This window comes from Cibotium barometz, chromosome 21 (genome assembly GCF_041138505.1).
Source record: "Cibotium barometz isolate CiBa-2024 chromosome 21, ASM4113850v1, whole genome shotgun sequence".
Lineage (NCBI taxonomy): Eukaryota > Viridiplantae > Streptophyta > Polypodiopsida > Cyatheales > Cibotiaceae > Cibotium > Cibotium barometz.
Genome location: NC_141066.1, coordinates 49,157,983 through 49,216,696, shown reverse-complemented (window position 1 = coordinate 49,216,696; position 58,714 = coordinate 49,157,983). Strand labels below are relative to the sequence as shown.

Sequence of the window (58,714 nt, the reverse complement as noted above, 5' to 3'; positions counted from 1 at the left end):
GTGTAAAACGCCGCCTAGCCCTTTGACTCTTCCTTTTGCTTGAAAAAGGCTGCCTGGTCCTTTGAAGCACATAGAGAGGTGTAAAAGGCCCCTTCATGCTTGAAAAAAAGTGGTTTATATGGCCTTTCACATTTTAGAAAATATTACTTCTTTTATCTTAGGTCCTCTCACTTATATGTGGAGTCAATGTTTCACGCACTAATCTCGTAGCTACACTGTGAGAAATTTTAGTCTTTTAATTTTTAAGAGCCAACTTTCTTGAACTTTTATGCTACCAAGTGCTTGTACCTTGTGTTCGTTCTATGATACGACAAGTTGTTGCTCAAGGACTACATTTTGCATGGGTCATTTTGAAATACAAGACTCAGATCATTAAGGGAACTGGACTTATAAAGGCATAAGTAAATGTATTCTAAAGAAACATAAGTTTTCTTGAATGGTAATAGGGAAAAAGTTTCTTCTAAGAAAAAATGAACCAAAAGTTTGATTCCTCTTTGTATGATAGTCACAATTCTCGTTTGTCTTAAGCCCCCAACCAACAATCACATGTGGACATTGATAAAGGAAAGTATTCTAAACCAACTTAGTGAGCAACCCATAAGCAAGAAGGAAGCAACTCACTTATCCATATCAAAAGAAGACCAATGTCAAATCGTTGGATTTGTAGCAACATACCATTGAAAGTAGTAGATCAAAATGCTCACCTCTAACTAAACCAAGTCACTAAAACAAGCACGTGCACATTTGTCACTAAAACCAAGTCACTAAAACAAGCACGTGCACATTTGTCACTATCCAACTCAACCAAACGTAACCCCCGATAGAGATTATCAACCTACAAAGATGAAACAAGTTAATGCAACTATTGTCAAAAACAAATTCCCCAAGGTTCAAAGTAACTCAAGATTCAAACCTATTCTAAGCAGCATTCAAGATTATTTTCAAGGGTCCAAACAAATTTAGAAATAGCTTCTTCACCAACATTATCACTCTGAACATCATCCTCAATGGTTTGCCACCATCGATGAAATAAATGGGAAAATATTTTAAGCTTGAAAGTCCACACAAAAACAAGTTGTACAAAAGCTTGAATACCCACACACTCATTTTTGTCAACATAGTATAATCATAAATAATGCATGAGGCACATCACATTTAATCCAAAGACATGTGGGATGCTTTTGGTGATATGTACAAAAATGAAAATGTCTTCAACAAAATTTTGATCAACATAGCAAATACATAAGTAATGCATAAGGCACGTCACATTTAATCCAAAGATATGTGGAATGCTCTTGGTGATATCTACAAGAATGAAAATACCTTCAACAAAATTATGTTAAAGAAGAAGTTGTTTATCACAAAAAATGGATTATATGAAGACATGGCATCATATCTTGCATAAATCATTTGTTTAGCCTTGTTGATGCAAGGGTCATTAGGGGACTTACCTTAGTGCCAATCTCTCAACCTCCTAGTGGTGGGTGGTGGAAGCTACATGTACTTAGTGATTGATTAAATGTAAGGTTTTTTGCATAATTGTGAAAAAAACCAATTTCATGGTTGTTTGAATTAAATTGACTAATGGTCAGTTTGAGCCAATTAATAGAAAATTGTATAGTTTTATAACCAGGTAGTGCAAAGCATGGAAATCGGGATTCATGGTTGGATTTTGAACTGTGGGATGAGAGAGGATGGTTCAAAATTTCCATGAATTATCAAATTGAAAATTTGTGGGTTTTTATTGAGAGAAAATCGTCTTCTTGTGAGTGTTACATGTTGGCTGATAGCCAACACATGGCTCAACATATTAATATATTCCAATCAATTGATAACATAAATAAATAACAATACATATCACACATTTACAAGATAAACAGTGGACGGTATAACATATCTTTGTATTATTGTAAAAGCTCTCTTCTCTGAGTGATGATGACTCAATACAATGTGAGCTTAGTGACATGTACAGTTGTAGTGTCTATGTTGATTATAGAAGAGAAAAGCTTGGGTGAAGACTGTTGTGGGTGAAGACCAACAGTCTTCACAAAACAAAAACAGTTCAGAGCAACATGCCTTCTACACAAGCTCAGGAAGAGAACGAGGTAGAGGAGGCCATGGACGTGGCCAAGGAGGTGGTCGAACATGTAATTAGAATTATGGCCAGCAGCAACAACAACAACAACAGTCCCAGAATTCACAACAACAACAACACGCAGGTGGAAGAGGCCAATTCAGAGGCAGGGGGAGTCAAAGAGGTCGTGGAAATTGACAAAGGCAGTATAATGATACACGTGGATGCTTTTATTGTGGTAACCCTAGACATGTGCAGGCAGATTGTTATAAGAAGCAGGATGACATGCAAAATAGAAAATTGCAGCAAAACAACTATGCATCCTCGAGCAGAAACAATGAGGATAATGAAAGGTTGTTTGTTATGCAGCATGTCATTAATGCCATGTGTGAAAATGTTGAAGCAGCACATAAAGATGATGTATGGTACGTTGATTCAGGTGCTTCGAACCACATGACAAGTCATGGGGAGTGGTTCAAGGAGATGAAAAACCTTGAAAGACTAGGTTTTGTGGAAATAGGGGCTGACACTGCTCATCCAATTGCCCATGTTGGAGATGTGTCGTTGTTTATGCAGGATGGCAAAGTGAAGTACCTTCAGATGTACTTCATGTTCCGAACATAACAAATAATCTGGTTTCAGTTGGCCAGATGATTGAGCAGGGTTTGTAGGTTTGGTTTAACCCTGATGGTTGTTATGTTGAAGACTTTAAAGACAAGTGCACGTTGGTTGCAAAAGGCAACAAAGTGGACAGAATGTTTACATTGAATGTAAACATGCCTGAAGTGAGTGCTGCGATGTTTGCAAATGGTTCAAGAATTGTTGCAGACATAGACATTTGGCATAAAAAAATTGGACATGTGAATGTGCAGAGAATGAAGTCTATGCAGACTAAAGGAATTGTGACAGGGCTGCCAAAGTTTAAAGTTGAAGGTATGTAGAAAATATGTGAAGCATGCCAATTTGGAAACCAAACAAAGCATGTATTTCCACGTGATAGAAATGTGAGCAAAAATGCACTAGATGTTGTGCATTCAGATGTATGGGGTCCTACGAAGACCATGTCTATGGGAGGCTGCAGGTATTATGTGACATTTATTGATGACCACACAAGAAAAGTGTGGGTATACTTCATGAAGGAGAAGAGTGAGGTGTTCACTCATTTTTAGAATTTCAAAGTTATGGTTGAAAAGCAAACAAGGAAACGTGTAAAGTGCCTAAGGTCAGATGGAGGGGGAGAGTACTTCTCCAATGAGTTCTCTGAATTTTTGCAGAAGAATGGTATTCAGAGACAGTTTACATGTAGATACACTCTGCAGCAAAATGGAGTGCTGAGTTGAAAAACAGGCACATTGCTGAGATAGGCGAGCATTGATGGGAGAGAAGAATATGCCGCATAGCTATTGGGCTGAGACTGTTTCTACAGCAGTTTACATCATGAACAGGACTCCAACTGCAGCCATACATGATGTAACTCTAGAGGAGAGGTTTACTGGTAGAAAACTTGATTTGTCTCATCTGAAAGTCTTTAGATGCATTGCATATGTGCACTTGCCAAATGAGCTGAGAACTAAGCTGGATCCAAAAGCTGAAAAATGTGTGTTTATTGGGTATTCCCTTGAGCAAAAGGGATACACGTGTTATAACCCTGCTATACACGTGAGTTGAGGGTAAGCAGGGATGTTGTTTTTTATGAGATGATCAGCTGGTATGCTGCTGAAAAAGAAGCTGTTAAGGCTGATGTGAGTGGAAATGTGGTTGCACAGAATGCAAGTCAGCAATCAACGTCTTGAGTGGACAAGGAGAGTCCTCATCTAGTGGTTCAGTTGATAGACCATGGAGTGGCAGGCTGCATCATAATACCAGTCCTGCAAATGTGATTAGTACATCACATAAAGGCAAAGAGAAAGTGGTTGAGCCCCTTAGTATGCCTGACATTTCTGTAGGGCATTCTCATGTTGATGGAGAGTCTAGTGGCTCAGAGATGAGCCTTGATGAGGATCTTGGGATACCAGCTATGAGAACACCTAGTGTAAAGAAGGCTATGGAAGCCATGAATCTATGAGAACACCTAGTGTAAAGAAGGCTATGGAAGCCATGAATGTAAAGCTGCGAAGATCTGGGAGAGTGAAGAATCCTGTGTAGAGGTTTACCTATGATGGTTATGTGGCACATCACTATGCATACATGGCAAAAGTTATACAGGTTGTAGAGCCCACACATGCATTGATGAGGCTGTTGGAAATGTGTGTTGGGAGAAAGCTATGGATGAGGAGATGGATGCACTATATGGAAATGAGACTTGGGATTTAGTGCAATTGCCTGAAGGCAAGAAAGCCATTGGATGCAAGTGGGTGTACAAAGTAAAACATAACAGTGATGGAAGCATAAGCAGGTACAAGGCTAGATTGGTAGCCAAAGGATATGCGCAGACATATGGCATTGATTATGTGGAAACTTTTAGCCCAGTTGTGCCAAGATTGCAATAGTGAGAGTTGTGATAGTAGTGGCTGTGTCAAAGCAATGGTCTTTACATCAGATGGATGTAAAGAATGCATTCATGCATGGGGATTTGCAGGAAGAGGTGTATATGTTGCAGCCACGGGAATATTTTCCCGAGTCTGAATAGACTTCTTGAACGCCTTATATTGTGGCCGAGACCACATAGACAGACTTCCACCTTATCATCATCATCTACTGAAATGCCAATAGATGCAAGGGATTCCAAAATACCCTTGATCTTTAATACATAGTCGTTCACAGACATACTCTTTTTCTCCACAGTATGAAGTTCATTCTTCAACTGTATATTTCGTGCCTTGGTATTCGTTTCATAGAGTTTTACCAAGGTGTCCCACGCCTCCTTGGGGGATTTGGCATCCTGTATGTGCCCAATCATGGTGTCCTGTTGTATACTAATAGAGAGCCAATACATAACTTTTCTGGCTCCTTGGTTCCAATCATTAAAGTCTTTCACATCCGCAGCAGTCAGATTGATCTCCGGATATCTCCGGGTGCCTCTTCATGCTCACCTTCTATGTAGTCCCAATAACCCTTTCCCATCAAGAAATTTGTCAACCTGAACCTCCAAGCATGGAAGTTGTTCTTATCAAGCTTCTTAGCAACAATCTGGTTTATATCATCATTTGGCATCTTGCCAGACACACAAATTTACCAGAAACAGCACTCTGGTTTGTCCTGCACAAATTGTTGTATTTTTTGCAGCGGTATTGTACTACACTCAAATGTCACAACCAGTGACCTCAATGTGTATACATACACCCAATGGCAACTATTGACCTCCTTGCAGCACACACAATGTCTGCACAACCAATCTGTCTTCCTGCAGTTCTTAAAATAGAGTTCTGCATAGAATCGATAACTTACCCGCAGTGCTCGAAATCGCCTACTTTCTGAAAAACGGAGGTCCTAACACGCCTGAAACGCGTTTTCGGCATGAAAAATTACGTCCAATATGACAATATAGTTGCCATATAGCTTTACTCCCGCGACGAAGAAAGCTCCTCAATCAGAGATCGTTTGCCGGTGCCTCCCGTAGAGCTCCCGACAAGGGTGTAGTCGCCAACACAAATAGGGAAGAGTACATGAAGCTCTTACCCTCGTACCGCTTCTTGTGCTTATCTTGCTTGCAGCTCAGCCCTTAGCATGAACCAGGCTCTGATACCATGAAAAGATGCAGGGGAGAAGAGAGCTTGAACTCTTGCAAAGCACACACACACTCACAAGACCTTAAAAGTGAACACACAAGGTGAGAGGCTGAAAATCTTCTTCTTCTTCACACAACACTCAACACACCATATACAAAGATAAGAGTACACTCAATATGAAAAGGTACTCAACCAAATACATACAAGGGTTCTCTATAATGTGAACCCAACTAAATGAGCTGGCGCTATAACTATGCCAGTCTCTAGAATGGCTGTCACACAGCCTGTCATCCCACTGGCCGCATATCACCCATGATCTCACCAACCATGCCACTGGTGTAAGTGTGGGGCCTTGGGTCATCAGTGTATTCCAACTTAGTTGCGAAGTATCTCGAAAACCTAGGAGATGATCGCCAAAAAAGAGCAGACATAGAAGTCCATGTTTTGATACCCCACCCTCACAAAAGAGCCTAGACATAAGCAAGGGTGATACAGCCCAAGAAACTACATTCGTTCCTAGAGACATTGTAGGTCTCTCCTTCTCCTTCTTTTCTTCTAAAATCCAAATCCCCATTGGCACCCTGCTCCAAGGCAGCCCGAGCTTATGGAAAGATTTTAAGGATTGGATGGAAGGATGCGTGGAGCAGGAATGTAAGAGCCCATAGAACTAGAAAGCTTTGACGAGATAGATGAGGATTGGATGGAAAGATTTTAAGGATTGGATGGAAGGATGCGTGGAGCAGGAATGTAAGGGCCCATAGAACTAGAAAGCTTTGACGAGACAGATGAGGATGGATCCATATAGCCCTGTGAAATCACAGGTGTCCCCACTGTTTGAGTCGACAAACTAGGGCAATACTTCAAAGGAGATAAACTTAACGCACCACTACCCACCATAGCTTTTGATGGCCTTCAAGTAACTGCCATCCTAGGCGGAGGAGCGGGAGTGAGCATTGTTACCAAACAATGCTGGGAGAAATGGGGAGCACCTGCCATGACACGGTTTTACTTATGAAACTTGATGATGGAGCCAGTGCAAGGCCCATAGGCCTTCTGTGGGATTGGATGTGGGATTGGAAGGTAAGTATCCTCAAAACCAACTTTTGACACACCTTTGTGGTGATGAACTTTGGCCAATAGCCTATTTCCTAGGATTGCATCCTAAGTTATCCCTTCATGAGAGAAACTAAAATGATCCACGATTGGGACACGGATCATATCTATATCCAAAAGAAAGACCAAATGATAAAGGTCAACCTGCGCACTTGGAAAGTCCATCCTATGTGATCGGCTCACCCTTTGCAGAGGATTCAGTGACAACAACTTGATCCACCACAGTCCACTTGTGCCAAATGTGCCATAAGACGATTGATGAGGAGAGGAATAACGTGGAATGTGCGCCTCTCCTAGAGCCTGAAGACTTTGAGAATTGGATGCATATCCTTGCTACCTTGGAAATACTTCCAAGACGTACAGGTATCCAATTTGCTATAGCTGATGAGCAAAAAATCACGTCCCTCTACATGCTAAGTGCCGCATGTATGCCCGAAGGTTGCAAGTCATGAGTCTAGGAATGACAATAGGGAGGAACCATTACAGGGGGAAAAACCATCTGCGTAGAACTTGTAAACCCAATGGTTTTTCTGGAAAAGAGACATATGTCTTCCTTATTGACTCGGCGGAAACACATTGGTTGAAATATGTAGGGGCTGTTGTGCACGTATACTTTAGCCAAGTTTGGCAAGAGGAGCTCGCCAATGTCCCCATTTTGGTCCGTATAGTAACCTCCAAAGTGAGAGTACCCATTGATTCCCAACCTGAACCTCAAAAGCTTTGCTGCTCCACGCACAAGACACGCAACAAAAAGTTAGCACTCGTAGAAAAAGATAGAAGAAGAAAGTGCTAAAGCTAAGGAGACTAAACAAGTCTCTGAACACTTTAGGACCTTAAAAATGACCAATCGTTTTATACAATATGGCTCGACCCAAAGAACCCATGATGGAGAGCCAGGAACATCTTACGATGGTCTGGCCAAAGTTAAAAAAATATAATATGGCTCGACCCAAAGAACCCATGATGGAGAGCCAGGAACATCTTACGATGGTCTGGCCAAAGTTAAAAAAATATACTTGGCAAGCCCAGGTGAAGATCCGAGACCCATCTACATAGGGGAAGACCTCTCAGATGAAGAAGAAAAAGACCTAGTTTCTATTCTCATTTAGGATTGCTTCACATGGAAGTACACGAGCATGAAGGGTGTACCTCGAGAAGTGGTCAAACATACCATCCCCATTGTAGAGGGAGTGAGACTAGTGAAATAGATCACACAAAATGGGTTTCGCCCATAGTGATAGTGCCCAAAAGGAACGGTAAAGTTTGAGTGTGCGTAGACCTCAAAAAGGTCAATGCACCACAATATGAGATCACCATCCATTTTGCTTTTACAGATCATGTGCTCGAGAGAGTCGAAGGAAAGGCTTCCTCGATGGATTTTAAGGGTACAATCAAGTGTTGATTGATCCAAAGGATCACTTTCTGCATATTCTTGGGTGGGTGTGGCATCCTGCAATTCCTGCTGTAATTCTTTATTTCTCTCTGCTAGTTTCTTAGCCTCCTTCTCCTAGTGAGTTGCTTTCCATGCTGTGGCCTTCAGGGCTTGCACCAAGCTCTTCTCCTCACTTTCTGTTTGTCTCTCCTTTTCGAAAGTGCTTGGCTTGGGGGATCCTTGGCTTGCATGCTGCTACTTCTACTGCTATTGCTATTGTTGTTGTTGTTGATGATGTTTCTATTGTGGCTGTTGTTGTGGTTGTTGATGTTGTTGTTGTTGTTGCTACTGTGGTTGTTGTTGCTATGGCTGTTGCTATTGCTCCTTGTTTGCATCATCATCTTTATCTAGGTCATGAATGACCTCTTGAGCTTTACAAGCCATTTGATTCTATATTTCAATCAGTGCTTTCCAGGGCTTGGTCCTACACCTTGCTAAGTCTGGCCTTTGCTGTTTTTATGATTGCTATTTTAGCATCAAGCAAAAGGCACAATATCTCTTCTTCCTCCGAGTTCTTTAAGGCTTGGACCACTGTCTGGGCGACTGCCAATGCTATAGTGCTCTCCAACACTTCTTCTTTCAGCCCTTGGATGGTGTCACCCTAGACCTTGGTTGGCTTCTTGGCTTTTGCTAATTCCACCATGAGTCTCTCCACTTGAGCCCAGAGCATGTTTTTCTCACTAGTGAGGATTTTGATCTTTTCTTCACTCATCTATTTTTGTTGGACCAAGGCCTTCTCCACCATGGCATGTTTGTTCTCCATCTCCACATTATGCTGAGCCATGATTTGTGATTTTTTCTCAAAATCCTTGCCTTTTTTTTTAGCTTTTGTGAGCAGCACGTGTTGTTTTGATGATTCAGGGAACACATTTGGTGAATAGTGTTACAAGCCTTTGATTCATATTCCTCCACTACAGTGATGGCCTAAGATAGAATGTTATGGGCCACGATCATCAGCCCTTCATTCATGCTCAGCTGTGCTGCTGGGGAGTTGCACCTCCAGCTCTCCGAGTAGCTTTGGGTTGTGGCTCGGACCTTCTTGCATTTGTTGTGCCAGGGTTGCCACCCAAGGCCAAAGTCCTGGTGGTACAAAAAGTTCTGCCCCTATAGACATCTTGCTCTTCTGTGTGTCCTCTTCTCTCTTTTTCTGTTGTTCTCCTTCTCTTTTTTTTTTTCTCTTCCTCCTCTTATCTTCTCTTATCTTCTTCCTCCTTTTTCCTTTTCTCCTCTTCCAGCTTCCTCTTCTTTTCCGCTTCTGCAGCACAACAGCTTCTTGCTTCTCTCTCTCCTCTAGTTGCCTTTTCCTTGCTTCCTGTTTCTTTATTTCTTCCATGTCTGGAAATAGGTCTTCATCCACTCTGTGCTTTATCTTTGTGCTGGCCTTTTGGGTTATTTTATACCATTCTTCTTTATTGAACACCAACTCTAGAGTGGTCATGGGGACACTCAGAACTCAACTCAGCCTTGGAACTTCTCACACTCACACTCTACTTTCACACAGCTAAGTTACTCTCTTACTCTCTCTCTCTCTCTCTCTTTGGCACACAACATGTTTTTTAAAATAGAGACACAACATTCCAAGTCAACACATTACGGAGAGTACACATATATAAAGGGAGTTGTAAATTCATTTATCAAGGGATGATGATCTACCATGAGCCCCTCTCCCTATTACATTTTTCCACATTATGCAAGTAGGTTCCCTAAGCTCTAAAGCCTCATGTAACAATGATTCTTTTTTCAGGGAACCCCAGACTTGTAGAATTTTACACTTTATATCAAGCTTAGATGCGCCCCATGGTCACAAACTTCATTAGATGGGTAATTCTTATTCGAAAAGACACCTCTTGACTTAGCTGAAGAATTGAGCTCACAGTCAAAGAGTACACGGTGAGAGTGACGATGGATATGGCCATATGCAAACTAGATTTAAAATGGTTGGAGGGCCTGGGAAGGAGTTTGAACACAAAAGCTTACAAAAGCTAGTAGATAGGGCATGCTCGGAATATAAACCTTCCAAATTTTTATTACTTTATCTTTGTGTCCACAAACAGCTTCAATTACAAATAGAGAATGCATATTTTATTGGAACAGAGCACATGGATTATCCTCCTACCATACCACATGAAGAGCAAGGAGAAGTAGAAGATCTCCTTGAGGAATTGGAGCATTTAGGAGTGCGTCAATAAAGCGAGCCCAGAGCAGCGAGCCGAGAGCAAAAAATCACATAGAATACAAAAATAAGAGCAAAAATCACACAGAATACAAAAATAGATTATCCCCTTCAAGCGAGCAGATTTGTGCTTGTGCTGCTCTCTAAAACATTGACATAACACTGAACTTAATTATTAAATGACTGAAAACATTGACATAACACTGAACTTAATTATTAAATGACTGAAAACATTGACATAACACTGAACTTAATTATTAAATGACTGAAAACATTGACATAACACTGAACTTAATTATTAAATGACTGAAAACATTGACACAACACTGAACTTAATTAAATCAATCAATATAAGTGTGTTATTTATATAGCGCACAGAGTACAAAAAGTTTAATTCATATTCTCAAAATATTCTCAAAACATTATAAGTATATCCTATAATTGTTGTGGGTGGCTCCTCTGAGATCTTGTGAGCATCTCTTTCAAAATATAATTAGGAATCTTTGGCTGATGGATATGCATATTATTGTTCACATCCTGTCCAAGAATCATCAGGAAAACAAAGTAGATATGTTTGCAGGCAAGATATGGTTTTCTTTTGACCAACCTATCATTGAATTCTGCACACGAACATATTGGGTGGTTCTGAATGGTTACTTCAATGGGTAGGGCTTCTTTGTTCTGGATTTCCCTCACTTTAAATATTTCCTTCTGCCCTTCTGCATGAACATGTCCTCCCATAATTTCTACATTCATATCTAACGCAGCACTGATCTGTGCATATGCAGCTTTAGATATACCTTTTCGATAGGGGTATTTTTGCTTATCTTCCTCAAGAATTTTTTGCTTGTTTTGTTCACTCTCTTGAAGCAAACTATTTGGAATCTGTACACCAATCTCAAATCCAGCTTTTACTAAATCATGAGCTTCCCTGACTTTCAAGTGTGTACCTGTTGCTATTGGCCAAACATTAGGAACACTTGCAGGTGGATGTAAGATTGTCTTTGTAGGCTTCCAAGTGTGTCGAACATCATTATTACAGAAATAGCAGTACTTTTCTTTCCTCCAAGAAGATAATTGACAATCACTCCAAAAGCATGGTGCCACTTCTCCGCCTCGTAGCTTTCTGCTACATTTTTTTCCTCCTACCCAATGGTTACATTCTACTCTATTGAAGATCGGAATCCTGCGCAATGCCCACTTTGTCTGATGAATATCTTGCTCTAATGATTGAAGTGCTACGTCACCTTCTTCTGGATTTATTGATGCTTGCCCTTTTTCATGCTTATCCACTGTCACATAAACAAACTCTGGTCGGTGGCTAGAGCTCCCTACATTCCCCTCATGGACCTCATGAAGTGGACGTTTAGCTCGAATAGTCTTTTTCTCACCCTTGAAATTTATCCTGTTTGTAAACATTGGAGTGCCCATCACTGCATCATCAATTGCCCTTGAAGTAGCAGCTGGAGAAGGGCTTGAAGTTTGTCTGGAAAGAGCTCTCTCAATTAATATCTCTAGGTCAGGCCCTCCACCTATATATTTTCCTTCCATAAAAGCCATTTGACGAGCACACTGGAAGTAAGCATTGATGAGATCTGAAACACATGCATCGTACAAACTAATTTTATGTTTGTATCCTTCTCCTGCTAGCCAACTAGCATGCTTGGCTTCAGAGAGGTTCGTCCGTGGTACCAGAGCATTTACAATAGGCTCACCATCCTGTTCATTGAAAACCCAAACCAATAGGTTTTTTAATTACTGCTATTGAATTAAGTTCATAGAAAAAAAAAACATACATAACATACCTTAATAATAAAATGACCCCAACGACTTGCTCTATAGTGCCACCAACTAAGCCAACTATCTAGCTTGGGAATGTTTCTGTCTGCTGCCTTTCCTGTTGCCCACCATGCACGTATCTTACGGAATAGCACTAAAGCATCCTCTTTGGTTGGTGCAGTCCTCCACCTCTCACACATTTCATTGTGTTTTTCCATATGTTGAGCATATATATACTTTTGTGTATGCACTCGAAGATTGTCCTTCCAATGAAAAAGGCAAGATCTCTCCTTTCCTACCATCTCATCTCCATTGTTATATACTGACCTAATAGCATTCCAATTTGCACCTGCTTCGTCGGCCATGAAGCCAAAAAAGTTTGCTGATTTCCCAGTATGGTCGATCATAACTGCATTCAAATTTTCCCAAAACATTATCTGTGCTGTCTCATCCTCCTCTCTAAACTCACAAGTTGCAATTGTGAGTAGCTCTCCAATCCTGCAAGAAGAGTATTTGGAAGATTATTGTATTGTAACAACTCAGTCGAACAGTCATTTCATTTTGAAAAGAGAATAAAAATTAAAACATACGTGTGATCATACACATGTGCACCCATTGTGTGCCAATCATTCTCCACTCGGTGTACATGATCAAAACAAACCCATGAATGTCGAAGGTCTCGATCCCCTGCAGCATCCATTCTATTGACAATATCAACGCCAGAGCCAGGGCCAGTTGTGGACATCTTGAAAAGATAGCACCTCTCATCACTTTTGGTTGCTTGCAAGGGAAACCTTGATCCGTGAAAGTACTGAAAGTGGCATTTTCTTTTTAACTCTAGGATAGCCTCAAATCCATCACCTAGTGCTCGACTTGTCTTTCGACTTTGCATTACCATCTGCTTCACCCTACATTTACCAAGTTGGTTAAGAAATTACATATATATATATATATATATATATATATATATATATATTCAATAGAGAAGAACTTACTTTTTGAGATTTATTAAAGATATTAGCTCTTGAGACATCTCCTGGAGTTCCCTCTCTGACATAAACTCTCCAATCACTTTATCATCGTCAGTGAAAGCCTTCAAAACGAACTCCCTGGCAACAATCATTTGTACCTTTCGTGGACCCGCATTATGGTCCATCTGAACAACACGAGCTACTAAGGCTTTAATGTTTCGCATAGATGCTCGACACATGCCTCTAGCAATTGTGTGTGTATGTTTCCCATAGTGAAGGAACAATCTACTATGGGAGTGATCTTTAGGCATAAAATAGTAGGCAGACACTGAACATGTTTTTATGCACATTGGAACATGCTTACAAAAGAAACACTCTAAGTTTCCATAACTTCCCAAAGCCAAACATCCTTCATTTGGGGATTTCAATAATTGGCCATTCCAATGGAGCCTATTCGGTGATTTGTTTCGAAATCGATAAGTGCATCTTTCATTCATACACTGGAAGGTACCCCCACAAAAACTCTTTCTCAAAATAAAAGATTTATTAGTTCTTGTTTGTGTCTGGGGTTTTGTCCATGCATTTCCTTCATATTTGTGCTCCATACCCTCCATGCCCTTCCCATCTAAAAGCTCATAAATGCAATTTTCTTCATACTTCTTAGGGAGCTCCTTGACTTTTCCTTTGAATGTGCATTCATTTATAATATTATGGAATATGTCATTGGGCGGCAAAGTACGAACAATTTGGAAGGCAGATACTGCAGTGTCAAATGCAGGATCACCTTCCTCAATGTCAATTAAATTATCTGCATGCACCACCTTTTCCATGTCCTCTTCATCCAAGTCACTAGGAAAAAAATCAACAATCCAAAGTCAACAATTGAAACAAGAAAGATAACCTCACTATATTTTACCATGTTTCAAAAGTTGAAATCACTCACATAGGTGAGGTCTTGCTGCCAGATCCAGAAGGAATATCCCCAGGGGTAGGGAGTGGTGTTGATGCAATGGCTACTTTTGCAACATAAAATGATGACAGGGTATTATCTAAGATATAATACCCATGTTCACCAATCCCATGGTACAAGGGAATTGTCCCTATGCTCTCAAAACCATCATCAGTTTGCAATAGACCTTCAATAAAAATTTCATGTTCTGCACCTAGTTTTTCTTTCATTAATTCGGCTGATAATAAACATTTCCCATGTGAAAATGACAGTCTAAAAAGAGGGCCTCCAACTTTGTGTAGAAAAATCTGAACATCTGACTCAGAATCCCTACATTTCAGGAATACATTCCAAAAGAAAGTATAATGTGAGCACACATATCCAAAACAAAGTAATAATATTCAAAACACATTACACGTGAGAAAAAGAAAGTATAATATTCAAAACAATACTATATACATTACACGTGAGAAAAGGCATAGGCTTCCTTGGAATGAAAGTCTAATGAAAGGAAAAGCTATTTTTTAGTATATTTACTCACGAGTTGCAATCAATCAACTCGTGGTAAAACTCCTTCTTCTCTTTATATGTTATTTCTCATGCACTGTTTTGCCATTGCTTCTTATTAGTTGCTCTCAGACCACCCTCCTCTTAAGATACAATGGAGCTGCTCTGTCTTTCTATTTATATATTACTATCTCTAGTTTTCTCAACATTTTCAGAGGGTGATACCTCTGAAGAAGAAAATAGTGAAAATAGTGAAATGGCTCCAGAGGAGCCAGATACCGCTGAATGGTATGAGAGCTGCCATGATGGAATCGCAGATAGCGATTCCACCACAGAATATTCTCGGGTGGACTGGTACAATTTTCCTTTCGAGGAAGAAGAAGAGGAAGAGGAAATACAGGAGGAGGAAGAGGAGGAATATGAAGAAATGCCTGAAGAAATGCCCGAGCAGGAAGAGGAAGCAGAACATAAAGAAATGCCAATTGAAATGCCCGAGGCAGACACAGGCACAGGCTATGATGCAGATGCAGAGAACATCCCCGACTCCCAGTGTGAGAAAGATGACAGTGAAGAAGATGACAGTGGGGATGCATAAATTTCCCCACAATTTTGTCCTGCAATTTTTCTAGTAGGATTTTGTCGATTTTGCCCTGTAATTTTCCCAGTAGGACTAAAACTAAATTTGCCCAGTACGTTTTTGTTTTGTAATTTTCCCCTTCCAGGATTTTGTTTTTGTAATTTTGTACTGCAATTTTCCCAGAAGGATTTTGTTTTGTAATTTTCCCAATACGATTTTGAAGTATAATTTGCACATTTTTCCTTGTACTACAGTGGTTTAATTTTTAGTGGTTTAATGTTCAAGTAAGCACAATAATATATATTCACACGAATATTTACACGACTTTTAGAAGAAGTCCTTTTAGAAATATTTACACGACTTTTAGAAATATTTACACGACTGTACAACAACGTTGTGAAGTACAACAACGTTGAAGATGAAGATGTCTGCTGCGCTCATGTTGCAACTCTCACCCTCACGACAAAGGGCATCACCTGCCCGAGCATCACCTGCCCGAAAGAGAGTATGTTCTTTTACGTTTTTTAAATGTGCGTCTTTTCCTTGCGTTTGTATTTTGTGTGTGGGACCATGAATGTCTACTTGCACAAGATGATCTTGATCTTGTATTTTGTATTTTGATCTATGTAGGGCCTCCAGGATCAAGTGCGCTGAGCGCACTTGATCTAGGAGGCCCTACACAGGCATGTCTTGTCTATCCATGGAGGCATCCACATTAGCAAAAGATGTCTATGTTTTTGATGGGCATGTTGAGCCCTTGGCCACTGTAGAGCTAAACATTGGCTAAAATGGTTATTGTAGAGCTAAACATTGTCTATGCTTGCACTGCAGAGCTAAAATGGTTATTGTAGAGCTTCCTGGATCAAGTGCGCTCAGCGCACTTGATCCTGGAGGCCCTACACAGGCATGTCTTGTCTATCCACATTAGCAAAAGATGTCTATCTTTTTATTAAAAATAAGGGCTCAACATGCCCATCAAAAAATTTAGACCTCAACATGGTTATTGTAGAGCTTCCTGGATCAAGTGCGCTCAGCGCACTTGATCCTGGAGGCCCTACACAGGCATGTCTTGTCTATCTATGGAGGCATCCACATGTTTATTAAAAATAAACATGTCAATGTTTTTATTAAAAATAAGTGCTCAACATGCCCATCAAAAAATTTAGACCTCAACATGGCCACTGTAGAGCTAAACATTGGCTTATGCTTTATCTGCAGAGCTAACATGGCTATTGTAGAGCTTCCTGGATCATGTGCGCTCAGCGCACTTGATCCTGGAGGCCCTACATAGACATGTCTTGATCCAGTAAAAAAATTCACCTTACATAGACATGGCTACTTACTGTAGAGCTAAACATGGCCACTGCAAAGCTATCTGGAGGTTTCATCTGCAGAGCCATTGTAGAGCTTCAAGGATCAAGTGCGCTCAGCGCACTTGATCCTAGAGGCCTTACATAGACAGACCTACATAAACATGGACCTACATAAACATGTCAACATGGACCTACATAAACATGTCTTATCCAGCAGAAAATTTACACCTCAATATGGCCACTGTAGAGCTAAACATGGCCACTGCAAAGCTATCTCGAGACTTGCATGTGCAGAGCCATGACTATGCCATCATAGTCATTGTAGAGCTTCCAGGATAAAGTGCGCTCAGCGCACTTGATCCTTGAGGCCCTACATAGACATGTTTTGATCCTCAATATGGCCACTGTAGAGCTAAACATGGCCACTACAGAGCTATCTCGAGAATTCATCTGCAGAGCCATGACTATGCCATCATAGTCATTGTAGAGAATGAGTTTTTACATTGGCCATTAAAATCCAGATTGTAATCAATAGCAGTTCATTATTACAAGCAGAGAGCTAAACATAGCCACTGCAAAGCTATCTCGAGACTTGCATGTGCAGAGCCATGACTATGCCATCCTTGTCATTGTAGAGCTTCCAGGATCAAGTGCGCTCAGCGCAGTTGATCCTGGAGGCCCTACATAGACATGTTTTGATCCTCAATATGGCCACTGTAGAGCTAAAACTACAGAGCCATGACTATGCCATCAATAATCAATAGCAGTACATTATTGCAAGCACAGAGAGATAGAGAGAGGGGGACTTACATGCTTGCAAACACGCATAGAGTAGAAGAGGATATTTGCAGGTGATAATTGTGGAAGAGGATAGTTGTAGACGACAGCTGCAGAGAATAGAGTAGAAGATAGTTGTAGAAGACGATAGCTGCAGAGGATAGTCGTAGAAAATGCACGAGTGTACCTTTCCTTCCAGCCGTTGCAGAGGAATGAAATCCTTTTTGGGAAAAGGATTTTTCGAGCACTTTGTTATTAATGATTAGGAATTTACAGCCTTGAATAATCCGTATACTTTGTGCCAACCCGAGATTATTTTCAACCTTGAATAATCCGTATATTTTGCGCCAACCCTGCCAACCCATGATTATACAACCTTAAATAATCCATGCCAACCCATGATTATACTACCCATGCCAACCCATGCCAACCCATGATTATACTACCTAGAATAATTCGTGTAGTTTACTTTACTTTTTGTGAGAAGAGTTATATCTTTGAAAATGGACACCAACTCCCAACGTTATGTGACTAGATCTTCTTGTTCTCAAAAAGATTGTTGTTTTGCTGGTATGGATTCCTTACTACCTCCTACTAAACGCTCCAAAAAATTACAGGCAAGAAGAACAACCGACAGGGTGTCTCGAGGATTGTTTGATGAGGAAGTTCAGAGTCAAGGCCAAGTGTTGATGGAGAATGAGAATGAGAGAGACAGGGATGACAGACAAGAAGAGGATGAGAGACAGAATGATAGAGAGGATGAGAGACAAGAGGATGAGAGAGAGGATGATGATAGAGAGGAAGATAGACAGGAGGATGAGAGAGAGGATGATGACAGAGAAGATGATAGAGAGGATGATAGAGAGGAGGATGAGAGAGAGCATGATGATAGAGAGAGACAGGAGGATGATAGACAGGAGGATGAGAGAGAGGGTGATGATAGACAAGAAGATGGGAATGATAGAGAGGATGATAATGAAGAAGAAGAAGGTGGAGACACATTGACAACTGAGACAAGAAAAACAGAGAGCATCAAAGCAGAAATTTTCGGAAAGATCCTTAAAACCTCTACTCCAACTGCATTCATCGATCGAATTAGAGTTAGATTCAGCACCCCCCCCCCCCAAGATCCCCTTGTGTAGGCTTCTTCCAATAGAGGCCATAAGGAGACTATGCCCCAGTACTGATAAGAACCTTGGTCGAGCATTCAAGAACCTTGGTGGGTATCTTGAAAGCAAGGGGGCGTTCACGGTGTCCATGTTTGATTTGGATGGAGAGGAGACTCCTCTGACTGAAGAAACAACATTGTCATGGAGTTCAACATGGAGGGATGTGAATGGAACTTTTGAAGAGTCTCTCAGAAATATGCCAGAATGGGGACCGTTCATCCAGGGTAAAATGATACATGTACTGGATGGAAACAACCGCTATAAATCTTGGATGGATTTGATTGCTCAAGGTGAGGGTGATTTGAAATGTTTTTATCTATTTGTACAATTTTATGTATGCATCTAATATAACCTTCCCATCTTCTTTCCTTTTACTCAGAATTTCCAAATGACATCTCTAAGCATTGTCTGGTGGCCTGTGACTTTCTACAATTCGAGAAGGCTGACGTTGGAGAGCTGATGTTTTCTCTTTCCAGATTGAATAAGTATATGTTTTATTATTTTTCTCTTTTTTGCTCTTGGCATTGATTGCATGATGTTGCTTCAACTCTGCATTGGTTGTACTAGGATGCATGACTATGCCTTTGTACCAACAACTTTTGGGGATAGGCTCTTCCAAATAAGGAGAATTGGTGAGTCCGATAAGACTACCCTCCTTGCAGAGCTCGATGATGAGGACAAGGCTTGGATGGAGAATGAAATGAAAAAGTGCCCCACTCGTGGCAAAAAAAGCTGGTTTTCTGTTCCAATAAATATATTGGCATGGCTTGTGTTTAAGGTATGCAAGATATTAAAGGTATGCAAGATCTACTTAATTATGCGAAATATGTTTAATGTATGCAAGAGTAATTTTGTAATTAAATGGACTCTGTAGGACGATATGGAGATGAAAATCGAGGTCAAGGCTAAGGGCATGGATGTAGACGGAAGGGCTAAGGTGATAAGAGAGGTAGAAATTCTGTATAAGAATAGGGTGGGAAAGTTTGCCCGCATAGCAGACCCTGCCAACGGAGAATACTTTTGGCGTGCTGTTTTGTCACTTCCTTGGCATGCAGCAGGGACCCATATTGCGACAGAAGAGAAACTGAACATGATTGGGGCTGCACAAGTTAGGGATGAAGATAAGGCATTCTTAGTTCGAATGTTGGATAATTCACAAGCTAGCATTCGAGAGATAGAGTACTTGCCTAAAGACAAAGCAAAAGCTAGAGAGTGGCTACATTCATTTGTGTTCTGGCTACAAATAAGTTCTTATGGCTCCAAGCTTCTGGAGGAGATTGAAAATTGTGATAGAATCTCCTTACCTTCCATTAATTCCTTTATAAACTATGTCGTCTTTCATCGACGAAAGTATTTCAAAAAAGCTTTCAGAGTTCATCAGGGGGATATAAAATTTAGCAATGATATTGACACACAAAAAGGGCTACGCTCTGCAACACATCGAGTTGTTTATAGGTAAAAAAAAAACTTGGTCAATTTTATTTCTTCTCCTTATGCTTCTTATATAGCCTATTGACTTTAGTTTTCCTTTCCATTTGGAATTTAGATGGCTGCTGAAAGAGGTGGATAGTGGTGTAGTACAGGCCATACCACCTCTTGTGTTGTTATGGATTTGCGAGGATACTCCACGATATATATATGCGGATCTGCACCTTGGGAGAGTAAGTGTTTTCTGTAATCATGGTCATGATGATAAAATGTATGTATGATGATAAAACGTTTCTATTTTTGAAATGCATGGTTAGCCTCTATCAAGTGTTGAAAAGACAAGATGCCCCTGGTGGCTAGACATGGAGAGGTTTGTTGTGCCAGATGAAGAAATTCAATTACATGATCAACACTTAGCTATATTGGCTAAGATGACCATAGTGGAGGGTTCTGATGAGGTAACCATAAGTTGTCTCTGATTTTTGCACGATGATAAAGTTTTTTGATGAGGTAATTTATAACCATAAGTTGTCTTTGTGCAGAGTATACCATTGACTGCAGTACGTGGCTGCTCTACGAGCTCTCATGCCACATCTATAGCCTCTACATCTAGAATGCACCCTCTACCAGTTAACCTAGGGAGGGATATAGTGAGTCAAGCATTGGATGCAAATAGGAGACAAAGAGAAGTACATCAAACAACAAGTACTTCGGGCAATGTACATGTAGCCTCGTCTATGATCCAACCAGCACCTTTGAAAGGTGATATCATGCCGTTAACAGTAGTGTATGTTTATTGGGGTGATAAATATTTTTCTCTTACCAATCAATCTTCTTCTGTGTTTCTTCTTGCATTGTGGGAGTTCGCAGGCATGGTATATGCATTCAATACCTCCATCGAGGACCTTGCAAGGGACTGTAAGAACATAGAAGGGCCATCCCCTCTATTCAAACATGTTTTGGAAGCCATGAATGTGCTTTGTAATAAAGGAAAAGTCCATGGGAAAAGGACTGACTATTGTGTGGAGATGGTGTTTGTAGACTTCCCCTCAAACCTCGTTGTTGAGGGTTGTTTGGGACACAGAGTGCCACCTTGGAATGTGGTTAGCAAAAGTCTATATGAGGCAACTTTTCAATTTGTAGACTTTTGTCTTAATGATCATGGCTTCATAACATGCCTTTATACAATGGAAGAAGGAGTGAAGATAGAGCATGAGGCAACATCTAGAGGATTTGTGGTCTTTCATCGACAAGTGGTCAAATGCACTCCACCAGTGGGAAAGAAGATGGGACAACTTGTAACAAAGGTAGCTGCACACTTCTCTTCTACAAAAATTCTTATGTCTATGTCTATTTCAACTTATAGCCTAAGGAATTCACTACTATTTGAATGGATTTCATTACAGGTTGCATGTCTTATTCTATCTGTTTTTGTACGCTCAAGTACACCAAGGCAGTATTTACGGATGTATGGAGATAAGGTGGAAGAGCAAAATCTTGGGAGTGAATTAGATCTGGAACAAGACCTCATTCAAGATATGTAAGGGATCGACTCTGGATCTGTGATTAAAAACAATGTCTATGTATTTAGGGTTTAGGTTTTTGGGTCTCTCATCTCTGTGTTTATGTAGTGTTCCTGAAGAGGATATGGTAAAACGAAAGGGAAAGCCTTGGAGAGGTGGTTGCCAAAGAGGGCAGAGGCTATGCAAGTACATAGTATCTCTCTTTTCAAAGACAGGGGATACTATTGTTGACTTGTTTGCTGGGACTGGAACTCTTGGACTTATTGCAGCGGTCATGGAACGTAATGTTATTATCTTTGAAAAGGACCATCGCATATATAATAAGCTATTGGAGCCATATTCTACAAAGGTAATTCCCAAATTAATAAGACAAGGCACTGTTAATACCCCATAATCCTCTATAAATGCAATGTTCATTAATTTCTTACTTTTTTGCAGTTTGAAGAAGACTAAAGACATTTTGGATCTTAGCATTTTTTGTCAAGACAGAAGACATTTTGGATATTAGCATTTTTGGTGGATGTAGCGTGATATTTAAACTTTTTTTTAAAGACATTTAAAGACAGTTTATATATTAGCATTTTTGGTGGATGTAGCGTGATATTTGAACTTTTATTTAAAGACAGTTTGGATGTAGCATTTTTGGTGGATGTAGGAAGCCTGCTTTTATTTTGTGTCTTGAATACATTGTCTTGAAGGTGGTATGTCTTGAAGGTGGTATGGCATGTCATGTAGTAAGCCTGCTTTTTTTTTGGTATGTCATGTGTCATTCTTGCTCACTTTCAATGGATACATGACAAGAAACTGCTCGTATCTCGTATTGATTTGAAAATAATTTGCAAATTGGCTCGCTGCAATGGGCTCGCTCCGTGGCCACCCTCAGCATTTAGAAAAGCACAAAGGACTAGAAGAGTGAGACAGCTCCAAAGAGGGAGAAGAAGAAGATGACACAAAAAATGATGGGGAAGGTAAGGAAGGGGGGCTAAGAGCTTGCAACGGTCAAAGAAAAAAAGAGCCAACGATCAAGTGATTAAAGATAAGAGCTAGGGACAAAGGAAGACTCCAAGAGATAGCTAGGTAAGGAGAATTAACCCAAAGGAGACCAAGGCCACCAAATGGAAATATCTACACAAGAAATGCACACGGCTGGGATAACACAAAGAACAATCAAAGGGGGACAACCCATACACCTTGAGGTAAGCCTTCTCTACAAAGAACAATGAAAGGAAGGGGGACATCCCATATAGCCTAAGGTCAGCTTTCTCTGCAAAAAAGAGATCCCAAGGTATAACAATTTCATCTACGTCATAGCCTACCAAAGAATGTAGACTCTGCCAATGCTAGATATATACAAAATGGAGTTGCTTGTGTTGAAGGAGTATTTGGAGTCCAGGTGGAGACAATGGAATCGGGATCACATAGAATATGAGAGGGCAGGATAACACAGATTACTTAAGGAAAAATTCTTCACCAAAGGCACCATGCAAAACTAGCTACCATGGAGGTTAGCGATAGGCCAACAATATAGAATTATGTACCATAAGGCAACAACTCATCACAAATAGATCTATAATACATGTTAATCAAGAGGATCTATCATGTTTGACTTACTTCAAGTACTAGTGCAATAAATCCATTATTGATTAAGTTTCCAAAGCTACCCTCTCCACGCTGAGTGAAGCCATCACTAAGCCATGGCTGCTATAGAAGTGATGAGACCATTATTGATTAAGTTTCCAAAGCTACCCTCTCCATGCTGAGTGAAGCCATCACTGAGCCATGGCTGCTATAGCAGTGATGAGACCATATTCATGGGAGAACACAAAGAGTCTCAAGACCTACATGGGAGAACACAAATAGTGTGAAGACCTACATGTCCAAGTTACTTGCAAAATCTTCCACACATTGGCCATCTTTCTCAAAGGTTTCAATGAAGTAAAGAGTTCTTAGGGGTGGCACATATATCACAAAACCAAAGTGCAAAAATTATCCTTTGAAGGTTTCAATGGAGTAAAGAGCTCTTAGGGGTGGCACATATATGTTATGGGCTACTACACCTCCAAGAAGGATCTCTATGCATTCACCTTTGGAAGAAGCAATAGAACACAGCTGTCGTAGTAGGGAACTTACCAATGCTCCGAGCTCGTGTCCCTTGAGGTCTCCAAGCTCACTTGAGAAGCTCCAATCCTCCAAGATTTACCTCCACGCTGTCACTGTAGAATCACTCACACCAGCACACAAGGCAATCACACTCTCTCACTTCTCCTCAATAAGCATACAAGCATACAAGTATAAAGAAGGTGCATGTGCTAGAGTACTCTCTTTCTCTCAAGACAAAGCAATAACTCTTATAGCACAAAGGGAGATTGTGTCCATTCATTATTATGAGAAAAAACCTTATATACAATTGGCCCTTATTCACACTTGGGTGCCCAAAACTTACTAAGGTGTTGGGTAGCCAATATCTCATAATGTTACAACTTTTATAGTGCCTTTGCATGACACTTATTAATTTCCTCAATTGGAGGAGCATAATTGTTAATTCTGACTGGGATTAACATCCCCCTCTACCTGATGTAGGTTCTATCCTCAGAACTTGTCACCGAGGCCTAAAGACTTGGTCGCCAAACTTGTGACGATAAAAGTTTTGATGTGATTGAAGCTTTTTCAGGGTTCTTCTGAATGCAGAGTGTGATCTCTAGAACCCGGTGTGTGTCAACCATATCTTCGAATGTTATATACATGTATGCAGGCAAACACCTTAGAGCGATGATAATAAAACATCATGCCTCTATCAATAGGGCCTTGATTCATGTCAAATTGTAGCTGATCAGCATCATATCCATCATATCTCTCTTTAGATTGATCAATGAGGACCATATATCTATAAATGTTGCTAGCAAGAATAAAGGAAAGTTGTAGCATACATGTGAATCTCTTTGCTTAGCCTCATGGAATTCCAATGGTGTCCATCTTCTTTTCATTAGCATATACAAAAGGGTCCACTCTCTATGTTGGTGGGGCACACATATACTGATGACTATATTTTGGAATAGTCAGATACTCCTTCCTCCATGGTGACTATATACCAAACTCTTCCAGTTTGGGGTTGGCATCATCTATGACAATGGTGTTATGGGATACCACACCTCCAAGAGGGAACTCTACACATTCACCTAATGGATGAGCAATAGATCACAACTGTCATAGTAGGGCACTTACCAATGCTTCGATCTTGAGTCCTTTGAGGCCTCCAAGCTCGCTCGTTAAGCTCCAAACTCCAAGCTCCACCTCCACACTATCACCGTGGAGTCGCTCACACCTTCACATAGGAAATCACTCTCTCTCTCTCTCACTCTCTCACACAAGCATGAATCACACAAGCATGAAAGAGGCACAATGCTAGAATGCTCTCACTCCTCCAATCTCTCTCAAGACACAAAGGGAGAGCTCTCAATAGCACAAAGAGAATTGTGTCCTTTCATTATTATGAGAAAATGCCTTATATATATTTGGCCCTTATTCACACTTGGGTGCCCAAAACTCACTTACGAGGCCTTGGGTGGCTAATATCTCATAATGTATAAATTTTATAGTGCCATTTCATGACACTTATTAATGTCCTCAATTGAGGATCATGTTTGTTAATCCAAAATGGGATTAACATTCCCCACTTCCTGATGTAGGTTCTGTCGATTAGAACTTGTTACCTAGGTTGGAAGACCTAGTCACCGAACTCATGCTGGTAAAAATTTCTTCTAGATTGGAGCTTTTTAACTGTACATCTGAAAGCTGAATGGGAACTCCAAAATCCAGTATCCACCATATCTTCAAAAGTGATGTGCATGTATCTTGGAAGACAACGAAGACGGTGGTAATAAAGCATGATCCCTCTATCTGATGGGCCTTGGTTCATGTGTCGAACCTCAAGTTTTCTGCCTTATGATGACCATCATAATGTTCCTTTGGTTGGTATATGAGGACCACCACTAACTTCAAAAATCTGATACTAGCTACAATGGCGGGGTCAGGGATGTTATGCCATGCCTGGATCCATGTCAATATTTGCTGTCTTTGTTCCTGTAAGTGGCCAAAAGTTACTAGTACAAAGATTGGAAAGTTGTAGCACACATGAGAGTCAGGACTTTTGGCTTCATGAAACTCCAGTGGCGTCCATCATCTTTTAATTGGCATGTACAATGGATCGCCCCGTAATGTGGGTGGCGCAGTCATGTACACCTGGCTGTATTCTAAAATCACTAGGCACTCCTTCCTCCATTCGGGTTGAATTCAGAAATCCTTCAGGCGAGGGTGCTCTTTAGTAGTGACGATTGTGGCATAGCCGCCTCGTGTGTGCACGGGGTTTGCTTTTCGCCACCTACGAAAAAAGCAGCTGATCATAAATGTTGCTATTCTGATCTCCAGTAAGTCAGCTAACTGTGGGTTGGCGAGCTTTGTGTGCTTGGCCACATTTTCCCATAAGGTGCCCTCTCCCGCCAATGGACGAAGTTCTTTGAGATCAGGTCGTGGGGAGCGGAGAGGGTATGGTACATTATGTTGCTTTGTTGGAGTGACCTCTAAGTATGATTTAGGCATGATTCCTCGTGTAGGCTCAAAGGGAATAATCTGCATTAGTACCTTGAACATTAGTTTGGGCTTCAAAAGAGGATTGCCTGCTCTTATGAGTCCCTCGTATTTTGTAGAAGCTGACAAAGAATCCAATATTGTTTCATCAGTAAACAATTGAAGATTATCTTGCAGTATAGTTTGTCTTACCTCCTCTTGAGTGTGCCTTGTTGGAGATGGGGTAGGTGCTAGTACCTCCTCGAGGGCGAGAGTGTTAGTGGGAAAATCTATCTCAGGAGGAAAAAAAGGTGAGAAAATGCATTCTTCCTGAGAGGTGTTAGTAGGGTTCGAGCTAGGATATGGGTTAAGTAGCTTACTAGCGACATTAGCATATATAGGGTAAGTGGATTTTGAAAATGAAGAAGAAGTTTCTTCTTGACCTTGTACTGTGCTAGGTGGCGGGTGACTAGGCTTATGAGACTTAATAATTCCCGTAAGTCTGAAATTTCCTCTTCGTTTATAGTTGGATACTCTATATGTGTAGCATCAAAATTGTATTGTATAGTTGTCAGCATGGCTTCTAAATGTTTGTAAATATTACTGTAGAGTTTTAGAATGCCATAAGGGTGATAAAGAGTGGACTCACAGAGGTTTAGATGTTGGTGAGTGTTATAGACCTCTAACCAGGCGTGACTTATGATCCACTGGTAGCTATGTGCTATGGCTTCGTAGTTGGCAGGCGCCCATGGAATGTCATGTGGGACAAACAGGTCTAATTTCTCGACACTGTTGTTCAGAATTTTTGAGTTTTGGAGCACGCGACACCAACTACAAAGGTTTTACGATAGGATGTAGGGGATAGAAAAAGATATCCCGAGGGTTAGTAAATACGCAAAATTCCCATGATTATGGTGGGATCAACGTCTCTTTCTGTATTTTGCTTGATTAGGGTTAGTTCCCCTAGGCCTATATCATCAGCTAGATGCCATAGTGCATTGTTGCGGTCATGGAGCATATGTGTTGTTAGTAGATGACATCGCCACACTTTCTGCTCCTGCTCCCACATGGCATCGGTTCTTGATCCTGTCTCCTGCCCAGTTTGTGGTTGTTTAAGTAGCTCGTCAAGTCCCTCTACAGTCTCCTGCAAGAATTGTTGGTAATCGATGTTTTGCAGGGAGGCAAGCTGTGGTAGTCCTTCTTCGTCTTCCAATCTCCTCCTCTTGCTACTAGGACTTTGACGGCTATGGAGTTCATTGTCGTTTGCTTGCTTCCATGGGTCTCTCAATTTCCTGTACTTGGGCTAGGGCTGCCTCTTCTTCTCTTATTTCTTCAGCTTGTATGAGTGTTGCTGCCTTTGGAGGAGCTGTTTCTATGGGTGTGTCTGTTAGACTGGAATCCTTGAGAGAAGATAAGTCAGTAAATATAAGTTGGGGAGGGCTGGCTGGGGGATTGAGCTGTTGCTGGGGTGCTTGTGTTATCTGACTGAGGATATTCTCTTTCAATGCCTCCTGGTAAGTTCGGATTTTGGTGGCCACCTCTTCCTCTAGTCTCTGTGACTCCATTTGCAACATCAGTAAGTACCCCCCTCATCCTTCTACTTGGTTTCTTCTTTTGATCTTTCTTCATCTGTGTGATTATATCTTTGGATTCCATTAAGATGGCCTGTCCTTCGTGTACCTCTTCGGTTGTTAATGTGGGTTGATCTAGTAGTAGAGCCAATTGCATGTGTTCCTCCGGTTCAAGCTCCTTGAGGTCTTTTGGCGACATGATTGAGCACTTGTGTGAGGAGGTAAGGGTTAGATATTTTGGATTGGTAGGCTTTCAAATAGTTTTCCATCTCTTTATGTAAATAGAATGCCCAATCTTCTTCCTTCTCTTCATGTATTTTGGCGATTCTACCACCCTGTTGTATCTGTCTACAGGCTTAATTTGCATTATCAAAGACATTGCCCTGCATACCTTCTCTGTAGCTTCATCTTGGATATTTTCATATTCTGCACCATTCGAGTTATAGGAATTCTTCTTCAGCATGTCCTTCAAAGGCATCTTGTCAATGATGTGTATGTGGGCCTTGAATACAGCTGGGAGTTGTAGAGCTTCTCTTATTAAGTCCTCTATGATGAGGAGCTCTTCAGTAGTGCCATCTGCCTTGGTGATCCTTCCTCTTTTGGTCTGTTTGTCATATGTCCTCAAGTACTTTGCCTAGAGTTCTGTGTCAATAGTCCGGGGGAGTATCTCTGCCATTTTTTCCTAGACCGACTTTGTCTAATTTGGCCTTCACTTCAGCATCTTCCAGTATCTGTAGACACGCTGAGCTATGGTACTGGAGAGCTACCTTTCCATAGGCTGTAACAGCTTCTATCCGGATGAGGGTTCCATGGAGCGGTTGGGCATAAGGACCCAAGAAATTCAGCTTTGGTTTTTGTGTCCCCCATCGTTTCTGACTGCCTGGGGATCCAGTGGCATTGCTTGTCTGAGTGGTAGATATATGCTCGTGGGCTTTAGACTCCGAAGCCAACATCTATATTAGGCACATAAGATCAGTCGAATGACTGGTGGGGTTGATATTATTCTCTCTCTTTTTTTGGGTAAGTAATTTAGTGGGAATAAATTAGTATAGTTGAAGAGAGTGTTAGTGTATGAGTAATCCATTGGTTGGTTAGTGTTAGTGTATGAGCAATCCATTGGTTGGTTAATAGTCAGTTCATGTGTAGGCCATGAAAGGTGAGGCCGTGAAGGTGTGATTGTCCCGTGAAACGCTCAGGCGGTGTGAAATTCTCAAGCGTGAAACACCATGGCGTGAAAGTGTTAGTCGTGAAACGCTCAGGTGTGAAAGTGTTAGTCGTGAAATGCTCAGGCATGAAAGTGTTATAGTCGTGAAATGCTCAGGCATGAAAGTGTTAGTCGTGAAACGCTCAGGTGTGAAACGCTCAAGCATGAAAGTGCTAGTTATGAAATGCTCAGGCGTGAAAGTGTTAATCGTGAAACGCTCTGGCGTGAAAGTGCAGACAAATTTAGTGAAAGTGTAGACAAATTGTGAGAGTGTAACATTATCTTCAATCATTTCATTTGGTGTATGTGGAGACACCAATCTTTCATAAATTTTGTGATTAAATTACGTGAAACAGCCAGAGTATTTATGCCAACACTTACTGTGTTTAGACAAACACAAAACGGATACAAAATAACTATCCACACTACTGTGTTTAGACAAACACAAAACGGATACAAAATAACACAAAACGGATACAAAATAACTACCCAAACAAAGAAAAAAGAAAAAAGAAAAGAAAATAAAAAATGAGTATCAAGCTCCCACCTCGAAAGATTAACCGAAAACCATCAGAGGGAGATGGCGAGCTCGGATGATGCACAGGGAGCGAAGGCGACGATCACTCAAACACTCGATGCGAAATGACAAAAAAGGAAAAGAAAATTGATTTTATAAGGTAGCCATCGGACAGGGCGGCTCTCTTAATGAAGAATGCTATGTGGCGTTGTGTGATTGGCTACCAAAAAATTATTGTTTCACGGCATAAAACGTTTTGAACTCTTTCACGGCGTGAAACTCCATAAGGTGGTTCACGGCGTGAACGGCTGTAATGGGGTTCATGTCGTGAACCGCTTTTTTTTTGTAGTTTCATGTGAAATGCATAAGATCAAAATTTTCTCATTTTTTCTTTGTGCTCAAGAAGTCAAACATGCACATGATGAGTGAATGATGCATTGCTTACCTTGTACCCATTTGTGCATTCAGTGGATACCTTTTGTTTATCGCATGAGAACCAAGGGGTCACTTGGGCACTTTTGGGCATTTGCTGATGCAGTTGTTTTAGTTCCATGTGGGAGTTTTTTATTGTTCCTTCCACCCAACTGAACAATTTTGTTGTTGTGTCTGGTTGTGGAAGGCTTCCATCTGCATCTCCTTGTTGGATTCCTTTGTTTTTACCGTTAAGTTCCTTGCTTTGTTCTATTGTCAAAGTGGGTACTTTTGTGGCTTTGGGAGTTTTTAACCCATATGGCTGAGGTATTCAAATTTTGAATATTTTTGGATAGAAAAATATCTCATCTTATTAAAATGAATTCCCCTAAAATAGAAATTCAGAAAGAAATTTTCAATGTGCAATTAGAATTAATTGGAAATGGGTATAAAGGACCTTAGCCTAAGGGTCTAGATTTTTAAATTTTTTTGGATTATCGTCCAATTAAGGTTCCTATGGGCCAATAGCATCAATCCATGTGTAGGGAGGAGATAAATCCAATTTTGTAAAAGAAGATACCCAAAAATGAGTAAATGCTCACATAAGATGAAGAGTTGATTATGTACAAGGTTTATTAGTAAGAAACTATGAGTAATATCAAAAATATGAGATATTTTGGGTATCCAAAAATGAGTAAATGCTCACATAGATGAAGAGTTGAAAATGTACAAGGTTTATTAGTAAAAAACTATGAGAAATATTAAAATTATGAGATATTTTGGGTATCCAAAAATGAGTAAATGCTCACACAAGATGAAGAGTTGAAAATGTACAAGGTTTATTAGTAAAAAACTATGAGCAATATTAAAAATATGAGATATTTTGGGTATAATGATTCCATTTTGACACATATGTAAGGAAGGGGAGTTCTTTAAAGGAGGTGCATATTTCACATGCTTGAATGAGTTTTAAACTAAAAAATAATGTGATATTTTTATCTCTCCTCTCTCTTGAACCAAACCAAATCAAAATGAAACCAAACCGAATAAAAAAGGAACCAAACTAGATCCAAATCTAGTCCAAATTCAACCAAACTGAATTTGGAAAATTCTAGAATTTAGTTAGCTTTGGTTAGAGCTTCCCTCTCCTATAAATAGAACATGAGTCCTTTGAAAAAAAGAGAAGAATTTTACTATACTAGAGTTATGATGAAATAATGCTAATTTCTACTATTCTCTAAAATTCTCTCCAAATTGAAGAAATTGGAGCTTCCCTCTTTCTTCAATCCCCATTGGTGGCTCCATCAACATACTTAACCAATTGATTGGTTGGGGGCCTCTACCGTGAACAAAGAATCAAGCAATTTGTAAGGTAATTAGTGAATTTTGATCATTTTCTATAATTTCTCAATGTTTCTCTCTTCTCAACCCCTCTCAAGCTTGAGAAGCTTAATTGGAATGGTTTTTGAATGCTATTAAAGTTAATTGATGAATGGTAGTGAAGAGTTACATAATTTGATAAATGCTATTGAAGTTAATTGATTAATGATAGTTAAGAATTACATAAATTTTCATTTATGCTTAATTCTAATGGTTTTTATGTAATTTCTCTCTCTCACTCAAGAAATGGTCATACTCATGACCCATTCTCAATCCAAATGAAGCTTTTCATAAAGCTTTTCCTTAATCCAAGATTAATCTATGCTTAAAGTCAAATTAATGGGTTTTTTCTATGCTTTTAGTTTATGTATTTCATGAATATTGATGATTCAACCCATTATTGGGTTAATGATCCAATTAGGGATCATTCTAATCATTTTCTTAATGATAAGCTTTATCCTTCAAAACAAATTGAGATTTATCAGTCATAGTAGCAGAGCTATGGCAAAATTTTTATAAAAATTACACATAAAATAATTTTATTCAAAGCATGAAAAGAGAACTTCCTACCATATTCTAGGAATTATCATCCTAGATTAATTGAAAGAATTTTATTGTAATCATGAAGAAATTGATTTTTATGTTATGCATAATTGATGATTATTTTATTGTAAAAGTGTTACTTTTATCATATTTGGATTTCATGCATAGAGATATGCATAAAAGTTGATTATTTTATTATAAAATTATTTCTTTTATCATATTTGGATTTCATGCATAGAGGTATGCATAAAAGAATTATTATTTTAATATAAAAGTGTTTCTTTTATTATATTTGGATTTCATGCATAGAGGTATGCATAAAAGAATTATTATTTTAATATAAAAGTGTTTCTTTTATCATAATTGAATTTCATGCATAGAGGTATGCATAAAAGTTGATTATTTTATTATAAAAGTGTGACTTTTATCATATTTGGATTTCATGCATAGAGGTATGCATAAAAGTTGATTATTTTATTATAAAAATGTGACTTTTATCATATTTAGATTTCATGCATAGAGATATGCATAAAAGTTGATTATTTTATTATAAAATTGTTACTTTTATCATATTTGGATTTCATGCATAGAGGTATACATAAAAATTGATTATTTTATTATAAAAGTGTGACTTTTATCATATTTGGATTTCATGCATAGAGGTATGCATAAAAGTTGACTATTTTATTATAAAAGTGTGACTTTTATCATATTTGGATTTCATGCATAGAGGTATGCATAAAAGCTGATTATTTTATTATAAAAGTATTGCTTTTATCATATTTGGATTTCATGCATAGAGGTATGCATAAAAGTTGATTATTTTATTATAAAAGTGTTGCTTTTATCATATTTGGATTTCATGCATAGAGGTATGCATAAAAGTTGATTATTTTATTATAAAAGAGTTACTTTTATCATATTTGGATTTCATGCATAGAGGTATGCATAAAAGTTGATTATTTTATTGTAAAAGTGTTACTTTTATCATATTGAATTTCATGCATAGAGGTATGCATAAAAGATATTCTTTTTATACTAAAAGTGTGATTTTCATCATAAATGGATTTTATGCATAACTTAGATGCATAAGAGAAATTCTTTTATTCTAAAAGTGTAATTCCTACCAAATTGAATTTATGCATAGGAAGATGCATAAAAGAATGGAATTTCAATTCAAAAGTGTTATTCTCATCCAAATTGAATTTATGCATCGGAAGATGCATAAAAGATTGAATTTTAATTCAAAAGTGTCATTTTCATTTAAAATGAATTTATGCATAGGAAGATGCATAAAAGATTGATTTTTATTTCGAAAGTGTTAGTCTCCTTAAATGGAATTTATGCTTGCATAAATAAATGTGTAGAGAAATCTTATATAAGAATTCTCCTGTATTCTATATATAGATATGGGAAGTGATAGGATGTGATAAGAGGTGTATGAGATGTGATAAGATGTGATAAGATGTGTATGAGATGTGATAGGATGTGATAAGAGGTATATGGGATGTGATAAGATGTGATAAGATGCATATGAGATGAGTTAGGAAGTTATAAGATGAGTCAAGATGTGATACCGAGGTCTTGACAGCCTCGGTTCGATTTAAATGGTGAGCTTCCGGTATGGTGGATGAGGGACCAAGGAAGCGGCCTATGAGTGAAGCGCTAGGTCACCTGCGAAGGATCCTAGAGGGTGCGGACCATACGGTGCTCGGGCTCTGGGTCGTCGAAGATACCCACACGTGCGTCGTGGAAGATATTGGAACAAGGAATAAGAGTTGTTTTCTGAAACTGGGCAAGATCTGGTTGATTGACCTTGCTGGTCCTCAACGGATGAGTCCATGGCTCTTTTATATGGATCTGTGGGTTGATCTTGCTGATCTTCCACGGAGATTCCATTCTGCTATATGAATATATTGCCGGTTACTATGAGCTAGGAACTATGGAAAAGGCCCCTGAGTGAACAGGTGGTGAGCGTTCTGGTTGCCAATGATGCCATAAGTATACCGATGAATGAATGACTAGAAATAAGGATTCAACCAGAGACTATGAGGATTGTCATCGGTGACATAATGGTTTCATTAAAGGATTGTTTTAAAGTTAGCTGATGCTAAGAAAAAGGCAATTTCATATTGGGTGTGTAAGTGGTGTGACTAGTTTTATGTTTGCATGAACTTCCGGATAGGGGGCCTTGGAACTCTTTTCCTTGGTACCCGGGACAAAACCTAACCAAATTCTTAATTGGATCCCATCACTACAGTGGTTGCGCAGTTGGCTAACCCATGGGACTGGATGGGGTTAGGCTGGACTGATGGATCCGTAAATCGAGACTCAATTTCTGTTATTACGATAGATGAAGTAAGTCCCGAATAGTAATTGTTCTATGGATGGCTGTGCCTCTTGATGGGGAAAAAAGCGTTGATCCCAATGATCCAAGTGCAAGTTTCTTCCCTGATCTGACCGAGTATCTTTATAGGTGTAGTCGGATCAGTTTGATCACTAATGGTCTTGACTACGTTAGAGTAAAAAGTTATCTTGGAGGAATCGCCCGTGCTTTCCGGATAAGGGAAGTTTTTCCGGGTTCGGTTTTGGAAAAACCGATGGATTAGTCTTTTGTCCGGATATCCGTGGATGAGGCCCCGAGTGTGGGACCCTGCCTCACGCTAGAAGTGCTACTTCCGCTGCTAGTACCCCAAATCCGTTGCGCGGTGGGAACGGGGATCTCACACTCTTTAACTAATCTTAACTTTTACATGACCATAGCTAACTTTAGGTTGGTGGCATAGTATGGATAATGACCCCAAAAAATCTCTGAGATAAATTTATCCATGTATGGATTCTACCTACTATGGATCCACATTGAAATTTTTTGATAGGTGTCAGTAAATAAATAAGCTCTACATTTCAAGTAGTATTCATCAGCCTTGAGCCTAGCCAAGTGCTCAAATGCAACCCGTACCTCATCTTGTTCCAAGGCAAGGGTTTGTCTTTGTGCCAAAGTTTGAAATTAAAAGAGGTGTATCAATATATATATACATTAAAATAATTTTATTTATTAAGAGGATTGCGTTCTCAAAAAACCACTTTCAAGATAGTTTATAGAATACATACATGCTTTAAAAAGACTCCCAGGGTTATCTATACACAAGGCCTTGTCGTCTTGTAGTTTTTAGTAGTGGAAAAATTTCTTGAAGATTCCAATATCTTCATGGATAATGATGCTATGGTAGGTAGGCAGTAGTTGTCTAAGTTCAAAGATTTTGTGAAAAAAAAAATCAATATTGTTTAAGGCACTGCTATATATATATGCCCTATTAGTAAGACTTTCGCACAAGCACTCTGTGAAAGTTGCAACAAAAATTGTTGTGCAAGATATCCTATGTAGAGAATCTACTTGTTACAAGTATTGGTGGGGACGTATGTGTATGTGATTTTGTTTCACATACAGTGGCATTATAATAGGTTTACAATACTTTTGTGTTGGAGATTACAAGTGCAAATTGTTTTTTAAAGCACCATTTGGTAAGTTGTTGCAGGTAATCATGTCTAACAGGTCAATCCCAGATTATGAGTGATATATACAGTACAAACACTCAAACTTGACAGATACAACTAAACCAAGAGCTGCATTATGTAACCAAAGGAAATCTAAGTATAAATAATTACTCACTGAAGGTTAAAGGGCTTGTAGATGCCATTTCTTCTATTGGATCACCAACAATAGATGATGATGATATGGTATTCGTAACCGTGAACGGTCTTGGAAAAGAATACAATCAGTTTTAGATCTGTATTGGAGTTTCAGAGAATTTTCCTAGTTTTCACGAATTGATTGCTCTCCTCTTCATCCATGATGAAGAGATGAATATTGGGGGAGGTCCATCCTCTAGAAATGCAAATGAGCATGCCTTCTACTTAGATATAGGTAGAGGCAGAGGCAGGTCGTCATCTAGAGGATGAGGTGGTGGTTGGTTTTTGGAAATCAAAGCTAGCAGTAACAAGGCCACCCTAGTGACAAGAGGAGCTGGAGGGACCGAGGTGGTTGGCAAAGAAATCAGAGTGCAAATAACATATAGTGCTATTACTATGGGCAAACCAAGGCACATGGTAAAGAACTACTATAAAAAATAGAATGATATCAAAAGTGAAATGTTACAGTAAGGAAACTATTCATCATCAAGTAAACAGGGTGTGGTGATGAAGTGAGCAGTTGTTTGTGGTGCAGTACACATACTGAGTTCCACGAGATAGGAGATGTATCAGGATCGGGAGATATTTGGTAATATGGACTCTATGCCTCTAACCACATGACCAGTAATGGTAAGTGTCTTAGAGATATGCAGAAAATGAAAAAACCAACATATGTGAAAATAGGTGATGATTCTACACCTCTCACCACATAACCAGTCATCATAAGTGATTAAGAGATATGCTGAAAATGAAAAAACTAAGATATGTGGAAACATGTGATGATACTACATATCCCATTGCACATGTTGTTTATGTAAGAGGATGGCAAAATGAAGTACTTGGAAGATTTACTTTATGTTTCAAAGATTAGAAGAAACCTAGTTTTTGTTAGACAGATGGTTGAACAACGTCTACAAGTGAGGTTCAATCCTCAGTGAATTTTTTTAGAAGACTTCAAAAATTAGTATCCCTTGGTTGCAAAGTGTAATAAAAATGGTAGGATGTTTACTTTAGATGTGAACATGCCTAAGATAAAGGTAGCCATGTTTGCACATGGGATAGGTGTCATTGCAGATATTGATATAGGGCACAAGCGCATTAGTCATGTGAATATCTTCGATGGTGGCGATGAGTGGCAATGACTGAAGTCTATAGAGGCCCAAAATATCGTTACAGGTTTGCCAAAGTTTAAGGTTGATGGTATGCATAAAGTATGTGAAACATGCCAAGCATGCTTTCTCACATGAAAAGCACATTAGTACAAGGCCATTGGATGTTATACATTCAGATGTATGGGGACTGACCAAGACCGCAACAATTACAAGGTGCAGGGATTATGTTACATTCATTGATGTGTGGGTTTATTTATGAAGGAGAGAAGTGAGGTTTTTTCTCTTTTAGAGATTTAAAACCTTGGTCCGAGAAGGAAAAAGGCATATAAATAAAATGCTTGAGATCAGATGAGTTCAGTGATTTCTTAAGAAAGCAGGGAATCAAAAGACAATTCACATGCAGGTACACTCCGCGCAATGTTGTTGTTGAAAGGAAAAATAGGCACATTATAGAAGAGGCATGTGCCTTGGTATGTCTAAAAAGAATATGCCAAATTATTTTTAGGAAAAACCAGCACATCAAACTATTGTTTAAATTATAAACAGGACCCCAATACACTAGTCGTTCATGGTATAATGCCTGAACAAAAGTTTACAGGCATAAAACTAGATGTGTCTCACTTCTGCACATATGTCATTGGCATGGTTGGTGAGATTATGGTTGATATGTCACCAGTGGGATGACAAATTGTATAACAACAAATTTGGAGAACTAGAGCTATGGCATAGTTATAGCACCATCTCATATAGTCAAGTTCACATTATGGACCAACCATTGTATGCTATTGTAGGAGAGTACTTTCTCTTATAATATGTACTCTTATGTTTTAGTTATATGGTTATAGAGAAGAGAAGAAGATAGAAGAAAAAAATGTTAAGAAACCTAACATGGGATTGATCATGGTGTGGTGCAACATAGATTAAGCATAAATCATGGTGTGTTAAACCACACTAAGAAAGCCATTGCTAGAGAGAGAGAGAGAGAGAGAGAGAGAGAGAGAGAGAGAGAGAGAGAGAGTAGCACACTCAATAATACTCTATTGCATATGTTGTATGCACCATACAAATGAGAGGCTTCTAATACAGATAGCTTCAAGCCTAAATATCCATACATGTGTCCACCTATGTGGCACTCTTATCCATCCACACACTCAAGATAATGTCTGCACACACCCAAGTTTACATTGAGGAGGGGTGTTGAAATGTGCAGTGTAAAATGTGTGTGAGTGAATCTTGGGCTTGAGTATGTGAATTCACCCTAGAGGTGCTATACAATCTCTCCAAAAACAAATTCACATTCAACTCTTACCCACAACAATTTGGCATTGCCACTCTCAACAGTGGCTCTGAAAAGCAGAGCCTTAATGAGGAGCTTGGAATTTCATCTCAGTGATTACTCTGGTGCATGAAGAACCAGGGTTTTTTTTAGGACACCTAAAAATTATTGAGAAATGTGGTACCATTGAGCACAAGAATTGGTAGGGTATGAGTATGAGTAGCCCAAACGAAGTACAAGCCTAGCAAGCAGCCACATGAGCAAAGGTGGAATTATCCCACATAAGCTAGGAAAGCCAATGTTATACCCACCCATATAAAAAGGGATTATTTTAAGCAATGAAAAATGAAACAAGATCTCATGCCTCTTTATGAGTACAAGTCTCAATATTGTAACCTAATTGTGCTTGAATCTAAGCTTAATTAGTTTAGCAGTTAATCATCATATCTTTGCTTAGGTGTCACCCACCTTCTTAGATTAGCTTAATCACCAGATCAATTTAAGATTAGTGGCAATCACTATAGCCATACACATGCACATAGTATCCATGTTTCTCAACATAGTATCAGAGCCTCCCTCTCTCCTTTGAGCTTCTTCATTTAATTAATCTCAGCTCATTATTGTGTTTAAGTCACTAATCACAAGCTTATCCACTTCTCCTTCTTGTGGCCCTAACTAGCTGAGCTCAATTCTCTCAATCCTCTCCACCACTGCCAAACCATTTTGGGAGAGCATTTCTCAACCCTAGATGCCTCCACGGCTTGAAGGAATCGGTGAATCTCCCACACAGCTGCCTGATTTTTGTCGATTTGCATTGACTAATTTTTTCCTCCATTCTCCCCGACCACATCAAATTGAGGTAAACCCTCTTAGGAGCTTGTTAATCACCATTCAAGGAACCCGTATCTCAAATCTTAGCTCAAATCTTCCACTATAGTTGAGCCATAATCAATAGAAAACCAATCGCCTGATATGGAGCTTATATGAGATTCTAGGGCTAATTCAAGCTGGAGATATTTAGTGTGCCACTTGTTCTCATCAAGGCCAAAAAACTTATACAAAAATCCCCATCATAATTTCTTTCCACAAGCTCAATTTAAGCCTCCAAATTTTAGCCCCTACTAATCACCGATTTTCTCACTTACTCACTATAATTAAGATGTGTGATACCCCCTTGGAGTGTCCTCATCAGTCCACTAGGCTCAATCCTCATGCCTCACTTACCTCTGTGTTTTCAGCAAACTATGCATGAGATGCAAGTGGCTCGTATATTCCATTTAAGGATTCTATAGAGGGTGAAGTAAAGAATTAGCAAATGGTGCCTTAAATGGTGATTGCAGCTAATCACATCCACTGAGTGGACTTGGAGAGTTCTAGCAATGGGTCTATTATGAGATCTTAGTTAATCAAATTGAGGTAAAATATTAGGCATTTTGATGTGTCATGTGGTGATACTACGGGTGCTGAAAATTCAGCAAGCTCACATGTATCACACAAGGAAAAAGAAAAGGTGGGTAGCCTTTTATAATGCTTTATATTTAAGCAGGATACTCATTTGTTGATGGATATAGTGAAACAGAGCTTTGATGACGAGTTTGGGATCTTGACAGTTGTTACACCTGGTGTAAAAAGAGCCGAAGCAGTGTTAGGAACACTTGGCAGTGATCCAAGTGTATGCATGTCTACTAGAGTCAAATATCTAGTGGATAGGTTAAGAAATATACATAGTGATGGGTAAACAATCCATCATTATACATATACAGTCAAAGTTATACAAGAGATAGAGTCCACGTGTTTTGAGAAGGCACTTCGCCACCATAAGCATTGGAAAGATGTCATGAATGAAGAGATGGTTACATTAGATGCTAAGGAGACACGGGATTTGGTGTCTTTGCCTAAAGAAAAAGAAGGTAAGTTAGTGGGTCTACAAATTGAAACAGAATTCAGATGGTTTTAGTAGTAGGTACAAAGTAAGACTAGTTTCCAAGGGATATGCATAGACATATGGCATTGTTGGCATCATTAACTGTGAGGACATATTCAGTCCAGTTACTAGGATGGCAACTGTGAGAGCCCCATTACTATGGCTCAGCTAAGGGATGGTCTTTATATCTCATCAATGCAAAGAATGAATTTTGACATGGTGACTTACACAAGAGGAAATTTACATAGTGCAACAATCACCAAGATATGAGGATCATGCACACCAAGATTTTGTTTGAAAATTGCACAAAGACTTGTATGGCGTGAGAAAGGCACCTAGAGCATGGTCAAACAAGATAGGGGAGTGGTCATCTAATTTTGACTTTCACTTTATGTGATAAAGACTGATAGGGGGATTGTGCTAGTGGTTATCTATGTTCATGAATTGCCATATCATAGGTGACAATGATGATGACATTTATGAGGTGAAGATGCTTCTTTAAAATAAGTTTAAGATAAAAGATTTGGGTAAGCTACGATACTTCTCTCGGGTATACAGTGTTAAAAATAACAAGTGATGTTGGGTAGATGTTAGGATCAATGTTACCCTTAAATGATGTATGAGTTGTATTACTCATAGGACTATGGTTAAAAGGGTTAAAGGAAGCTCAAATGTGAAGGTATATGTGGAATGTCCATTCCCAATGGAGGCCAAAAGAAGGCATCTAGAAGAAAGATGACAAATGGCAGCAACGGAGCAAGGAGAAGTGTTATGTGACCCTCTAATAATATGTAAGTCGCATTAGTCATAAGACTGTGGTGCAAAGACTCAAAGGAAGCCCAAATGTGAACGTATATGTAGAATGTCCAACCCAAAAGGAGGCCAAAATGAAGCATCTAAAAGAAAGATGAGAAAGGGTCTAAATGGGTGCTTACTTCAAGGGAGGTTGTCCTCAAATCTAGGCAAGGATTAGGAAATGGCTTAATCAAGCTTAAGAGTCACAATCAATGACTAATAGAGATGTACTCAAGCCTATATATACAAGTCCTCTATGTTATGTATTATCATATGAGCTTGTTACTAAAATCTCTTGTCATTATGCTTTAGTTTTGTCATTAGTTTCTCACTCTGAATGTTGATCTACTAACTTTCATGTTCTCTTTTGAGAGTATTGTTGTTAGCTGGAGCAACAAGAAGCACCCATAGTTGCTTTATCAAGTATAGAGGCTGGACCACAAGGGCACTCCTACTATGTCAACATGTTAGATAGCTTGGTTACACAAGCTACTAGCAGATATGGGTGAGCCCATGGATATGATAGTTTCATTGTAGCACCCATAGAGTTGGCCAATAACCCAGTGTATCATGGATAAAGCACATTGAGGTGCATTATTATCATTTTGTGAGCGAGAAGGTTCTAGCAAGTGATTTATTCTACCTCATAGGATCGAGTAGTTGACATCTTCACGAAAGCATTATGTACAAAGAAGCTTCACAAATTTAAAAACTTACTAGGTTATGGAGTTGAGACCCAGGGAGAGTGTTGAGATATCGAGCCCAACTAGTGTAGATATGGATGACATGCACATATGACACCTCTACACTTACGCCACTGGCAAAGTTCATAACACTCAAGATCCACTAGACTCCTGCACTCCCCCCCCCCCCCCCCCACGCGCGCGCGCACGTTTGTAACATGCAGAAGCTCTGGGGTCTTCTTTCAGCCCTAAACACTCTTGGAAACCATCTGATGCAAAACGCAGATATAGAGAGAGAGTAGAGAGAGAGAGGTGCTAGAAATTCAGTATATTGATATGGTACAAAAAGGTACTTCTCAACAGCCATAGACTGCCTTGAAGAAAAGGTGGTAAACCCCAAAATTCTGTCTTTGACGAAGATCTATGCATCGGTTTTCCTCTAGTCCACAATCCATTCCTGCCCTAACTTTGAACACTGTCTTGGTCTTCATTCCTGAGAAAGGAGTCTCGCACTCTCACATCACCCTTGGAGGATAAACCTCCCTTGGGACCGTTGCGCCCGAGAACCTATCTGGCTCACAGGACTGCCATCCCCTCTGGCTTTGTGGAACACCACCAACAAACCTCCTGGGAGTTCTTCCCGCTTCTGTGCTCCTCGCCTTGGGCTTCGAATCCGTGTACTTTCTTGTACCTTGGACCTGTACACCATCATATGGGACTGAATCAGTGTTTAGCTTTGCTGAGCCTGATGCTCTGATACCAATGTAACACGCGGAAGCTCTGGGGGTCTTCTTTCAGCCCTAAACACTCCTGGAAACCATCTGATGCAAAACGCAGATATAGAGAGAGTAGAGAGAGAGAGTAGAGAGAGAGAGATGTGCTGGAAAATCTGTATATTGCTATAGTACAAAAAGGTACTTGTCTGTAGCCCTAGGCTGCCTTCTTTAAAAGGTGGAATACACCAAAACAGTCCCCTATGGGACCCCTAATGACTCAAACCCCTAGAGGGAGTGAATGATTACAACAAGGAGCACTTGGGCCTATTTATAGGTCCCTTGGACACTTGGTAGACTGGCCGACTGCTGGTCGGCCAGTCATAAATTCATTGATGCCCTTTAACGCAGCCCCGACTGGATATACTCCTTGATCATAATGCGCCTGCTGCTGCCCTTGTCCTCTGGTTCAGCCGACCTGTTCTGTGAGCAGCCGACAGCATCCTCTTCATGTTTTCCATGCCTTGCTCCAACCTACACTACTAAAAGTGCTCTGTGCTCCATCATCCTGACTCTACCTGGTTCATACTCTTTATCTGGCTGCCTCTTCTGGATTTAGCCCTGAAAATGTCCATGGCATCTATGATGCACATGACACCGTCCCACCCCACACACACACACACTTACACTTTTTCCCCTTTCTCGTTAGCATGAAGTGAAGAAATCAACTTAGGAGGCACCTTTAGTTTTTGTAACAAGCATTACATAAAACTTGTCATCAAAAGAAGCCCAGCTCAAGTCCCATACCCTGCACTTCGGTGCCGCCTTGAGTATCATGCACTCCATTGGCTTGGCTCTGACATTAAAAAAATCCTCTCTCTCTCTCTCCACCCCCCACATACTAATATCTTGGAATAGGGCTAATGCCTTGTATCTCCCAACCAAAATAATCAATGTATACAATCTTGAAAAATGTACAAACCTTGTCTAAATGAATCAAATGGTACACTTATTGAAAATGGCATCCACTCTGAACCACAGCTGATCTTTGTCATGAACAATGCACTTAAGGAGCCCCTTCAAAATATAGTATTCAGATTTGTTTCTTTCTGCTGCCACCTTTTTCGACGGAGTCAAAGGCAATTTTGGAGTTATAAAGAAACTGGTCCCACACACCTCCGGTTTCCTCTGTGTTAACAGTAGAAACATCTTTCCTATCAGGGAAACGGAACTGATCCCACATGGTTGCTGTTTGATCTCTGTGAACAGAACAAAAGGTCACTTGTATCATCTGTAGATTTTCTGACAAACAAATACACGGATACATATGACAAGCATACGTACATGTGTACATACACATACATGCATGCATACATTGTATTTATGCATGCATGACATTAAGTAAACCACTAGTTACTTAGAAGATTAATGTAACAAAAACGTAAGTCTATGGATCTTTAAACTGAAGCATAGAAACTAGTCATGTAGAAGAAGCTGAATATCCCCCACAGTATAATGAACCTTCTAGCCTAGTTATGCACCAACAAGCCTATGAGCTCGAAAACTTAGCTTGAGTTATACATCATGAAGCCAAAAGAAAGAAAGAAAGAAAGAAACAAACAAACAAACAAAAAAATCCAATGTATGATTGCAGTGAAGGCGATTCATGAACAAGCTAATAGTTCTCAATTGTGAAAATTAAGGCCGGGTTCAGAGGGGCCGCCAAACATGAGATTTTGCTGAGTTGGAGGTGAAGCAGCCAGCAACTTCTGATGCTCCCAAAGTTGGCACCCTTCTGTGAGTTGGCACTCCATTTTTCCGGCTCAAGGGCACCTTTCAGCAGTTCCTGTAGCCGACCTGACAAAGCCACCCACTCGTGCACGTCGGATGAAAAAGGATGCCAGGACTTGAACTTTGGCCAGCAACTGCCCTGCAAGACACTCTTACTGAATGGCTTACAAACATTTGCACATGAAATAAAGTATGTAAACTGTCTGAAAGGATGCCCCAGGCAAAGCAATCCATCTTGCTTCATCGACCCTGGACAAGGAATACATTCTGCCTGTTGGGTTCTACATCCGCTCTGGGCATCAGATCCATCTACCTCCACCTGCCCGTTGGGTTCCATGTCTGCCTTGTGCGACGTTAGGAACCTATCCTAAGCATCAACCACTGAGATTGCAATGACTCTGTATGCTTATCAACAACCTAATAATTCACTCAAAAACCAAATGTACGCATTCCCAAAAGTATGTGTATGTGGATCAGCCTACCTTGGTCTACTACCCAGGCTTGGCAAATTGCAGTGTTCACCATCCTCATCATATGCCCATCCTTTGCCTAGACCATAGCCGAAGCCAACTCCTACCCCGAAGCCAGCGCCGAACCCTAATCCAAACTGCATGCCAGGAAGTCCAAACCCAAACCCTGCACCTGCCATGTGAGTACAAGGAAAAGGTGAGCAAATTGTGTTAAACCGCACCACAAGGCACTCCACATGCCAAATTCAGAAAAGATCATCAACAGATGTGCATTCATATGAGGAGTGCATCCACGCCCAGTCTGTCTGTGCCTCCATGCATAAATGTATTGGATTTCTCAAGGCTAAGTACAGAGAATCAAGAGAAAAACCTAACCTCCAAATAGCCCAAAGCCAACGCCAAATCCAAAGCCCGCACCGACCCCAAAGCCAGGTCCCAGTCTGCCCAAATCAGCAGAATACATACAGGGCAGCTTCCATAGAATCCATAGCAGCTTAGACAGAGGAAGCAATGTCCAAGAACACTCTTTCGACGCATCCTTTCTATGAATTTCTAGCTTGTCAATAGTGTCAGGGCTATCCGGTTGTTCAACTGGGTTGTCCATAGCAATATGAAGGGAGAAAAGGGGGTCCTTGCAAATTGTAGAAGAGGATCCCCTGCAAGAAGAAGAGACGAGGGCTATGGAAGTTTATTGCAGAGAGAAAGACGACCTACGTTCACTGAGGTCATCGTCAAAATCCTGTTGGGGAGTCATTGTCCCTGTACAGAAAACCCCGGTTTGTGATGTGCCCGCATAGCTTTTACTAATTAATCTAATGTTTACAGTTAACATTTTCGTTCAAGAAGGGGAGGGCACACGCAAGGGACTAGGTCCATGATTGAGCTGTTGTGACTCTTAAAGCCAATTTTTGCTTTTGAGTGTATTGGGTTGAGCTTGCAACCATTTTTTCTTTACACAGGAATGTTCCCTAATGTTGTTTATAGATTGGTGATGACCATTTATGAGTTCAATGGTATCACGATAACCCGAAGCTCATCGACAAAGAATGTCCCTGCCCATGCCTTTTTTACCCTATGGGTGTGGGATGATTTGCAAAATACATAAGGAGCCAGTAGAAGAGTGGGTCCCACAGAGTTCACTATTGAAATTTGCACATAGCACAAGCAAGGTGACATTGGAGGAGAGGCTTCATTATGTCTCTTAGTTAGTCTAGGTTAGGATGATATTCAGACAAAGGAAATTCCTTAAAAGCCGTCCTTGAGATGGAGCCAACTCATCCTCACTTGTCTAATCAAACATTGTCGCCATATTTTAGCCTCTCTATTAAATAGAAATTGCCAACAGTAGAGTAGTGTCCATTGGCGCGATGCTGATCGTGAGCTAGAAGAGACGACCCTGCTATGGATAAGAATTTTTTTGTGGTGTAAAAAGGCCTCAATAAGACGTAGTTCATATAGAAACGACACTGATTGAGAGCTAGAAGAGACAACCCCGCTATGGATAAGGATAACCCTAATTTTTTGTGGTGTAAAAAGGCCTCAATAAGACGTAATTCACATGCATTTGACAAGAATGTACGCGGTGAGTTATATTTGTGTGAAGATGCTCAAGTGGAAGCATCTTTTTTGACTTTCCTTTGACGATCGAGTGGAGTCGCATGGAAGATGCGACATGCTATTTTGCGGCCATGTCGAATTGACATTTTTTGATAGGCCGAGTGGAATCCAAGCTTTGATGCTAGTGATAAGGCACGTTATGTCTAAGAGAGCCGTGTATGGAATCTGAGAGGAGACTATTTGTATGTTTGTATAATGGTGCCCTGCCCATGCCATGAAGTGCCTTCAAATGGAATTTTGCCCAAAAGAGGCATGTATGTGTGCGTTGAGTTGGGTCCATGAGAGATGCGTGTTAAGTTCATGTGAGCATAGAAGAGTGTTGAAATATATCACCAAGGGGGAGTGTTAAAGAATGAGAGCAACGAAGCACTCCTAGAATGATGGAATGTGACACCAAGAGGGAGTGTTAGAAAATTTGGTGTCACATATTTATGTAATTGAGGGGGAGCATTAGAAGTATAGTTTGGGTAATATCAATTGTGGAATCTACTTCTTCAGAATTTCAAAGGCTAGAGTGTTAGAAGGATAGCACATGGGTAGGTGCTATCTTGGAAAGGTGACAAATCATGGATAAGGATGCCACATGGCAAAGAGTCTTGGCCAGAGGCTATGTATGTTTTGAGTCCTCTCGTGTTATGGTTGATAGCATATTGCAAAGAGTCTTGGCTAGAGGCTATGTATATTTTGAATCCTCTCATGTTATGGTTGATAGCATATTGCAATACATTCGGTTCAGTGTGCATATGGGTCTACATGTATTTTGTATCATGGATTATCTTGTTTGGTTTGATCCTCCCTAATCGAATCTCTCTCATTATGTGCATCACTCTACCAAGCCTATCCTTAGTACCTTAGATTCTTAACAATCCCAAATACTAAAACAGAGGGTTGTCCACAAAGACTCAATTACTTCCCACTGCCACACATAAATATGCAGAAGACATGCTTAGGATAGCATTTGAAATGCGAAGGGCTATTTGATGGAGCTAGCGATTAAGTTTACGAGGCCATGGGAAAAGCCCATGGGAAAGATTGATGGTCCCACCAACATCGGTCTATTCGAACTTTGCCCTGAAGGCAAAGTAGGCTAATGGGCCCACTTGAAAAGTCCAGCTATGAGACGTCGAGACACATAATCACTATGGGATTCTCACCTAATGAAGCTAGATGGAGTCCCATTGCATAGATCTATAACTTCAAGGAAGAGGAGAGAGAGCCAATGCGGGTCTATGTTTCTAGAACCAAGTATCTCCACATGAGATGGAATCTCTACAAGGACCTATTACACTCATTGATTAATGTATGATGGATATTAAGAGCAAGAGGTTTCATGACCATGTCTACTGGTCTACACACTAAATCTTGCTGTGTGACAATAGACCTAGTAGACAATCTGCAAGATAAGGATGTAAAAGTCATCCACCCAAACCAAGAGATAGGGGACACATCATCCAAAGCCTCAATGTTGAAGGATGCTCAACCAACACCAACCAGATTCCTAGTCAAGGACATGAGCATGGATGAGTTGGCAGAGAATCTGATCAACTGGTTATCCCAGAAGGTGGCAGCGTTAGCCTAAAGAGCAACCTCAAGGCCAACCCAAGCCAACACCACTCAAGATAGACACCCACAGTTATTTCCACAGAGAGAGATAGTTTGGTATGTAATTTGCCATTAAAATCATACAAGTCCATTGTTGAGGTAGCCTAGAGACAACAACGGTTTTGAGCTCATCGTTAGCATCACAAGAGCCATGATATAGCTTACTTACTAGTACCTAAAGGAAACCTAACAGAGTGACCTTCGGACCATGACAGATGTTCCCCACACTATCAACCACAATGGTTAACATTACTCCTACCATTTTTTATCAAAGCATGGTTACATGTAATTTATTTTTTTATGCAAAACCGCGTTAAGCGCTTCATGTAAAAAGACATGGGATGACTGACCTTACGACATGTGTAATACCGACCATGAGCTACAAAGCCTAGGTGTACATAGAGCTAGAGAACCAGTTTTGGGCCCTCAATGGTCAATGGGCAGCTGGCCATTGTAAAAAAGGAGCTCATGTATATAAGTAACTTAATAGAATATGAAAAGGGACAATCCCATTATCACAATTGAGTCTTTTTCTTCTTCTTCCCTCTTTCTCTCTTGTGGCTATGGTGGTAAGCTTGTGTGTTGATGCAAGCTTGCTTGCTTGATTGCAAGTTTTTGCCTGTATAGGTGATACCCTCTATCTTCTCCCCATCTTCTTCTTCTCCCTTTTCTCTCTCTCCCTCCCTTCTTACACACATGAAGGCATTGAGGTAGGAGTTGAGCTTTCCATAGCTCCTTCTCTCATTTCTCTCTACCTAGCTCAAGGAAAGCTCCACTTGGGTGACACAAGTGGAGGTGGAGTGAGCCCCTAGGAGTTAACCCTCTTAGGGTTGGCTAGTTGCATGTTTCTGAACCGAACCTTGCATCCTCTCTTTTCTCTTCTCTTCTTCCTCCCTGATGCAAGGAGAATTCTCATCTAGGTGAACAGCTTTGGCGTCGCTACCAGGGATAGCACTTAGCTTAGGGTCCACCAGATGGAATGAAAATCCACCGGTTGTAGGAATTTGGTATGAGTTTTTTGTTTGATTTGCATTCTTTCTATTTTTCTTGAAACAATGGAGTTGCAATGGAGAATGGGAGAAATAGGAACTTTAAAGGCTACATCAAAGGCAGAAGCTACACAAGTAAGTTCCCTAATTTTGCCAGGATAATATTTAGAGTCTGTTGTTAGAGATACGCCATTTTGACGCAATTAAGACACATGTCTGCTGTTGCTAGTTTGTGTGAGTGAACATTCGTACCTTCACATACAAACGATCGTTCCTTCCCCATGAGTGAATGACCATACCTAGATAAGCCCACAATCATTCCCCCACTAGCGAGCGTTCTTTTCCCCACACTACCGCCACGGTCGTAGCTTCTCAAATTCCAAACTGTAATGTGTATACATCTCTCTCGTGTGACCTATAACCTCACCCACATAAAGCGTGCCTTTGCATTCATGATGGAACCTTTGCCGGGACATTGGACAGGTAGAAGAAGGCATGGGGATAGGGACCATATAGTATTGGTCTTTGATATCATCAGTGAAAGTGAAGAGCACCCAACGGGACAAACCACCCCTGATGGAGCCCATGGTAGGTCCTCCATAAAAATAAACTTGAGAAAAATACTTAAAATAGATGAAAGCTTATGCACGCAACGCAAGAATGGGCTAAATATCCTTCATGGTGTACGTCCTCTTCATGGTGTATTTTAATACATTTCCTTGTACAAAAAGCAAGAGCCAAAACTACATGTAGTAAATGATCTCCACTTTGGGCTTGCATAAGCCTAATTACAAAAGTGTGAACACTCTAAGATTCACTCATGAAATAGAACTAATGTATATCAAAATGTTGCACACTAATGTGCACATAAAATATCATTGCCATTGCCGATCATAAGTAATCGCCACGCGCCATGCGTCAATAAATTTTCATTCGATGCAAGCCCCCAGTGGGTCCATGCACATCCTGCACAATAACCCTACCACCATTGATCTGCACACTGACATTCACAATACAAGCTCAAAATATGTGACAAGTTAGAGGTGATCAGTCTTGCTTGCACATAAAATAAATATCCATCAAATAAATCCATAAATACCAAATAATTCAAATAATTCCAACATTCCTCCCTGGTGAAAAGCAACTGTCCTCAGTTGCTAAACATGCAATACCTCAAAGTCGGTACCTTTGCATATTTAAATAACTACGTGCAATACCTCGATTCGGTGAACTTTGCACGAAAAAAAATATCAAGTTCAAAATATCCATCATAGAAAATATGATTCCACAATATCAAAACCTCGTGCAATACCTCAATTTAGTGACCTTTACATGGAAAAATAACCATGTGTGATACCTCAAATCGGTGACCTTCACACATATCAATATCTAATACCAAAATAAATTGCCAATCGTGTGATACCTCAAATTGGCAACCTTCACACGACTACACTGGTCTCAATACCAAGTTCTCAATACTAAGTGTAAGATTCACTACAACTGTCTGTGAGGAGTCGATCAAGGCAGAGTGTGTAACAAGCGCATGGTCTAGAATCCACTGAGATTCTTCGACAGGATGATTCTTGTACTTAACCAAATATCTGACATAAACATTACCATTGTAGTTTGCTCACTCAAGAATTGCTTCAGGAACTAAAATTTCTGTATATCAGCCTTTAGGAGAGGTGGGTCATCATAAACGAGGGTAGAAGGTGTCATATGTAATATACGAAAGTTCAAAAGGTGTCAATTTTCTACTCTCACAAGCCAAAGGATGTCCATCATGCATGAGGACAACACGGATTCCTGAGCCACTAGCAGCATCAGTGACTACGAGGAAGAATGGTCGAGTAAATTCTGAAAGTTGGAGGATAGGGGCATGAGTCAACAGATATTTTAGTCTATCAAATGACTTTTGTTGGTTTTCACCCCATCCAAAAACTAGACGTTTCTTAAGCAAAATTGTCAAAGGAAGTGCTATCAATGAGAAATTACGAACAAAATTCATATAAAAACCAACTAAATCAAGAAAAGATCTAACTTCTTTAACACACGTTGGAGTAGGCCAAGTGACTTTTACCTTTTTTGGATTAACTTTGATACCTTCACCTAAAATAATGTGGCCTAAGAACTCAATTTCATCTTAGAAAAAGAGACTTTTATCAGGATTAACATAAAGTTGATTTTCTTTAAGAAGATTAAACACTAATGCAAGATGCTCTTCATGTTCTGCATGATTCTTACTATGCTTGTCAAATTGGAGGCCAAGGAAGTGGCTTTTTAATGCTTTTATGCTACTTAATTTATGAAAAACTTAGGAATCAAGTCCATAATTGGATAGTGATCCAAATGATAGTTATTCTATCATATTGTATTACTAAAACTTTATGTTTTCAAAATTATTAAAAATTATCAGTAATAGAACGGAGCTATGGCAAAATTTCTGAAAAATTAACACATAAATCATTTTCGTACATAATATGAAAAGAGGACTTCCTACCATATTCTAGGATTAATCATCCTAGGTGAATTGAATAATTCTCATCATAACCATGGAAAATTCGATTTTTATGTTTATACATAAATAGTTAATTAGGAAAAAAAAAGAAAATTTCTAGTAATTTATTTTTATAATAAAAGAGAAATTCCCATGACAATGGAAATCCATGTATTCCAATGAGGAAAAGAAAAAATTAGGAATACCAAAATAATGGATATTTTATTTAAAAATTAAAGAAGAAATTTAGTTAAATTTATCTTTTTGCATAGATAAATTTAAATGATGAAAGAGGATGTCCCACTATAATTGGAATTCAACCATTTAAATGAGAAAAGTGGAATTTCTAGTGTAATGGAATTAATGGAGATTTTAATTTAATTTTTAAGAGAAAATTTAGTTAAATTTATCTTTTTGCATAGATAAATTTAAATGATGAAAGAGGAATTCCCACCATAATTGGAGTTCAACCATTTAAATGAGAAAAATGGAATTTCTAGTGTAAAAGAATTAATGGAGATTTTTATTTAATTTTTAAGAGAAACTTTAGTTAAATTTATCTTTTTGCATAGATAAATTTAAATGATGAAAGAGGAATTCCCACCATAATTGAATTCAATCATTTGAATGAGAAAAGTGGAATTTCTAGATTAATGGAATTAATGGATATTTCTATGTAATTTTTAAGAAGAATTTTAGATAGATTTAATTTATGGTAAAAGAGGAATTCCCATGATAATTGGATTCCACTCATTAAATGAGAAAAAGAGGGATTTCAAGTTTATTTAAAAAAATAGGTTTATTTCAAGTTTATTTCAAGTTTATTCAAAAGATGGATTTCCATCATAATTCTACCTAATGAATTAAGGTCGAGAAATTATGTGGCATAAGGAATATCTTTGGATACTTTAATTGAAAAAATCACTAAATTGATATTTATCCAAAACTAGATGTTTATATGAAGGGAATCCTTGTTAGAATTAAATTGAATGAATTTGGTTAGACTACGAGAGGGACGGACAGTAGCTCACCAAGAATCTAGTTGGACAAACAGACAAAATGATGGGTAGATTACCCTCATGAGAGATCAAGGATCCTCATTATGAAATCGGGAATTATGGAGAAAAGGGTTTTGTGGAACCAATCTCAAACTGGGAATTTTACTTGCATTGGAATCTCTGTTTTTCATTTAAAGGAATGTTTTATGCCAGAATGCTGGAGGAAGCATTTGGCATATGTTTTACTAAGAGGAGGTTTGTTGGAACATTTGGCCGGGAGTCGTCAAGGGACGTCGCTCGTGACAAAGCCTGCCGAGGTCTTGACCAGCCTCGATATGGTGAAAATGGTGCGCTTCTGGTACGATGGGTGAGGACCGCCGAAGGGGTCCCTGAGTGAAGTGCTAGGACACCTAAGGAGGATCCTAGAGGGTTCTGAGACTAGGCGATGCACGGGCTCGCGGTTGCTAGGACACCCATGCGTACGTCGAGGAAGATTCGGATGGACTAAAAGGAAAGATTTTTGGGAACCAAATTTTGATACTGGATCTCATTGGTTGGCCAGTTGGTCTTCAATGGAGAGTCCAGAGGACACATTTTGTAATACAATGGACTCGAAATTTTGGAAAATGATGATCAGAAATATTATGATTTCTATTGAAGGATTGTTTTAAAGCCAGTCGAATCTGTTATAAATGGCAATTTCATACTGGGTGTGTACGTGGTATGCCTACCTTAAATTTTTGCATGAATCGCCGGCTAGGGGGCCTAGGAACTCTTTTCCTTGGTACCCGGGCAAAAACACAACCAAATCTTTATAAAGGAATCCCACCAATACAGTGGTCAGGTGGTTGGCTAACCCATGGGCCGGATGGGGTTAGACTGGATCGAAGGATTCCTGTGAAACAACTAGATACGATTAGTTACGTTAATTAGAATAAATCCTGAGAAGACCTTGTTTTGTGGGAGGGGATCAGCGGCTGTGCCTCATAAATGAGGAAAAAATCGGTGATTCCATGGACCAAGTGCAAGTCTCTTCTTGATCTGACCATGTGACTTCAGGTTCGGTCAGATCAGTTTAACTAGTGAAGATTTTGACTTGTTAGAGTAATTCTCCTATTGAAGATTTTCCCATGGCGGAATAGCCCATGCCTTCCGAGCGAGGGGAGTCTTTCTGGGCCCAGTTTTGGAGGAACCACCTAGGCTAGCCTCTCGTCCGGACATCCGCGGGCGAGGCCCCGAGTGTGGATCCCCGCCCCGCGAGGGAGGTTGACGCCGCTCCGTGTTGCCGGAGCCCCGGAGGGGGGGGTCTCACAGTATGCATAAACCATTATCTCAAGAGCAAGCCTCAGGATCCCCTGCACATTTATAGAGAAGTCTTATCTCGAGACTAAGAAACTTTATCTTGGGAATGCGCAATCAAAAGAGTCTCATCCCAGGGAAACAAGCATGGACTGCCAATTTGAGAGAACTGTCACACCCCTGATAGATCTGATATCAAAGGTAGAGAAAGTCCCAGATAATCTAATTCAAACCGATCCAATAGTTTGGAGAGCTATACTTGACTACCGTGTCGACAGATTCATTTCAAGAACTTAGACCAGTGCCAACAAGCCTAGATCAAGAACTAGCTCATCAAGGCCCTGAAACCTCCTACCATAGGGAGAGATTCCACCTAGATACCATACAGATCCCTATAGAGAGCACATTGGCCCTCCACTGAGGCAATATCCACAGATGGGATATTACCCTCCACGCTTTGCTTTCCCAACTATCATACCTTCACTTGCACTAGCTCTGACTGCGGTAGGGTAGACACCCAAAATGTTAAGGTTAGCCATGGAAATAGGGAGGGGGTAGCTTCACGAATTATACCACCAACATTCATGCAACCAATGTATTGGCCAAGATTAGAAAGGAACAAACCGAACCATATCTCCAAACTTATCACTAAGTTTGATGGGTTAGGGGATCCCATACCTACATTTGGAGATGTTTAATTAGATATGTGAAGCATTTGGCCATGTGGAAGATCAAGTTAAGGTGAGTACCTTTGGCTTCACCTTCGGTAGAAAAGTGGGACAGTGGTTCTTCCAATCACTGACAATAGAAGACAAGGCTACCTTTGATGCCTTGAAAAAGGCTTTTAAAGTAGGATATTCAAGATAGGGAACTTGATGGAGTCTGGTTGAATAGTTACATAATGTGAAGCAAAAAGAGGGAGAATCCATTTGGGACTATATCAATTGGGTAAGATATCTTCACTCTCACTGTAATGATAGGGACAAGTTTTCTCACTCTCACTGTAATGACAGGGACAAGTTCTCTCATGAAATATTGATCGATTGATTCCTAGAGGGACTTAAAGATGTAGCCTTGCATAATTCCATGTATACTCTTGGACACACCTCCTTTGAGCAATGCTGTAGAAGTGCCATGGATTTTGAAGATAATTTCAAGGGAACTCATTCCTGAGAATTGCATGAGGGAACTTACAAAGCTTCCTTTAAAACCATAAGCATAAAATCTGAAGGGAAAGGGAAGGAATCCTCTTCATGCCAATAGGTAGAGTAGCTAGCTGCTTTGATGTAACAAATGACCCAATAATGGAGAATAGGTCAAGGCCATGACCAGGTCGGTGGGCAACCTCATCTTTATCCTAAGAGAGAACTATAGGCAATGACTAGCCTTGCCCAGCACTGGCACAACTTAATGCACCTCCACCTAGCCATGCAGTGGTCACAAGCGTACCTAAGGTACGAATGAACAAGTTAGGGTAGTACTTTGAAGGAGATGAACTTAATGTAGCACTGCTCCTAGCTTTCAAAGAGCTTCAAATCACCACCATCCTAGATTGTCATGCAGAAGTGAGCATTGTTACCAAGCAATGCTGGGAAAAATGGGAAAAACTACCATATTGATTATGAAACTAGGTGATGGAGCCACCACGAAGTCCATAGGTCTTCTACATGAAGATTAAGATTCTTGGAACTAGTTCTTGAGACACCTTTGTGGTGAGTGATGAACTTTGGCCAATAGTTAGTTTCTTATACAATTGCATCCTAGGATGGCCCTGCATGAGAGAAACCATGACAATCCATGATTAGAACACGGATCACATCCATATTTGGAAAAAATACTGAATGCTAAAGGTGTTCTACACACTTGGAAGATCCATCCAATGAGCAGGGGACCCTTGGCAGAAGATTCAGTGAATATTGCTAGGTCCACAATAGTACACATGTGCCAAACATGCCACAAAATATTGTAAGATGAAAGGGATAGCATGGAATTTTCACCTCTCCAAGAGCCAGAAGATGCTAAGATAAATGCACATTCTTGCTACTATGGATATACTTCCAAAAAGATTTGGCTGGCAGATGGGCAAGAAATTGCATCTCTCTATGTGTTGAGCATAGCGCATACATGCCCGATGTTACAAACCATGAACCCGTGCACCAAAGAAGTAAGATTGTTATGGGAAAAATCCACCTGTAAGACGCCGAGAACAAACGATTTCAGGGGAAAGGAAGCTTACGTCTTTCTGATAAAATCGGAAGGACATTGGGTGAGGTATGTAGAGGCTGTTAATGCACATTCCGACTTCTAATAGGTTTGGCAAAAGGAGCTTAAGGACTTTCCCATTTCGGTTAACAAGGTAACCACTAAAAGGGAAGAGTCACGTGACTCAACCCCCAAATCTCTATTGCTCTGCTCGTAAAACACACAAAAAAAAAGTTGGCGCAAGTAAAGTGAGAGGCCAAGAAAAGAATGGATGTGGAAAGCACAAAGACTGAGGAGAGTAAACATGTCTCTAAGAACTTTAAATCTATTTGTACAATAAAAAAAGTCCCAAAGAATCCATCATGGAAAGCCTAGAATGCCTTATGATGGTCCGCTGACCAAGGTTAAGGAGATCAACCTGACAGGGGGGAAGATCCGAAACCTTTCTATTATGGGGGGGAAGACCTCTTTGCACAAGAAGAGAGGGACCTTTCTATTATGGGGGAGAAGACCTTTTTGCACAAGAAGAGAGGGACCTTACTGACCTCCTCTCACAGAATTCAAAGATTTCTTCGCCTGGAAATACAATGATATGAAAGGGACACCTCCTAAAGAGGTTAAACACACCATCCCCATGGTGGAAGGAGTAAAGCCAGTAAAACAAAGAGCGTATCCTATGAACCCTAAGTACTCCAAGATGGTCTTAAAGAAATCAATCGACTCATAGATGCCACATTCATCTATGAAATAGAGCACACCGAATGGGTCTCCACCACGATCGTGATAGTATGCAAGAAGAATAAACAAGTGAGAGTGTGTGGGGGCCTCAACGAGGTCAATGCTGCCATGATACAAGATCACTATCCATTGCCCTTCACAGAGCATATGCTGGAGCATGTCGCAGGAAAGGAGGCCTATAGCTTCCTTAATAGGTCTTTCGGCTAAAACCAAGTGCTGACAGACCCAAAAGATCAACATAAAATGACTTTTTCTACCACTGAATGGGGCATATATGCATATCAAGTCATGCTATTTGGTTTCACCAATGCCCCAGGAACCTTCCAGTGCTTGATGTGCACAGCCTACAAGGAGTATCTACGAAAATTCCTTAAAGTCTTTATGGACAACCTCTGTGTCAATTCTACATGGAAAGCACATCTATGGTGTTTGAGAAAAGTGCAAGAGAGATGCTGAATTTACAGAATCTCTCTTAACCCTTTAAAATGCCAATTTTGGGTCCGGCATGGAGTGATCTTGGGACACATTGTTTCAAAACATGGCATTTCCATAGATGATAGTAAGGTGTGACTCATTCTTGAGCTACCACCCCCTACTAACTTTAAGGGAGTCCAACAATTTATGGGGCATGTTGGTTATTATTATTGGTGTTTCATCTTCACGTATGTCGCTCATCCCCTTTACGAGCTTCTAGTTGTTTTCGACTAGACAAAGGAGTGCCAAACAAGACTATGATTTCGACTAGACAAAGGAGTGCCAAACAAGCATATGATTAACCCAGAGAACACAACAAGGACTTCCCTGTTAGCTTTGCAAGTCGCTAATTAAATGAGGCAAAATGAAATTACACCACCACAAAAAGAGAAGGGTTGGCCATGGTCTATACAACTAAAAAGTTTCATCATTATCTTTTGGACAAAATTTCTTTTATTTGTAGACCATCGAGCTCCTTATCTGGTGAATAAACCTTGCACCATAGGGACAAGATCCCTAGATGGCTCCTAATTTTTCTAGAGTTTCATTTTACTATCATGGTATGCAAAGGTTCCCAACATGTACTGAGACAGACCATATGTTGCACATTCCTAATGGAGAATTTCTCAGTGGGAGTTGATGATGACTTGCTTGATACTCCCCTATTTCAACTATCCTTGATTCCTGAATGGGGAGAGGAAGTTTCACATTTCCTAGCTAATGGCCTACCTACCGGAATGCCAATCAACAAGGATTGAGCAAGATGCCTTATCATGAAGGCTGCCCCCTATTAATTGATAACGGGAAAATTATACAAAATAAGGAAAAGATAGAATAATGAGACGAGGCATCCATGAGGATGAATATGTCTCTATTTTGGAATAAGCCCACTCTAGAGTTGCAGGCAAACACTTTACAAATACCACTTTGCTCAGAAAATTCTCCTTGTAGGCTTATGGTGGCCAACCTTGTTTGTAGACATGGCCAAATATGTCAAAGAATGTGATGAATGTCAATGGACTGCACTTCCACAACACGGACAGGATACCCCTCTATCCCATAATGTTTTTGTAACCATTCAAGAAATGGGGAATTGATTTCGTCGGTCCCATTAGCCGAGCTTCCCTACACACCCAAGCCTGCTATATCATAGCGACAACAAACTACTACACAAAATAGGTTAAATCTTGAGCCACAAGGAAAGTTGATGCAAGGACCACGGCTAAATTTCTTTATAAGTGTGTAATCACTCGATTTAGGTGTCCTCTTGAGAGCTTGTTATTGGCAATGCCACCTATTTCATAAATGAGGTAATACGATTCTTGCTACAATAATTCTTAGTCGCACACCATAAATCTTCACCCTACTACCCCCAAGCTAATGGCCAAGAAGAAAGCACTAACAAAACTTTATGTGCCATCTCTAACCAAGATTGTAGAGGTGAGGCACAATAATGACTGGGAATAGAAGTTGTGGACTTCACTCTGGGCTTATCAAATCATACAAAGTGGCCAGTAACACCATACACTTCAGCTTAACATATGGAACTAAAGCGATCATGTCTATGGAATTCTTGGTGCCAAGCTTAAGGGTCACAATACAGGAAAGGCTCATTGGCAATGTTCTGAGCAATCAACTCTTAGACCTTAAGAAACTCAATGAAATGCATCTAAGAGAAGTGTATGGCATGATTGTAGAAAAACTAAGGTGCAAGCAATGGTTTGATGACTAGTTCTTCAAAGACAAAGAAATGATTGAGGGGAACATGGTCCTTCTTTATAGCACAAAAAACCACAAAAAGAATCTTAAATATAAAGGACTAGGACTAGGACCCTTCCTAGTAACCAAAATAGCCCCATAGGGCATTGTACGCATTGAAACGCTCGATGGCATAAAAAAGGTGGGTTATTTCAATGATAGAAAATTACAATGCTACCATGGACCGCTCCCACAAAACGCCTTGAAGGAAATTCACCCGAAAAAGGAGGAAAAAACAAAAAACAGAGTGAGATGAAAAAGATAGCATAAAAAGAGGCCAAGGAAAGGCAAGTGAAACTTAGAGGCAAGCAAATCTCTGTTAACGTGGCTCAGGTAATGGACTTGGAAGAAGAGGACTGGGAAGTCAAACCTACTTGTTGGTGGTTAGGAATGACCTCACCGACAAGCTTTACCAAAAAGTTAGCAATAGTAGACACATGTGCT

The 58,714-nt window shown here is 40.0% G+C and overlaps 2 protein-coding genes across 5 annotated transcripts; both read right to left on the bottom strand.

Annotated features, from left to right (window-relative positions):
* Positions 1-10,895: 10,895 nt before the first annotated feature.
* Positions 10,896-14,040, bottom strand: LOC147627295 (uncharacterized). The gene is made up of 5 exons (XM_086815268.1): positions 13,818-14,040; positions 12,830-12,926; positions 12,589-12,737; positions 12,266-12,357; positions 10,896-12,179 (listed from the first exon to the last, which is right to left on the bottom strand). Exons 1-5 carry the CDS (start codon positions 14,038-14,040, stop codon positions 10,896-10,898), a joined length of 1,845 nt encoding a protein of 614 aa, XP_086671394.1.
* Positions 14,041-42,002: 27,962 nt separating this feature from the next.
* On the bottom strand, positions 42,003-44,935 carry LOC147627294 (uncharacterized). Of its 4 annotated transcripts, none has more exons than XM_086815928.1 (3): positions 44,472-44,933; positions 44,109-44,268; positions 42,003-43,760 (listed from the first exon to the last, which is right to left on the bottom strand). In XM_086815928.1, exons 1-3 carry the CDS (start codon positions 44,698-44,700, stop codon positions 43,511-43,513), a joined length of 639 nt encoding a protein of 212 aa, XP_086672054.1. In that variant the 5' UTR covers positions 44,701-44,933; the 3' UTR covers positions 42,003-43,510. The 4 variants fall into 4 exon arrangements, with proteins under 4 accessions (XP_086672054.1, XP_086672056.1, XP_086672055.1 ...); XM_086815930.1 differs by having other exon boundaries at positions 42,003-43,765; positions 44,472-44,930; XM_086815929.1 differs by having other exon boundaries at positions 42,003-43,094; positions 44,472-44,922.
* Positions 44,936-58,714: the final 13,779 nt, after the last annotated feature.

What these genes read in the sequence shown, in the direction of transcription:
- LOC147627295 (XM_086815268.1), bottom strand. Translation starts at nt 14,040, where the DNA reads ATGGAAAAGGTGGTGCATGCAGATAATTTAATTGACATTGAGGAAGGT. An exon ending in AGATGGGAAGGGCATGGAGG is followed by an intron (nt 12,927 to 13,817) that starts GTATGGAGCACA and finishes TGGATGCTGCAG; the next exon opens with GGGATCGAGACCTTCGACAT. An exon ending in GCACATGTGTATGATCACAC is followed by an intron (nt 12,738 to 12,829) that starts GTATGTTTTAAT and finishes CTCTTCTTGCAG; the next exon opens with GATTGGAGAGCTACTCACAA.
- LOC147627294 (XM_086815927.1), bottom strand. Translation starts at nt 44,700, where the DNA reads ATGGACAACCCAGTTGAACAACCGGATAGCCCTGACACTATTGACAAG. An exon ending in TGGCTTTGGGCTATTTGGAG is followed by an intron (nt 44,269 to 44,471) that starts GTTAGGTTTTTC and finishes CTCACATGGCAG; the next exon opens with GTGCAGGGTTTGGGTTTGGA. An exon ending in AGCCTGGGTAGTAGACCAAG is followed by an intron (nt 43,989 to 44,108) that starts GTAGGCTGATCC and finishes TGCTTAGGATAG; the next exon opens with GTTCCTAACGTCGCACAAGG.